The 72,089-nt window shown below is 40.1% G+C and overlaps 2 protein-coding genes across 4 annotated transcripts; one reads left to right on the forward strand and one right to left on the reverse strand.

The window, feature by feature from the left end:
- Positions 1 to 4,635: 4,635 nt before the first annotated feature.
- On the reverse strand, positions 4,636 to 40,794 carry LOC137835234 (putative leucine-rich repeat receptor-like serine/threonine-protein kinase At3g14840). Of its 3 annotated transcripts, none has more exons than XM_090302092.1 (24): positions 40,633 to 40,794; positions 39,789 to 39,921; positions 25,619 to 25,690; positions 25,455 to 25,523; positions 25,107 to 25,178; positions 24,918 to 24,986; positions 24,607 to 24,678; positions 24,455 to 24,526; positions 24,265 to 24,336; positions 24,096 to 24,170; positions 23,925 to 23,999; positions 23,657 to 23,731; positions 22,802 to 22,867; positions 20,871 to 20,936; positions 20,763 to 20,795; positions 20,631 to 20,671; positions 7,881 to 8,275; positions 7,419 to 7,614; positions 7,187 to 7,327; positions 6,584 to 6,702; positions 6,292 to 6,502; positions 5,937 to 6,174; positions 5,476 to 5,626; positions 4,636 to 5,275 (listed from the first exon to the last, which is right to left on the reverse strand). In XM_090302092.1, the coding sequence occupies exons 1-24, from the start codon at positions 40,745 to 40,747 to the stop codon at positions 4,922 to 4,924; spliced, it is 2,982 nt and encodes a 993-aa protein (XP_090158218.1). In that variant the 5' UTR covers positions 40,748 to 40,794; the 3' UTR covers positions 4,636 to 4,921. The 3 variants fall into 3 exon arrangements, with proteins under 3 accessions (XP_090158218.1, XP_068499739.2, XP_090158219.1); XM_068643638.2 differs by having other exon boundaries at positions 7,187 to 7,339; XM_090302093.1 differs by lacking the exon at positions 24,455 to 24,526 and having other exon boundaries at positions 7,187 to 7,339.
- Positions 40,795 to 49,233: 8,439 nt separating this feature from the next.
- LOC137834059 (uncharacterized) lies at positions 49,234 to 49,725 on the forward strand. Its single transcript, XM_068642124.2, has one exon. It carries the CDS (start codon positions 49,234 to 49,236, stop codon positions 49,723 to 49,725), a length of 492 nt encoding a protein of 163 aa, XP_068498225.2.
- Positions 49,726 to 72,089: the final 22,364 nt, after the last annotated feature.

Here is a 72,089-nt window from a genome sequence, read left to right on the forward strand (position 1 = left end):
CATTTAAGAGGACTTTTTCCAAAAAATATCATCATTCCCAAACAATTTTTTCTAACTTGGTCTATCTATAGGACTTCTTTTTCTGAACTCCCACTACTTTCAAATTCTAAGTCATGTTTTTCTTTCTCTTATTCAACTGTTAAATTTGATAGTAAACTGACTTTGTTATATGCAGGGATTCAAAATTCGTTGGCGAATTCTCTCCAACTCGGGGAGCATGATAGAGATCAAGTAAGAGAGGATTTTACTAATGGAGGAAGAGGCCATCCACCCAAACATTTAAAGTTCTTCCTTCTAGTCTTTTCAAAAATTAAAGAAGAATTAAATAAAGAGAGGACCAAGCCTAAAGCCAACAAGAAGTATACAAGCATTCAAGAATGGGCTCCAATTAATATCTCTCTTTATATATTCTTTTGTATAAATTTGTAAATAATATAGAATAGCTTTAGGATGTGCTAAAGAGGGAAACCTTAAAGACACCTCTTTTGTATAGCACCTATAGGCGTTAACTTTTGTGTTTCTATTTGGTAGTTCTTCTTAGTTTGTTGTTCTTGTGATTTTAATTGAGTTTCCTTGTGTTTTAATCGGTTCATTTGTGTTATTTTGTGTTTTAAGCGGTTCATTTGCCATATTATGGGTTTCTATATGAGTTGGGCTTGGTTACTTGTGATTTGGTGAGTTCTTGAATGTTAACAACATTGATCCAATTCTTAGAAAGTGCTTAATCATATTCCAACTCTTGTTGAATCCATAACATGTCCATATTATATCTCTATCTGTTATTGGAATCATATCAGGTAGGTTCGCAGAGAACACCTCCCTGCCTCGAATGAGAACACCAAGGCTGAACAACCCAGTTCACAGTTAACCCCCCTGGCTTTATACAGCAAGGGCGGGGTCAGTTCAGGTTAGTAGGCGAACCCCTTGCTTAACGGAGTATACGGTAGGATGGGACGGGGAAGCGCGCTACCTAAGTCTCGAGCGTTGTCAAAAGCGCTGTTAGAAGCATCGTGGCGCGAGGTACAACAGCTAATAACTGAGCAAGATATAAGAGCAGTTTTCAGACAAATCAAGACCAAGGAAGTTAAAGCAACTAAGAGTCTGAGGCATCCAAACAAGTAAGTTACAAGCAAATAAAGTATTAAAAGAAGAAATTGTTCGCTTGGTAACCAAGTACAAGCTAAGAGGGAGGAGCCCTTGGCCCGATCTGCCCGTCTACAACACGGTTCAATGTTGCAAAGGGTGAGGCGTCCATATCAGTGTCCGTGCAGGCAACCTGAGCAAGGGCGTCCTCGAACCCTGCAGTATAAGCATCAGCAACGTCCTCGGTCAGCTCAAACTCAGCTTTCTTGAATTTCTCAGCCTGTTGAAGGATCTCGGCCTCTACACGACCCAATTGCACTTCTTGATTGGTGGATCTTTTTTCAAGCCTCGCCGCCTTAGCCTTAGTTTCCTCAGCCGCCTCTTCCATCTCGATGGCCCGGGTTCGCAGGGGCAGGATTTTGGCCTCTAGCTCAATGACCTCTTGACTCTAGTCATGAAGCCGTTTAGAGAGGTTCTTTTCAGCTTGGCGGAGGCTGGCCAACTCCTGCTTTAGGGAAGTCTCGCGGGTGATGAATGCATGGGCCAGCAGGGCCATTTCCTCCTTAGCTTTGGCCTCTACCAGTGCCACCTGTTCCTTAACCCTCACCTCAGTCCTGCTTATGAGGGCAATGGATTGCGCAAGGAGAGGCCAAAGTTGAGGCCCGACCTTTCCCTTGTCGTGACCTCATCCGAGTCCTCCGTCACCCCTGTTTGGAAGCCTTTGAGGGCATGTTGGAGGACAACGGGAAGTTCGGGGGCGGATGGGGTTGCAGGGGCGCTCTCGCCGCCACCTTCAAGCGCGAGGAGGCCAGGGAGCAAGGAAGCGCTTGGCGGTTGGTCTCGGAGCGATGCAGGGCGGCCAACAGTGGAGGAGCGAGAGGTCGTCGCCATCATAGGCCTACGCCTCTTGAAGACGGGCCCTAGGAGAAATCCTCCTCAGATTCAATCTCCACTACCCCTTTGTCTTCCTCAAGGGGAGGCAGAGCGGGTGATGCTTGGGCGACGGGAAGAGGGACCGCGGCAATAGGAGTAGAAGGAGTGGGGAGGGGTGCAACAACGGAGGCGCCCACGACCCCAGACGCCCCTTGGCGACAAGCAAAGGCATCAGCCAGCTTGGCCCGTTTCTCCTCATTCAGCACCATACCTATACCAAAATTCAGAATACAAGAGGTTAGAAAGCAATCCAGAACACAAGGGTAAACATACGAGTATGAAGAGGCAGGATGGTAACAGGCATAACAAAGAAAGACCGGGTGAAGTCGGTACCAATATAGGCCTTGAGAGCCTCAACATCATACTCATGCTTGATCAATTGAACAGTGTTGAACACTGCTCCCAAGCTAGCAAGGACCTGGCAAAACTCGCGATCACGAGGAGTTAGTTCCTCAAGAGTCCTCAGTTTCTTGAACTCTAATTTCCTCACCCAATAGAGTGGGAAGCCATCCAAGAGGAAGCGGTCGTGGTAGGTGCAACACACTCTGAAGTTCCCTTTGAAGCCCTTATACGATTGTTGGAACAACGTGAGGAGAACTCTCCCTGCCACGCCATTGAAACTCACCCAAAAATTCTTCCCAGACTCTTAGCCTCAAAAAAATGGAGGAAGACATCCATTGAGGGAGGATGCCCAAAGTGGTTGCACAGAATTGAGAAGGCCCTCATGAAGGCCCAGCTGTTGGGATGCAGTTGAGCGGGGGTCACGTTGATTTCTGTCAATAATGCTCTCTCGAAGCCAGTAAGAGGGAGGTGCAGCTTAATCCGTTTGAAGACAGTTTGGTATAGGAAAAAGTAGTGCTCTCCATCGTTGGTCCGTTCGTCGAAGCACACGAGTTTGCCCTTAGCACAGGGTCAGACGGAAACGTAAGTGTCGCTCTCACGCCAAAAGACACGCCTTACACAGTCAGGCTCTCCGTCCCTGTGTTTCCTCACATCCTTGCTAGAGACGATGGTAGAGGTCTCGGGGAGAAGCTCCGCAGAGGCCCAGGGGTACAAGCTTTTGTAATCTACTTGGGGTGGAGGGTTGGATGGCGTTTTCGTTCGAGTCATGTCTAAGAAAGCTAGAAAAACAAGAGAAAGAGGGAAACGAAGGTTCAGAAAGGGACTATGGCGTAACTCAGCGAAAACTCAGAAAAACCCCACACTCGAAGAAAACCCAAAAATTCAGAGGAATGGAGAAAAAGCAGGGAAAGCTTAAAATGGAAGGAATCTAAACAGTCCAGGCAGTTATCAAGCATCGAAATCGATAAATAAGGGCGATCAATGGGTAAAGTTCGTACCTTTTGATCAAAATAGGATGAAAGTTCTGGACTTTGTAGAGGGAAACGCGAGAGCGCTCGAGGAAGAAGACGAAGCAATCAAAGGTGTTTTTGAGAATAATGGAACAGTGAATGGAAGCGCGCGTTTTCGAATGCTTAACGTAAACCAAGAAGCGCAAGCGACGTTAAGCCCTGCCCGTTGATCAAAACACGTGTGCGCAGATAAAACGGGCACAAAGAAATGTCACTTCGGTGCATTGTTCACGTCTTGTCACACAGGGCCACGTAGATCGCCAGGGGCGAGGACTTAGTCTCTTCACTGAACAAGTTACAGCTCGAGACTGGGGGCCTTGTGTACCGACCAATACTCGGGCGAAGTTGACTGCTAGTGGATGTGGGGCCACGTAAGCTGGGTCCCCCGGGCGGCAGGGGCCAATGCCTCGCAGACGGTATGCCTAAGACGTCAAGGAGAGGTCAGACCTCGATCATGTGAGGTGGGTCCCGCTAGCGGTATGCCCAGAGTGTCTCGTAGACAGTACGCCCAAGGGATCGAGGAGTGATCAGACATTGGTCCTCGGCAAGTTGAACAGTAGAGCTGGGCCACGAGAGGTAGATCCCAAATTACAAACCAGTTATCAGTTAGGGAGAAGCCTGGGTCACGAGAGCCCATGTGTGTAGTGTGGATGACGCATTCAGGTGTAACACAAGTAAAGAGCCACTGGAAAAGATACGACCTGTAAGGGTCACGTTCCAGGGGTGAAGCTGCACGCATGGCACGTGAATGGCTAGGGCACTCCCAGGACGGGTGACCCTAGAGATCAGGTGCACAAGGTGGCATCCAGGTGGTCATCCCGTTAGAGGTTGCACTCTAGTTAGGGAACCCCACGCGCTAGGTTGCCCTAAGAGTGGGTAACAGCGGTGCTGGGGCCCACCCCCTCAGAAAGTCTATTTTGGGTAGCGGAAACAGTGGAAACCCTAGGCTATATAAAGGGAAGTAACAAACTTAGTAAGGTACGTTATTCATTCTGCGCCGCTTAACACACACAGTTACACAAAGTTTTTACGCTTAACAATTTTGGTGTTTTTTAGCCCTAAGATTGACTTGAGCATCGGAGTGCAAACGGCCTTTAGGACGCCCTTTGTCTTTGTGATTTTAAGTGTTAGATCGAGAGAGGCACGAACGAAACCACAGAGAATCGGGTGTGGGAGCATCATGAAACGTACGAAGGCGATCGAGTCAACCGGCAGGAACAACTTTAATTATAAAATAAAAATTCATTAATTTTATATGCACAGTCAATTAATAGTTACGAAATTGAAAACACTACTTCAATAAAATCATAAAATTATTTTACAGGATGACTTCTTGACAATAAAAACAATAAACTCATGATCACATAACACAACTTCCTTAATATCAAGTTGGGTATTACAAGCACCGCTGACCGATTGGTCCTTCTTATTATTAAAACTCAGTATGTTGTGGCCACAGATTAACATTGTTTCAGGGTTAAAATGAAAACACACTAGATAACGGAATCACAACTGCAATAATGATGAGAAAATATTGTAATTTCTCTCAAGAGCTAATTTCTCTTGTCCAAATAAGATGAATCAAGGTGTGTTGGATAAAGATCTGATGCAGATGTAGATGAAGCAGTCCATGGCACTTCTATACTTAGCTCATGATAATATTGTCTCATTGCCTCCATCCTCTTCTCATCCAATACCTCACTTGTCTCTGTAACCACTTCCTCAACAACATTTCTTCCTTCTAGCATGCTTACTACTGCTGACATTGTTGGCCTAAGTGTTGTAGTCACCTGAGTGCATAACAGAGCCACTTTTATCATCACCAATGCTTCTTCTTTATTGAACTCTGAACCCAATCTTCTATCCACTAGCTCCATTAGATCACCCTTTTGTTTCAATAGATGTGCCTGCAAAACAAATAGTATAAAGACAATTCCTTCCAAATAAATTCAAAGTTCTACATATTTATATGTGACTAATGTACAAAATGTTACTCTTAAAGCCTAGTGGTAGAAATCAAATAACATTATCTGTGAATTAAACTTTACCAGCAGCTAGTTCATATTCTCATAAAAAGTTGGCATGATCAGATTTTGAGAGTACTTACCCAATCAAGAATTGAGAATGATTCTTCTTTTTGTCGGTGAATGATATTGTTCTTTCCATTTACAATTTCCAAGACAACAATTCCAAAGCTATAGACATCTGCTTTATCAGTTAAATAACCATGCATGGCATATTCTGGAGCCATATATCCACTATATAATAAAAATTGAAAAGTTTATTAGCTAGCTACACAACATAATAATTCTTTGTATTTCTTTCCATATAACAAAAAAAAACTACCCTCATCCCACTACTTAGAAGATATTACTTTAAATGTTGGATTGTATTAGAGACTATTTTTTTTAATCCACTTATCCAAACCAGATTATTGCAGTCCATAATTTAAAAAATAAATGAATTTGATTAAGTAATCATCAATAAATCCTTTTTACTTTTTGTTTCTTAATATATACATACAAAATATTTCTCTATGAAACTTGCACAAAAGAGATAGGAACTTACTATGTCCCTGCTATTCGGGTGCTAATATGAGTGTTTTCCTCTTCATCAAGCTTTGCCAAACCAAAGTCAGATATTTTTGGTTTGAGATCTTTATCAAGCAACACATTAGTGGCCTTGATGTCTCTATGAACAACCTTCAATCGTGATTCTTCATGAAGGTATGCCAAACCTCTAGCAATACCAACACAAATCTTGTACCTTGTCGGCCAATCCAATTTTATTTGGAATTCTTCAGAACCTTCATTTGTGAAAATGATATAAAATGGACAAAAAGTAACATATATAGTCATTCAAAAGTTAATATATCAAATAAATGATAATAATCAAAAGTTTATGATATAATAAGTATATTTACCAAATAAAGCTCGAGCAAGGCTATTATTTTCCATATATTCATATATCAACAATAGTTGATCTCCTTCTACACAACATCCATAGAGTTTAACAAGATAAGGATGTTGCAAAGCAGAAATCATTCCTATCTCATTTAAGAACTCACGATTCCCTTGTCTTGATTTAGAAGAGAGTAGCTTCACTGCTATTAATGTTCCATCTGATAGACATCCCTACATTTCCAAGGAGTTATATGTTTTGAATGTCGTAAAATAATTTTAAAACATTATTATGCAAAATTATAGACAAAATACCTTGTACACAGGACCAAATCCTCCTTCTCCAATCTTATTCACCTCATCAAAGTTGTTTGTTGCTACTTTTATTTGTCTTAAAGTGAACAAACCTGTTCGTAGTTCTAAACCTTTTAGCTCTGTTAATTAAAGAAAAAGACATATCAGAGACCTCTTGTAGTACAAAAAATTCATGTTTAGTGCATACACTAAGCAGGGCATATATTTAAATTTTCTCAATATTATAATTTCATTTTCTTACAAAAAAAATCCACTCTAAGAAATTTTTCTGAGTCCACTCGAGTATATGTTGTTAACTTTTGTAAATATGGGTAATTTTGTTGTCTAATGATATAATTAAACCTAAAAAAACTATGAGAGTTGTTCATTATGATATAATGTCATCGTGACTTGTTTCTTTTATTTTATGTACTTTTGCACATTAATTTAGTGTAAAATTATCAATAAATAGTTGATAATGTCATAAAATTATTTAAATCTATCTAACAATTATTAACTTTATCTTACAAACAATTAATAATATATATAATGATGCTATTAACCATTACACGTGGTTAACTACAAGTATAAATATGGTTAACTTGGTAATTTCAGTACAATTACCTCTTTCTAAAGAACTTTTCTTTCTTAAGCAGCCTTTCCACCAAAGTATAGACAACACAAGGATGAGAACAACTGCTACTGCAACCACAATTCCAACCACAGATCCTACTGATATGCTCCTATTGGAGGGAGGTGGATTGTCTGGTGGATTGTCTGCTTGATTATTATTCAAGATCTTAGATAATAATATTAAGATCAAACCACATGAAACTTACAAAGAATGACAACTTACCAGATAACACCGTTATAGCTGATATAAGAGGACCATATACTGATCTAGATGGGAGAACAGTTGTCCCTTTTCCAGTCCAAGAGAAGCGTATCTCCAAGGTATTATTACTCACAACAGCAGTAAAGTTTTTTGTGAATGGCTTACCAATACCTCCTGCTTCTTCTGCAATATTGAAGTCCTCCTTCACCAGTTTTCTCTGCAACGTTTAAATTAAAAAATCTGAATGCTTCATGATGATTACAGCTTAAATATTTCAAATCATTTTCAAAGATGATAGTAGGTGGCCATGGATTATATGAAGTTAAACTAGTAACATATAAAGTAGGAAATGTATATTGTTATGGTATTCTATTTATGAAAATAATTCAACATGTTCTTGATAGAACCTATATGGTTGACCACTTCCATTTTCTATATGAAAAGTCTCAATGACAATGGTTAAAAAAATTGTTAACCATATACCTGAATGTAGATGTTAAATACTCGTCTTCCTAAGCTGCTATATGTTTTACCATCAATGAACACAATTTCCGCAAAATGCAGAAATACTGTGTAGTTTCCATTTGCCAGACAAAATCCATAATAAGTCAATGAAATGGGAGAAGCTCGTGCAGTCCTGTACAGGGCAGCATCTTTTGTAGAAGGCAAAGAGTTGGTTGATGGTAAATATTTGCCTCCACCATCATTATTCGTTGAGTTACCATTATTCATAAAGTTACCAGTAGTGCTAACAACCCAATTTCTCATTCCCTTCAAAATAAATCTAGCCGCCCGTCCAGCATCTGAATCATCTTCGTATCTGGTTTCATTTATTGTTACCTCTTCTCCACCACAATTTATATAAAGACTGTATGACACTATAGCACAAACAAACAAAATTAGAGCAATTTACATATCAACAAGCAAGAAAACCACATGAGAAAAATATATTGCTTCAAAATTGTATTTTTATATTCTATTTTTGTCCAACTGTGCATTTTTTCATTCTTATTGAAAATGAATATCAAAGGAACTCGTGTTAACGTAAAACATGTTAAAGAAAAGTGATAATGTTTTATTGGTATTTTAGATTCCAAGAAACATATAAACGTATTACTAAAACATCATTAAATACAAAATAATTTTAGAAATAGAAAATAATTAATAAATAATTTTTTATTATTGATAGCTAAAACAGGATAACTAATTATATATTAATCTAAAAATTATTTATCAATTAAAAAATTACTTTAAATAATAATTTATAATTTATTTAGTTTTTAAAATAATATTAATTTAGTTAATATAATAATTAATTATTTTATTTTTTTAAATTATTTTTTATTTAATGTTTTTTTTGCAGTAAGAATGCTCCAAGGTTGGCACTAACTTCAAAAGTAGGCATGGGAAGAATTAGTCTGAAGTTATCAATTACATTTAGAAAACTTATATGAAAGAATTAAAAAATTACTCATAACTTCCATGCATGTGATAACTCAAATTTTGTTGGATACGGAGTACGGGTGGAGCGAGGCAAGAAGAAGAAACAACAACCCAAAGATATGGAGAGAAGATCAAAGCCTTCCTCAACTGGTTTCACAGTCAAGCCAAGGAAGTAAACCACAAAATTATAACCACACAACTTTTTTCTTTACCAATTTTCCGATTACAGCAAGACATGTTTAAGGTGTTCCAATGGTAAGGGTGAAGGAGGTGTTTATTTCACTTAGGTTGAATAGATGGGAGAGAAGATTTGAGTTTGTGAGGTTCTTTGAAGTTGGAAACGTGGACGGCTAGAGAAGGAGCTAGACCAAATTTACATTGGCAATTTGAAACTATATGTCTAGATATAGGAGAACATAGCTTGAGCAATATGGAGATTCAAGAAGGACTGGAAGGAATATGAGTAGGGTAATGCCAAGGGAGTGCACAACACACCGTATGGTTATTCTGAGGTGAAGAAGTTGAAAGGCAAGGAGATATGGGTGGAGAAGAATGGGAATAAATCGTATGCTGATGCAGTTAGAGGGTTCACACAAAATTATTGGAAGGGCTCAATTATTTCCTCTAAACATATTTGATGCCATGGATGAAGAGCAGTGTAGTTGGCCAATTCTTTGTGTTGAAATAAACTAAATAAAAGAGTTAAGTTGTTAACTCTAACTATCCAAAACTTAAAGCTAGATATTTCTGTTATCAGAATGTTTTAATTTATTATGTTTTTAACAGTTATAAATAGCATTGTTTGTATTGTATCAGTACAGCGTTTCTAATCAAGAGATTTCAATTTCAATTCCAATTATCAATTAATTCCCAACAAATTGGTATCAGAGCATAGGGAGGGAACTTGTGTGGTTTCCTAACAGTGAGGATAAGACTGCTACTGGAACTTTGAGCAGAGGAGGATCTGCTGTTTTGCAAGCCAAGAATTGGAGGTTGACTGCTGTAGGTGATAGCTGCCATGGCTGCATTTGGTGTGGTTCCAGGGAGTCTTCCGATGTTTGATGGGAAGGACTGTGAAGATGGAAGTCATTCTTGGTTTTCAAGAATTAGAAGAAGCTGTCAAGATTGGGTTTCAAGATTCAATCAAGCTTGAAACAGAGGAGCAGAAGAAAAAGTCTGAGAAGCACTAAAAAAAAAAAAATTGATTGCAAGGCACGGATGTTACTGCATCAGAGTGTGTTTCAGCTGCCATTTTCCAAAAAATCTCAAAAGCTGAATCTGCCAAGCATATTTGGGACGTACTAGAACAGACCTATGGAAATACTAGTAGGGTTAAGAAGGTGAGGCTGCAATCACTCAAAAGACAATTTGAATTGCTGTCCATGACTGATCATGTGATTACTTTGGTAAAATCCAAGCAATTGCAAATTCTATGCGAGGCTGTGATGAACAGTTGCCTGATTCAAAGGTGGTTGAGAAGATTCTTAGAACTTTGATTCCTGCTTTTGATCACATTTTCGTGGCAATTGAAGAATCCAATGATCTTGATGAAATGACAGTAGAAGAACTCCAAAATTCTCTTGAAGCACATGAGCAACGGTTACTTTCAAGAAAAGGTAAATAAATGGTAAAGAAAAGGTAGTAGAGCAAGTTTTCTAGGCTCTAACTGCTGGCAGAGGCAGAGGAAGAAGTGGTTGGAAAAAGAAAGGAAGAGGAAGAGGAAGAGGAGGTCAATCAAGTGAATGGCCTGTGTACCGTCCCGTATCAGGGCGTTGACTAAGTCAAGGTCAAAGTCAACAACAGGAAAGTCAAAGTCAGCTCGAGGTGTCGCCCAGATGTAGAGACGCCAAGAGGAAGAGTCGCCAAGGCAGGACGAGACGTCGCTAAGGCAAGGCGTCGCCTAAGCGAAGGCGTCGCCTAGCTGAAGGCGTCGCCTAGGTGAAGGCGTCGCCCTGGTGAAGGCGTCGCCAGATTAAACAGTGTAAAAGCAAGGCAATCACGGTGTGGTTCCCCGATACCCATGGGTAGGAAAGACCATGGAGGGAGCGACGTCGTGGGAAAGCCTCAGGTCCCGATATCGCGGGAAAGTAATAAAGAGAAAGAAAAGGTGGCTCCAAGGCCATAGTAATAGTACCAGTAAAGGGCAGCCCGACTCGCGAAGTACCCCTGTCGCCCCAGAGACGCCTTCGGGACAGATACGACCCAAGAGGAAGGTCACGCCCAGGATAACCGGGTGCAGGGTGTAAGAGGAAGGCAGATACGCTCTCAGAGTAAGTGGCTAGATACTTGGGGGCATGAGTTGGCACCCAAAAAGCCACCCCTAGCGCAGTAGCACTCCCAGCAGGAGGACCCACACGTAGAAACGTCCCCAGATGGGCAGAAACGCCCCCAGATGGGGTCAAGGCGTCGTGAGGCCTTCCACGTGTATGACAGCAATGCCGGAATAGAAACACCCTCTAGTCAGGTGCCAGGTAATTAAAGATATTCAATACAGTTTCCCTTTTTGGCATTCAGGTACTATTTTGGCTCCCAAGCGTTTCAACGTCTTAAATGCGCTACGTTTCATAATTAAGCGCTTTAATGAGCGCGTTACGTTTGAGTTTAAAAGCGCTTTAAGGCGCTTTAAATGCTGGGGGCAGTTTAAATAGCGCTGAGAATGTCGGAAAAAAGGGTTGGAACCTTTGGCAAATTTAGGAGAAACTCTCTGGTTGCTTGCCCGTGCTTGAGGATTACGTACGAGTGACTGGAGAATATTTTTGCCTGGAGGGGACAACACACACACACATATACACAGTTCTTTTTCCACCCTTCAGAGCGCTACACGCGGTGCTCAGATACGTGGGTGGACAGTTTTTGGTGTTTCTTGCTGGCTGACTTGAGCGTCGGAGTGCAAACGGCCGCTAGGGCGCCTCTTTGTCCTCTTTTTTGCAGGAAAGTTGCAGGCATTCAGTATCAGAAGGAGACCCTAGCTGACGATTGAGACCACGCACGAAGACATCCCGGTCAACCGGACGGAACATTTGGCGCCCACCGTGGGGCCGATATAAAACATCAGTCCCATCACAAGTTCGAGAAAATCTACCAGGTTACAGTAGTGCTGAAGGAGGTTGGAGTGACAATGGCTCCCCCAGAGTGCAAGGGAGCACAGCGATGTCGTCATCGTGCCTCCTTGCGAAAGCCCGATGGTCGTAAGAACACAACTCCCCTTTGTGTTCCCGTACGGCCCTAGTGGAGAGCAAACACGAACACTCATCAAGAAGTTCACTCGAGGCCCAAGGGTACAAGTCTTTGGGACGGACCCTGGAGGAAGCATCGTGAGAAGACATTCTTTAACAGGATCAAGATGGCTGGAAATGCAAGGGTTGAGTGAGGGGAGCGAAGGTTAAGACAGCCCTTCGACAGAGAAGAAAGGGTGCAAGAAGAAAGGGTGCAAGAAGAAAGAGCGCAAGTAGGTTATGAAGAGCGAGAAAACGATGAAGATAGTTCCAGAGCTCGAAGAGTTAAATAAAGCGGTTAGAGCGCCAAACGACGTGAATGGATGCACCGCACGATTGATACACGTGGCAGAAGATGAAAGGATGACGCTGGCACCACTGTTTTTAAAGCAGAAAATGTCCCGTCAATAGAATGTCCAGTGGTACGATGCGCCGTCGAGAATGAGCCAGGGGTGCAGCAGGAGTCAGAAAATGAAATGACTAGATACCCCACTGACCAGTTAAGCAGCGCCACGTGGATCAAGTCGAATGACAAAAGGTCCCATCAGCTGTACAAGAAGCGCCACGCGGAGGGCACAGGCAAAGCCTTAGGCTTTTCGCTGTTATCAGGCGTTGGCCAAGGCAAGAATTAAAGTCAATGTCGAAGTAAAGGTAATGCCCGAGGGGTTGCCAAGAAAGACGTAAAGGGCGACGACAGACGAGAAGTCGCGGGCGTCGCCAACCCAAATACCGACTGGCGTTACCTCCCCGATATCCACAGGTAGGAAAGACTGAGGAGGGAGAAGAAATCAGAGAAAGGCAAAGTTAGGTGAAGGCGTCGCCTCCCCGATACCCACAGGTAGGAAAGACTGTGGAGGGAGACGAGACCGTCAAACACCAGCGAGTCACTGGCAGGATGTTCCCCGATACCTATGGGTAGGAAAGACCATGAAGGGAACAAAAACCCCACAGCACTCAGCGTTTTAGACACCCGGGGACGATACGGTGCTGCTTTGGCAGGCCTCTCCTTAGGCGTGGGCGCCGAGTGCTGAAAGATCAAAGAAAGAGCCTTTCGGTGTCAGAGTCGTCCCGTGGACGATACGGCGACACTTAGTGAGCCTCTCCATGGGCGTAAGGGTTGGCGAGCGACCTTACCTCATCATACCAAACCGCCCAACGAAGTGTGAGAAACGGGCGGGATACAGATAAAATAAGTAAAGCGTATAAAGGGAAAAGATGAGAACGAGATCGTATAGGCGGAGTCGTATGTGAAAAAGAAATAAGGACAACCATGCGAGTGTCCCGAATCAATAACAAGAGTGTGGATAGTTCAAAGAATTACAAGTTGTTGGCAGATGAAATTAAAAAGCGAAGGTAAAGAATGAAGAGTTAAGCTTGAAGAGGAAGGTGGCGGATGAGGGGCAGCAGTTCAATCGTTCAGATCCATGGGCACGACCTTCCCGTCGACTACGTGGTGTGTGGGGTCACAGTTTGAAAGGTTGACGCCGGGATTCTCGCAGGACGCCTGGGACAGGGCTTCTTGAAACCCCTCCTCGTAGGTGCCCGCCATCTCCTGGATAAGGGAATTTTTCTCCTTCTCCAGCTCCTCAATGGCGGCGTCTCCGGAGGTCACCTGTTTCTCCAGAGCCTCTTTCTCCACACGAAGCCGGCTAACCTCGACCTGCAGCTCATCGTAGTCAACCCGGAGAAGGTCCATAGCTTTGGCCTGCGTAGCCATTTCCTCCTCTATCCGTTCCACCTTGGCAGTTTGTTCACAGCAGCGGTCCTTCAGGTCCTTTTGGGTTTCCGCGTCTTCTTTGACCAATTCCTGAAGACCCGCTACCTGTACTTGGAGAGCAACTTCACGAGCGTAGAAGTCAGCCTGGAGCTCCAAGGCCTCTGCCAATTTCCTCTCAGCTTCTGCCCTGGACTCTTGTGCTTGTTTCAGAGAGGAACAATAAGCCTCGTTCTGGCGTCCCAGGGCCTTCATCTCCTCCTCCAGGTTGGTTGCTTTCGTTTCCAAGGCCTGGAGGGTTTAGGTTTGCAAGACAGCGTTTCTGGCCTGGGAGCGCCATTCAAGAGCCACCGCCAAGAAGGCTCCCAAATAGAAAGGCATACCTTCCCTCTTGTCGGTACCTTCTGGCATAGTCCCGCCACTGAAACCCCTCATCAGATGCATGATTGGAGGGGGGATGGCAATGAAGTCGGGGGCGGCAGCATCGGGAGCCGGGGAGGCAGTGGTTTCTGGCGGCAAAAGAGGCGGCGCAGATTCAGCACCTTCGCCCCTTTCCTCTTGGAGAACCATAGGAGGGAGTGAGGTTGCGCTTGGAGGGTTGTCCATAAAGGGGTTCCCTCCCTGCGGCGGCGTCTCTACCAAAAGAGGAACCCGCGCGGATTTTCTCCTCTTGAAGGGTGCCACGCCTTCTGATTCCTCATCATCTGACAGAATCTCCAAAACCCTTTTTCCTTTGTCAATGGGGGTTGGAGCCGGTGATGAGGCCGCAGCTAGGGGCACAGCGGCGATAGGCGAAGGAGAGTTGGGAGTTGGAAGCACGTCAGAGCCAGGTGGAGACGTCGGAGATGGGCTAGAAGCACCCTCAGCAGTGACTGGCGGCGGCGGTGTCGGAGCCGGCGGGAGAATCGGATTGGCAGTAGGGCTGGAGGAGGCGCCTGCCTTGGCGGCACGAGCCTCCTTCAGTGCTTTCGCCAACATCATTCTTTTGGAAACGCCCATCACCGATCCTACACCAAGGCAGACCAAACAGCAAGGATTAGTACTAAAACAGCTATGCGAATTCACGATACGCGAAGAGACGTGAAATGCAAGTAACATGGTACAAGTGTAAAACAAGCATAATAGTATGGGGAAACAAACGATCGATAGCAGGCTGTTCATAGCAAGAAAGATGAGGGGAGAGCCCCTTACCAAAATAGGTGGTCAGGGCGTGGGCATTGTACTCGCTAGCGACCAGCTTCAAGGTATCAAAGACGATCCCCAACCCCGCCAAGGCTTTGCTTACCTCCCTATCGGCGGGGGATAGCTCTTCCAGGGTTTTGGCCCTGAGCAATTTGGGGCGTTCCGTCCAGTAAAGGGGGAAGCCATCCAAAGCTGTGGGATCATGCTTGGCGCAGCACACCCTGAAGAACTTCCCTTTCCAGTTCTTGTAAGAATTCTGGAAGAGGGAGAGGAGGATCCTGCCAGTGATCCCGGAAAAGCTTACCCAGAAGCTTTTCCCCTGTTTTTTCACCTCAAAAAAATGCAGAAAGACATCTACGGAAGGAGGAATGCCCAGGTATCCACAAAGAATTTGAAAGCCCCTCACAAATGCCCAGCTGTTGGGATGAAGCTGGGCGGGGGCAGTGTTGATTTCAGTAAGAAGCTCCCGTTCGAAGGGAGTGAACGGGAGACGCACTCCCACGCGCTTGAACACGGTCTGGTACATAAAGAAGAAGGGTTTCCCCTTTCTAGGTCTGTCGTCCAAACAAACAGGTTCCCCAGGCCTGCCGGGACGGACGGATATGTGGGCGTCGTGTGTGCGGCAGAAGGCGTTCAAGCTGTACAAATGGGGATCCCCCCGGTGAGCTTCCAGGTCCTGGAAAGAAGTCAGGCTGGTGCATTCACTCAGGAGCTCATCGGAGGCCCAGGGGTAGAAGGCTTTGTAGTTGGACTTGGGGGTCGTAGGGGAAGAATCAGGCTCCGCGTTCGCGCGCGTCATGGTGAAAATAGATAGCTGGAGAAAGAAGAGAGGAAAAAGGGTTTAGCAAGTTTAGCCATGGCAAGAAGGGGAAAGAACCCCAGGAAGCGTCACCCACGCGAGAAAAAATCAGAGGAGGAAGAAGAAGCGGAGAAATGCAATAATACGTGAATAACAACAATCCCAGGCAGTTCAATAAATCAATCTAATGCGACGAAGGGAAAAGGTCGTGAGTATCCGAGATCATACCTTTGCTATTAGAATGGAGGCAGCAGAAGGGCACAGGAAGGAGAGAATCGCAGTTGCAGAGAAAAAAAAGGTTTTCGAAGGCGATGAACAGTGCGGAGTTGCAGAGTGAATGAATGTAACAGTAGGGTGAGCGCGGGGTTTGGAGTAACTTAAACGTTACATTTCGCAACTCAAGAGGCGCTGACCTAGGGCCGTGGGATCGTGCCACGCGTCAGAGGATCAATTGCTCAAAGAGAAGCGCGAAGGTCTCTAAAGGAGGTCCGCGCGATGGGCCACGTGGCGCGCGATAAAGGGTAGCCCAAAAGGTGTAATCATCCCCATCGCAGGGAATGTCCCATCGGTCATTAAGAATACCCCTGTGGTTCAGATAATGTCGCGTCAGTAATTCGAAAATTTGCTGAGTCAGCAGAGAATGACACGTCATCAAGAAAGCACATGGATGGCAGGGGCAAGGCTTTAGTCTTTGCGCTGAACACAAGTCTTCGGCTTAAGACTGGGGGGCTTGTGTACCGTCCCGTATCAGGGCGTTGACTAAGTCAAGGTCAAAGTCAACAGCAGGAAAGTCAAAGTCAGCTCGAGGTGTCGCCCAGATGTAGAGACGCCAAGAGGAAGAGTCGCCAAGGCAGGACGAGACGTCGCTAAGGCAAGGCGTCGCCTAAGCGAAGGCGTCGCCTAGCTGAAGGCGTCGCCTAGGTGAAGGCGTCGCCCTGGTGAAGGCGTCGCCAGATTAAACAGTGTAAAAGCAAGGCAATCACGGTGTGGTTCCCCGATACCCATGGGTAGGAAAGACCATGGAGGGAGCGACGTCGTGGGAAAGCCTCAGGTCCCGATATCGCGGGAAAGTAATAAAGAGAAAGAAAAGGTGGCTCCAAGGCCATAGTAATAGTACCAGTAAAGGGCAGCCCGACTCGCGAAGTACCCCTGCCGCCCCAGAGACGCCTTCGGGACAGATACGACCCAAGAGGAAGGTCACGCCCAGGATAACCGGGTGCAGGGTGTAAGAGGAAGGCAAATACGCTCTCAGAGTAAGTGGCTAGATACTTGGGGGCATGAGTTGGCACCCAAAAAGCCACCCCTAGCGCAGTAGCACTCCCAGCAGGAGGACCCACACGTAGAAACGTCCCCAGATGGGCAGAAACGCCCCCAGATGGGGTCAAGGCGTCGTGAGGCCCTCCACGTGTATGACAGCAATGCCGGAATAGAAACACCCTCTAGTCAGGTGCCAGGTAATTAAAGATATTCAATACAGTTTCCCTTTTTGGCATTCAGGTACTATTTTGGCTCCCAAGCGTTTCAACGTCTTAAATGCGCTACGTTTCATAATTAAGCGCTTTAATGAGCGCGTTACGTTTGAGTTTAAAAGCGCTTTAAGGCGCTTTAAATGCTGGGGGCAGTTTAAATAGCGCTGAGAATGTCGGAAAAAAGGGTTGGAACCTTTGGCAAATTTAGGAGAAACTCTCTGGTTGCTTGCCCGTGCTTGAGGATTACGTACGAGTGACTGGAGAATATTTTTGCCTGGAGGGGACAACACACACACACATATACACAGTTCTTTTTCCACCCTTCAGAGCGCTACACGCGGTGCTCAGATACGTGGGTGGACAGTTTTTGGTGTTTCTTGCTGGCTGACTTGAGCGTCGGAGTGCAAACGGCCGCTAGGGCGCCTCTTTGTCCTCTTTTTTGCAGGAAAGTTGCAGGCATTCAGTATCAGAAGGAGACCTTAGCTGACGATTGAGACCACGCACGAAGACGTCCCGGTCAACCGGACGGAACAGCCTGCTTCAAGCAGTCAGAACCAGAGTCAAAATAGTGTGCAGAAGCAGAAATTGGCTGCTGGTAGAGGGAGTCAAGATCATGGATCCAAGAAATTCCAAGATAAAAGAAAAATGCAGTGTTATAGTTGTGGAAAGTATGGTCATTTTGCAGCTAAATGTTTAGGAGTTGAAAACTGTAACAACACTGGAAAAATTTTCAAGAAAGATGAAGCACATCTAGCTCAAGAAGATGAAGATTCTGATTTAGATCAAGTGTTATTAATGGCCACTACAAATCAGGATGAAGATGCTTCAAGTTGGTACTTAGACACAGGCTGTTCCAATCATATGACTGGCAACATGGAGTGGATTATTGATTTTGATTCTAATGTCAAAAGCAGTGTGAGATTTGCATATAATAGTATGATCTCTGCTCAAGGAATTGGCAAGGTCAGATTCACTTGTAAAGATGGAAGAGTTGGTTGTATGAATGATGTCCTATATGTGCCATCAATGAAGAATAATCTTCTCAGCTTAGCCAGCTATTGGAAAAGAGATTCAAAATGTCAATGAAGCAAAATTCTATCAAGATCTATGAGTTGGTGCCTTAGGTGGAGACGAGAGAGGTTTGAATGGAAATCACTATTGGAGGCTGATTTATACTCATACATATATAGGGTCTCTTTATACAGGGAGGTGATGGATGTCCTGGAGTGGGGGAGGGAGGAGTTCGGGACATTATCAGTGAAGTATGCGTATGATTTACTTGCTAATAACACTAGTGGGCAGAACAATGAATTATTCACTTGTCTGTGAAAGGTTAAAGCTCTACCCAATGAGTTGACTACAACTTGGAGGGTTCTATTGGATAGAAGTCTTACAAGATTGTGTCTAAGTAGGAGAGGAGTTATGGTTTATACTACATTATATGGTATGTGCCAAGCTGAAGTTAAGTCAAGCCAGCATTTGTTCCTAGAGTATAAACACGCTCAAAGAGTATGTCTTTGTGTTATAGATGGATAGAAATCCTATGTCTCCAGCATAACGATCTGAAGCGTCATTTTGAGAGTTTTCATCTATTTCAGGTCAACAATAAACAAAACTTCGTTTGGACAGGTCTCTAGGCTACACTAGTATGGAGTATTTGGGAACAAAGTAACAATGTGATATTCAAGCAAGGTATAGTTGATGTTGAAGAGATCTTTCAAAAGTCACAACTCAAATCTTAGTTGTAGCTAAAACACAAGATAACCTATTATAATCACTCCTTTCTGGATTGGATTTTGAATCCCCTCCTTGCATTATTAGAAGCTTCAGGTAGCGACAGGAGAGGGGAGCCTTTTTAGTACCACTGTTTTTTTGGGGGTATTATTCCTCAATCTGTTGTGTACCCTTAGCTGGGATTGTGCATTATTATGCAGGTTCAGGGAGCAGCAATTTTGTTGTAGCAAGCAGAGTTGAATTCATGGTGAGGGCCTTGCAGAATTCTGGTCTTGTACTGATTTTTTGTCATGCAGAATAGTTTGCATCCTGAGCAGGGAAGCAATAAGGTCTACAGGGTGAAAATATGCTTGTGTGGAACCTTGTCGAAGCTGCTATCTTGGGCAGAAAGTGTGTCTCTTCTCTTTTGCTGTTGAGAGAGAAGAAGGGGCTAGGGAGGAGGCACCTATATAGTGAGTACAATCCTTAAGTTAGGTGCTAGTTGGTATTCTAAGTTGGCAGTTCTAATGGAAGCTCTGAGAGGATCAGTTGTAGAAGCTTCCGTAGCAGATAGGCTTTATCCTTAAGGCCTTGTTTGGTCCTGTTGTAAGCAGTGACAGTAGATTTTGGCCTTTTTTGGTTAGATGCAGAACCAATGTATTAGGATGCTATTTGTGGTGCTAAATTTGGATCCGTAAGGAAGTAGCAGGGTAGGTGGAAGGCGTGCATGTGCTGGTTCCCAACTTATCTAGGAAACTCAGATCGGTCTAAGTTTGGTTACGCCCCTGGTCATGCGAAGAAGCCTTAATCTGCTGGCAAAGGGGAATATGTGCAGGTTCAATGCAAATTCTGCAGCATCTAAAGGAGGTATGCAGACTCAATTCAGAATTCTGCAGCTACTATGTAGATTTTTCGGCTAATCAAATGGGATTAAAGTTAAGCACTTGGAGCAGCCATGCTTTGTTGGTCAAAAGGAATTATGTAGGTTCAGTGCAGAAACTGGTAGCTTCTAAGGGAGTTATGCAAGTTCACTTTGACGGTTATGTAAGCCAAGGAAAGGGGATCAAGGTTGATGCAAGTGCAAGGCTACTCTGGCCAGAGCCTATGCAGAATTTTTAAGCTGCAGATTTATTATGTTGTTTTTGCTGGTGCCATTTCTGCAGCCAATTTTGCAGCATTCATATGGGTTTGCAGCTGATGTAAATGCTGTAGATGGTTAGATTTAGTATGTTTTATATGGTAGAAATGTTTAAAAAATTTAATTCTATAGAAGTGAGTACCTTTTGTCATCTTGTTATCTATCTTGTTACATATATACAAGTTGGGATACCTTTAAATATCCTTTTATTTATTCATTATATTATTTGCGGATTAAAAAAAACTCTAATTTTGTTCTCAAATTTATTGTCTTATTGTTTCTTTCAAGTATTTCTTCTTTTCCTTATTTCTTATAATTAGTATAGGTTTATATTTTCTATAGTAAATAGGAGTTTTCATTTAAATTATACTAACACTGTATTTTCAGTAGAAATCCCTTTTCAGTGAACTCCTTATTTTCAGAACTTCAATTTAAGCACTTGGAACGTGATTTTTAGAGTTCTACATAATTAATAGACGATCAAGCTAAAAAAAAGACTATTATTATAAAATTTATTTGTAAAGTAGAAAGTAAAAAATTGTCCACAAAGAAAAACTTACTTTTTGAACAGGTATGATCTCCCAAACATGCATCTGCTCCTCTAAGAAATGATGAAAGGGAAATAACGCATTAACATATTCCTCACATAAGGGAAATGGAAAACTATAATGCAAAACAAAATTCTAACTTACGAGCCATTCGTGATGGAGTTACCAAACAAGTTCCTGTACATAGAGAGAAGATTGTGGCTCAGCTCCTTATATTTGCAAACAAAAATGCACAACTGCAGCTATTCTTACGTATTTTCCTGACTACAAGTCGCACTCCCATGACTTGTGATGCTTAAATTGTTATACGAAATATCTCTGCACAAAAGTTATTATTCAGACTCTATAATAATATACCACAAGAAACATCAAGGGACATAAAAAAATGCCTCAGAACATTACCACCAATAATTAGAATGCACAACCAAACTCCCAGACAATTAAAATTCCTAAATGATTCCTCTATGTGAACCTTGAGATTGTATATGATATAGAAGTAAAAGTTAAACAACACACACCAGCTCAAAGAACATATGCAGTTTGGTTAAGATGAAAGAGACATTGGGGAATTTTTATGTCACGCAAAATAGAATGATTGTGGATCTAGCACTAAATTTCAGAGAAAGTAGCTAAGGATTAAAGTGTAGTTTCATTTTGAAAAAACGAAAAAGATAGATACGTAATTAATTATTATTAAGGATCATTTATATGCTTTTGGAGATCAAGAATCAGCACAGAGTTAGATAGCAAGTACTAATTTATTTTAGTAGACAAAGAGAGTATACTACATACAGAATATTGAACTACAGGAAAAATAAGAAATATTAAAATGACAGTAAGTTTTCAGTGTCGACAGCAACTAAAAAGTTTAAATCATAGCTTTATAAGCAGAGCAATGATGTTGTTGGACAGGAAGTAAAAAGTTCTTATAAGGAGATAAAACTCTAATAAACATCTTAATTTAAAATAGACTAAATTTTAGTTACTTTTATTTTAATCTCCCACATCAAAATTTCTTTTTTTTCTAAATGTTAAAAAGTCTTTAGGTTTTCATCATTAGAGAGATTTGGAGGTATAAGAATAAACATATTTTTAAAAGTGGAGTGATGGATCATTTTAAAATATTTTTTTGGCTCAATTAAAAGTTTGTTCTTATATTACTTCTAATTTTGTTCTTACGTTTCTGATCGGTATCTTGATTTGCTGTCTTATTTATTAAAAGTCTATGATAATTTTTAGTTTGTGTAGGTAGGTTTGTTGATATTGTTTTTTTAGGTGCCTTCGTTGGTAGGTTTTATAACAAGATTATTGGGTCTCTTTTGAGTAGAGTAGTTGATATGTATATAAGTTGGATCACCCATTAAGTGATTCTTATTTTTTTTTATTTTTTTTCCTGATAAAAAAAAGTTAGTCTCCCAAATCCAAAAGTGATTTTATAGTCTCTAAAAATTAAAATTGATTTTTATTCCTCAAAATTGATAAAGTGAATTAAAATCTATAATTTAAAATTAAATTTAAATTTTTTGTTTAATTAAACTCATTTAAGAAAATAAATTAAGGGATGAAAAATATAAAAAAAAAATCATAACATTTATCTCACCCTTTTTTAATATATTTAAGTGGTTATGTTTTCTGACAATTTTCTCAGATATAACGTATAAAATAATTCTTTTGATAAATTTGGTCATGGTTTTAGCAAAACAAAAGAAAACATCATGTGTATACATTTTGTTGCAAGCATTATACCTTAATTCCAAAATAAAAACTTAAGTCAAAACTCTGTTCACACTAATGTAACAAAAGAACAAGAAAATAAGTAGAAGATAATTAAGAAATACTATATATCATTATGGTTGTAATAAAATTTGAAAACTAAAAAAAAGTAGTTTGAAAACGACAAATTTTACTTTTCTAAACTAAGTCTTTTATCCATATTAGAGTATTAATCTTATGTTAGGCCAACAACATACTCATTAGACAAAAGCATAAAATATATAACCAAATTAAATAGCATCTCTTAAATAAAAATATGGAAATGGATGGAATAAAAAGGATAATAAGAGTATCCAAAGGTAACCAGAAAAATGAACAAATAATATGTTTTTAGTTTTTTACGCCTCATAAACGATGAGTATATTACAAAATTAGGGAATCGTACAAGTGGCATTTGAAAGAAAACTCACATTGACTTGGCATTCTCTATCAACGAAGAAGGTACTGGTCCATTTAGAAGATTTCCGGTTAAATATCTACAATAGAACAATATTGGGAGATTAATATATAAAAACTTTGAAGACCCAACAATGGAAAGTAAGTTGGTCTTGTCTCAATTCCTTTTGATGAAAAGTCACACGATTCTTTTGACAAAAATTAATGTTGCATTAGACAGGCAGAATATGAATGACCCAAAATTATTCTTTTTATTGGTTCTATTCATTAATTTTATTTGTTCATATAACTCAACTTTTGAAATAGAATACAAGGAAAAATGTTTTGCGAACATGAATTATATGAGCAAAACAAATAATTGGTAGAAATAACAACTCCTCTATATTTTGCATTTCTATATATAAATTCCAAAATGTTTCCAATACAACTCTAAAAAATAATTAGTTGCTATATTGACTAAATTAGAGACCATTTTAGAGACTAAAAACTTTTTTGGTTTCTAAATTAGTTTATATTATTGATAGATAGTTTTTAAATTGGTATTTAATTAGCTACCAAAGTTTTTGCTACCAAATTTAGAATTTAAATAATTGGTAGTTAAAATATTGGTAGCTAATTAGATACCAATTTAGAAACTATTTATCAATAATAAAAATTAATTTAGAAACCAATATTTTTCTATTCTCTAAAATGATTTTTAATTTAGTCACTATAACAACTAATTATTTCTTGTCTCTAAAACTAGGTGAGTACTTTATGTTTACCTTACTTTATCCCAAAAGTAGAAAATAGTGCTCAGAATAAATAGATTTGTGATTGAAAAATAATATTAATTAAGAATGATAAGAAAAATGTGAAAAATTCCATACATATAGTTCACTTTACGTAGTAGGGCAGCATAGGTAACCGGAATTTGTCCAGTCAACTTGTTAAAGCTGAGGTCTCTGAACAAAAAAAACATATTGAACTTGAGTTAGTAGTAGTGAATTTCCTACAGCTAAAATAGGTTTAGAGTTTTATCATCAAAGCATTAAGTATGCAATGCAATAAAATTTAAGGTTACAAAGTAATCTAAATAATGTAAAATAAAATTTGATCACTAGTTATAAACAAAATGGAAAGTATGCAGTTAATTACAAGTTGTCATCTAAACTTGTCAGATCCCCAAGATCTTTAGGTAAATCTCCAATGATGTTACAATTTCTCAGAATCCTGAAAAACATCAACATAGATAACATTAGTTATTAGTACCTCTTGCTTGACTGTCTGATTTTCTAATGGAAAAAAAAGTCAAAGCAATAAACTCACAATTTGTTTAAGTTCTTCATTTTACTAAGTACAGGAAAAGGTGAAGGTTCAGATCCTCTTAGATCACTAATTCTCCTGCATATATCCCATTAGAATCATGGCAAAGTAAACACAAATTAATGAAAGTTGACTTTAAAACCCTGCTCATAAAATGTCATATCATACATACAAGTCAGTTAACTTTTCCAGATTTGAAATTCCAGAAGGAATTGGTCCACTGAATCCATTCCCTTCAATATGCCTGTTAAATTATAAGTAATCATTGGCCACTTCAAGAATAGGACAACCTAATTCAAATAATGGAAAACCAAATAAAGTAACCCAATAAAGTGAAATCAGATAAAAAGTAGAGTTCATACAGTATCGTTAGATTTGTCAAATTTTGAAAAAAATCAGGTATCTTCCCAGAAAATTGATTGTCCCTTATTCGACTGCACAATGAAACATAGTTCAAAAACATTATTGTTTAAATTAGTCATCACTCCATGGTATAAAAAAATATGAAACTTACAAATCAGTCAATTGCGAGAGTTTGGCCAATGTATCTGGTAGTTCTCCAGTAAAATTATTGGAGGAAAGTAGCCTGCGTATAATTGATGACAACAAACAAATTAGAACAAATGAAGAATCTAAGCCCTGCAAATTATACAAAATGAGGATTGTCCAAAACCTTATAAGTACTGTTCAGGCAATATTTTTAGATAATATGACTAAACACCCACTCTCAAAATTGAAATTAAGGCAAAGGAGACACAATTAAGGGGATGAGAAGTGAGAACAAGTTGTAGTAGAAATAATATCTACAAAGAATAAAGTGCTTACAATCTTTTAATTTGGGTTAAACTACCAAGATGAGAAAGATTTCCAGACAATTGATTGGCTTCCAAGTTCCTGTTCATTTCATGCTAAAGTTAAGTTACATTACAGGACACTTTAAATTCAACATAATTGCATTATGGATGCCTCAATCACTTTTGTCTTTTTTTCTGAGTTCTGGAAAGTGAAACTCACAAATTTAGAAGAGTGGATATATTTGTTATCCCTGTTGGTATTGAACCCGTCAATCGATTTCCAAGGAGGGCACTGTACCATTAAGAAAAGAGTCATTAACTTGTTGTTAGTAACCAAAGGTGTTCTTGAGAAAATTCAAACTATATACAGATAATGCATTAAACGGAAGATTAACTATTAAGACATCGAGTTTACTGATAACAATTATGAAGTATTTCTTACAAATGTTATCAGTCAAAAACTCTAATTTTGACTCAACATTAATATTAGAAATACATGGTAATCTGGATAGTATTACCTAAATTGATGATTCAGAACTCAAAATGAAAAATGACTGGAAAATCTTACATGGTATCAAGTTTCGTGGAGCCCCATTCTGTAGGAATTGTGCCGTTCAGGTAGTTGCGAGAAAGGTCACTGCACCAAAGAATGTGTCTTGATAAGAAAAAAATAAGAAATATATATATTCATCATTTGTGATTCAATGTGAGTAAAGTTTGAAAATTACATACATTTCTCGAAGGTAAGGCAGCTTATATAGATCCGGGGGGAGAGTACCCTGAAGATTTTGTTCTTTCAAAGTTCTGCATGTTTATTTTACCACATAATGGTTAATATATATATATATATATATATATATATATATATATTTGTATATTAAGCAATATATCTCAATTATAAAAAAGACTATTTTAGTTCATATGTTTTATTATTATCTCAACTTTTGATTACAGTTGGTTTTAATTTGATCTCAAGATAAACAAAATTAAAAACAGTAGTCAATATTTATGTTAGTAATAGTGACAAAATATTTAAGTTAAATTTTAAAGTTGGTAATTAAATATCAATTTAGAAATTAATAAATTTTTATTAAAAATAAAATTTTTAAATACTAATAATATTTTAGTCTATAAAATATATCTAATTTAATTAATATAGTAATTTATTATAATTTTTTTTTAAAATTAATTTTATTTAATGATTTTTTTAGTAATGTATAAATTTTAATTAAATAAATATTTCTTATGAAAAGTTAAAAGAAAAGTTGTAACAAATTGGGCTAGGTTAAATTCTGTAACTATTTTTTTCTCCTTGCACCCCTGCAACTCTAGATTATTTGTCTACGCCCAACCAATTACTCTTACTTTTATTATCAAAGGCTTTGCATACATAACTGTTGATTTTCCCTAATTTGTTTGCTCCTTGTCCTATTTAGAAACCCCAAATTTGCTTGAAATTATTTGCTGGTCACGAAGGTTCTTTCTTTCTATTCCAAGACAACTTCTTCCTCCCTGTCAATGACTTCTTCTTCTCATACTAAAAACACATTTACTATTATGTTTTTCAGTAAAAAATATTAAAAATTAAAATATAACTTTAAGTTACTTCTACTTTCTCACGTTGCCTTTTACTCTCCCAGCACGCCGCGCAAGCTCCCACCTCCTTCGAAGCTTTCTCTTTTCTCTCAAACCCTTCTTCTCTCAAAGCTCTCCTTCTCACAAAGCTCTCATCCCTTCTAAACATCTCCTTCTCCATCATTTATCACTGCTCTCATCATTCCCAGGTTAGCAATTTCACTAGTTTTCATTTTTAAGTGTAATCTAGCGGAAGTATTTGAAAAGGCATAGTGTAATCCAGTAGTTTTTTGGCGCAAATAGGTACCGAATTAAGCAATCTAGTTGGTTTTTAGTTAGGTTCCGGATTACGTAATCCGATAGGGTTTAGGGTTTCAAGAAGTTCTGGATTACGTAATCAGGTAAGGTTTAGGGTTACAATAAGTTTCAGATTACGTAATCCAGTAGGTTTGTCCAATTAGGTTATGGATTATGTAATCTGGAAGTTGCAATTTTTGTGTTCTGGATTATGTAATCCGTAGAGTTGATTTTTGTGTTTGAGGTTCCAACCCACTTCGGTAAAAAAAAATTTAAAATTTTATATTATGTACACAACTTGATGAATATATTATTCATTATTTGTAAATAATTGAAATTCACTTCTTAAAATTATAATACAATAAACATGAATGAAATGAAATTTTATTCACCTCATCTGTTGTAAGTTGTCATATTTGAAGTTCTAAAGTTATTTCTGGATTGCGTAATCTGTAAGTGAAATTTTAACTACAAAATGAATTCTGGATTATGTAATCCATAAGCATATTTGAAGTTCTAAAATTACTTCCGGATTGTGTAATCCATGGTTCATTTAGTATCGAATTACACAATTCAAAATTGAGTTTGGTATGTTCCAGATCCAGTATACATAAGGATTATCTAATCCAGAACACTTAATTTTCTGCATAAGGCACCGGATTGTGTGACCCGTTGATTTTGCGGATTGACTAATCCATAAATGAGTATTTAAGGCAAAAAAAACTTACCAGAGAATGATGAGCCAACCAACTGTGACACTTCTGGCACCAGTATGACCGTTACCACCGCTACTACCGCAACTACCACCACAACGCACCACCTCAAGAAGCACTACACCACCACCACCACACCAAGCACCTTGTTTTTCACTTACGGACAAAAAGTAAAACAAAACTTTCATTTTTATCTTTTTTACTTAAGGACAAATTTAGTATTTTAAAAGTTTATGGAGGTGCCGAAAGAAGTCATGGAGGTGCAAGAAGAAGTTGTCCTACTCCAATTGGTTTGGGCCCATCCATACATTTGGGTTTGAATGTTTGCTAATTCATTATGGCAATTACTTTTTGCACCCATGATTTCTTCTTGCACCTTTGTGTGGGTGTTGGAAATGTCTAAAATGTTTATGCTTAGATTGTGAAATTCAGAAACATGTTTTGAAATACACAATGTAGAATGTAATTTTGGATTTGAAAATAGATTTAAGATTGCATAATATATAAATACATTCTGGATTACATAATCCATAATATATTTTTGGATTTCTAGAATGTGTAATCCGAAAATGTATTTTGTATTAGATAATTTGAAAATGTATTCTAAATATTTAATCCATAATACATTTATGGATTACACATTCTAGAATACATTTTCAAATTTTAGGATTACATAATCCAAAATATGTTATTGGATTGCGTAATCTGGAAATATATTCCACATTAGTCCATCATACGTTTCTAAATTATATAATTTGAAATACATTTTTGAGTTTCAGATTCCATAATCGAAATAGATTTTAAGACCATGCAGTTTGGAACGTTTCCAACCTATGAATAATTTGGACTTTTTTCACAACTATGGAAGTGTAGGAAGAAAGAATAAAGATGATAAAAAAAATGACCCTTTTGTTCCATTCCATTTTTCCAAATGGTAGTCGTCCATGCTTACCTTGTGCATGTTAAGCCATATCTTCGGCCCACACAGCTTGTTCATTTGCCTCTTTTGTTATTTGGTCCTCAACTTGTGTCTTTTGTTGGACTTTTACTTCTTGCATCCCCATAATTTCTAACTACACCCCTATAATTTTCAAAATGACAAGTTTACCCTTTGTAAAAGTGACTTATGGATTATCTATTCTAGAAATCTTTCAAAACAAGCTTTCTGGAATTTCCAGAGCATGAATTTTGGAATAAAATTTCCTCCAGAATATGAATTTCATAATAAATTTTTTGAAATAAGCTTTATAGAATGCATAAAATACATTCTAAAATAAGCTTTTCTTATCAAAACTTTTGGAACAAGCTTTCCAGAACATATATATTATCTTTCAGAATGAGTTTTCCATAAAAGACTTTATAAAACAAGCTTTCCAAAACACATGTTGATGGAAGACCATCTCGAAGAACTCATGTTGGGCCACTAACAAGAGTCATGACTAGGAGATTAGAAGAAGAAGAAGAAGAAGCTTAGAAGACTCTTTTCTCAAGGAGAATTAAGGAGCATAGACTTTATTTTGGGCTTGTATTTGGGTCATTTTCTTGGGATATGTTTATGGCCAATTTCCATGGTCCATATATTAGGCTAATTAGAGTAGGGTGTAAATAGAAGGAAAAAAAAGTCTAGCTAGAGTTACAATTGGACCTCGTTGGACTCCATGCAACTCTAGACCATCTAGGATGCACAAATAAGTTACTAGAGTGCAAATAGAAAGCACAGAGTGGCAATGAAGACATGATGTCACTTTAATGGAAAAGATTCCCACCAATGCCAAAATGTCACTTGTCTTGATGGGAATGATGAGGATTCTCTCCAATTAGAGGAGGACACTTGTCAACCTCTAATTTAAAAGGATTTGCTCCAATTAGAGAGAGTCACTTGTCCTTTTATGAATGGAGAGTTTTTAGGGTTAAAGCTTGTATCTTGGTTTCCCTTAGCATTATAAATACAAGTGAAAGCCCTCTTGTGAAGGAGCTAAGAATTGATTAAAGAATTGTTGCCCAAATTTGTGCACATCTTGTCTTCTTTGTTCGCTATTTGCTAGCGCTAGTTTTGGTGACTAACTTAGAACTTCTTAGGAGTTTTCCTCACCTCTTCTAAGCCTCATTTTCATTCTCCATTGCACCTTTAAATCATGGTTTTTATCACCCATCTAAGCCAAAAATTCCCTCCACACTCCATACCCAAAAATCTAAACCAAAAGAATAAGACAATGCAAGCTAGGATTGCATTAGGATTACAACAACAAAGAAGGGAACTCAATGACAAAAACAACCCAAAATGATAGGAAAAAGATGGTCTTGATCAAGCAAACACCTTACAAGTGATCAATGCTACAAAAAAAATGGTAAAATTTCACTATGGAAAGAAGATTGTATTAGGTGAAATAAGTACAAAAAAAGTTATCAATGCTACAATTTGAAAGTAGTGAGTTCAACATCTTTATCTAGTGCTTAGCAAAAGATGCCAAATGAGGTTATGTCAGGAATCCAAGTGTGAATCTGAATCTCGTATATTGAGTAGAAATGAAAATGTTTTAGCAACATATAAGGAAGAAGACACATAAACTCATTGTCTTATGATTTTGGATTGAAGGTAGCGTCAAGTTTTTTTATATGGTTTGTTCATGGCTTACTGGTGTTGAAAATGCCTCCACTTAAGAGGAATTGTACCAGTGTGGTAGGGGCTCACACTTGAAAAGGAGATTGTTAGAAATGCAGGTATGGGTTTGAGTCTCACAAAACAAATTTTCTTAAAGTTTTTGGTTGGAAGTATCATAGTCTCTTTTATGAGATTTCTCATAGCTCATTGGTACCGAATCTCCTTAGCATATCCCTTCTTTTAAAGATCCAATAGTGTTGTTAAAGCCGATGAGTTATCTTGGTTACTAGATCAAACAAGTATGTGGGTGAATAAATTTATATGTGAGGATTCCTTGTATCAAAAGTCTTCTTGATAGTCATTTCAGGCAAATGTATGTCTAGTCTCTTATATGAGTTGGCTCATAATTTATTAGTATTGAATCTCCTCGGTAAATCCTCTCTTGAAAGACCCAACAAGTTAGTCATGCATTTATTAAGTAATTTTATATCAAATGAAGGTATAAAAAATTGTAATAGACTATATTTGTTGAAAAATGATATTGTTGAAGCAATGAATGTTGTTAGGAGAAGGGAATAAGAAAGATGTCGAATGAAAATATTATGCCTAAATATTGGGGGGTTAGGGGAATATGTAAAATGGAGATACCTAAAGGAAACTATAAATATGAAGGATATTGATACAGTGTATGCTTAAGAAACAAAATCTCAAATAAAAAACAAGGATATATGTTAATATGATGGGATAGACATATAAAGTGACTACATATAACCCTACACCAAATGGAGCGGATGGAGTTTTGTGTATTTGGAAAAACAATGTTGCAAGGTGCATAAATTATTCTGTGGCATAGGTCAAATAGGTCTCAAGTTATAATTGAATTATGACACTAGGGTTGTTTCTTTCTTTGTTAACTAGAAAGAGTTATGCCCTAACAATTAGTTATAGTTTCTGACCTAGTGGTAAGAACTAGATCCAACGAATGAATGGTTTGTGAAGGATCATTATGTGGTAAAGGATTTTTATGGCTTAAAGGATGGTGAAGGCTGAAAAATACTTCAAAGAGGATAGTGTGGGAGGAATTGATAAATTCTAGGTAATGATAGCAACAAAATATGGTGTATGGTGGGAGACTTCAATGCAATAAGAAAATGAAAGGAAAGGATTGCACAAGGCTAACATGGAAGTGATAGGAGGGAAAACAAGAATTTAATGAATCTTTAGAAAAAAAAAGGTTATTGAAATACCAATAATAGAAACAAAATTTATATGGTATAGAGTAAATGATATTACTAAGAGTATAATAAATAGAACAGAGAACAGTAGTTTCAAGAGAATGGTTTGAATTAGACTAGGTTGTAAACAATTTGTCCTTACTACACTTTAATTATAAAACCTTCATATTGTGGGGGACCTATACCATTTAGGATTTTAGATTAATGTATAGAAGTTAATGACTTTGTAAAGAGATTTGGATTGGCTATCTTGCCAAAGGGGTAAACTCCATTTTGTGAAGGAGTAAATGAAAAATCTTAAAACGATTTCGAACAAAGAGTCATTCGAGGGTATAAAACAAACAAAACAAAACATTAGTGAAAAGATTAGTGAGTTAGAAAATTTGGATGAGGTGAACAAATTAGACAAGGAAGGTAAGAAGATGAAACAATCTTTATTGGTTGAACTGAAAGAGTAGGCTTTAGAAAAGAATCCTTGGACAAATTGATAAGTGCAAATTTTACTTGTTAAAATTTTAAATTATGCACTTTAAATCAAATGTATTGAATTGAAAAATATAGAAATGGAGCTCTGTCCCACATAGAACTGTTATTACAATTGAAATTATTTGATCTCATGAGAATCTTGAATTATTTTGTAAAATTCATGGGAAAACTTGAAGTTGAAAAAAAATGGCTAAAAATATTCAATTTGCTAAGCACATGCTTAATGTACTTAGCGGATTCGGGTTAGACAAGGTCAGCAAAATTTCCTCCATGTGTTAAGCGCTCAGAACTTGCGGTAAGTAGTAAAGTTCCTAAGAGGAGCAAATTCAGAGAGTGAAGCAATGAAGCGATTCAAAGAGTGAAGCATTGAAACAATTCAAAGAAGTACTAAGCACAAAGGAAACTTGAGGATGAGGAAAGATTAATAAAATATCTACACGGAGAGTGGTTGAAGATCTCTTGGTTAAAGTGGATAAATGTATGCTCCGAGTAGATTTAATAGTAGAAACTACTTTAGATACCAATAATTTTTAATCTCTAAAATAATATCTAAATTAGTCAATATAGTAATTAATTATTTTGTCTCTAAAATTGATTTCTATTTAATGACTCTCTTGTAGTGTAAAGTATTTGATGACATTAAATTTTTTCTGTGTAAATCAAATCATTAGCTTCTTTTAAGACTTGTATCATACAAATAGTCAATTTAAGTGACGTTTCAAGCTTAGTGTCTTTTATGTTTGTTTAAGTATGATCTATGGAGATTATAAATTAGTTATCGTAGTTATGTTGTATTAATACAAAATTGTATTAACAATTCTGTTAGCTGAGAGTTTTTGCTCAACTTATAACAAGAAATTATTAGTTGAGTTAGAATTTACTGAAAAAGTTTTTGAGTTGTAATTTGTGTTAATACTGAATTTTGTTCTAAAGATAGATTGAACTTTATTAATAGTTCAATTAAATCATGTTACCTTATGTGTGGTTTTTTCTAATTTTTCTTTTCTTTACCTTCTAATTGTTTCGTTTTGTCTAATTCTTTACCTTATTGGTGGATTTTGTGTTATCAGTTTGTCTTTTTGTAATAAACACTTATGTCATGAATTTGATTGAGTTATTCCATAGCATATTTGTACTGGACATGAGTGCTCGAGGGCTCAGGACCTCGGTTATTGGACCCAAAGGGTGGGTCACGAGTTTGGCCCAGATGTTGGTCAACCCAGAAAAGGTAATTAAGAAAAAAGATAAATAGGTATTTTATCTGTTGTGATATTACTTTGAAGATAAGATATAATTGTTATTCTTTAAGTCTGTTATCATATTATTTTGATTATCATATTATTCTGAAGACAAAAGATAAAGAGATATTTTATCTATTGTGATATTATTCTGAAGATAAAAGATAAAGAGATATTTTATCTGTTGTGATATTATTCTAAAGATGAAAGATATAATTGTTATTTTTTAAATCTGTTATCATATTATTCAGAATATAAAGAGACATTTGATCTCTTATGATATGTTGCATGTTGGTTACATGATAATTGATAGTGTTAGAATTGATGGCTTAAACAAGAGGAGGGGGGTGAATTGTTTATAAAAGATTTTCACAAATACTTTCTTTAGAATGAATTCTTAACAATCAACTTAGATAAGAATTCCAGAAAGTCAATCAAACAAACTAACAGAAACAAATATCATAAATTCAACCGGTTAAAAGCACAATTTAATCGGTTGTTTATGGCAGCGAAAATATCAAACAGATAGAGAGTTGAGAGAAAGAGAGATTTACACACAAGGTTTATACTGGTTCACTCAATCCCTGAGCTACATCCAGTCCTCAGTCAAACTACTGAGTATTCCACTATGTAACCAATTAAGCCAGAGTCACACTGACTTTACAGGATTTTACAAACACGTTTACAAAAGGTAATATGAACAGTTACAAGAAAATAAGAAAGGGTAGAAAACACCTGGAATTATAGTAAACCAATAGCCCTATGATCAGTTATTGAATCACAGCAAAGCTCAAAAGCAATCTTACTAAACTTTGAAAAACTCTTTTTCACAAACAGATTGTAATCTCTCTTTTTGATCTCAAATCAGAGTGTAAAACTTCTATATGAAACTTTTGAAAGAAGGCTATATTTATAACCTTTTGAAAGGCTACCGTTTAAAACGGATTTGAACAACTGAATAAATTAAAACAGGTTTTCAAAATACTGTTATGAAAACTCACATTTAATCGGTTGAAACCACAATTTAACCGGTTGAATGATTTCAGCAGTTACACAATTGATTCAAAAAAAAGTTTCAAAAACTCCTTTGCCAACTAAGTGACAAACAACCGATTGTATCGAAACTTTAATCGGTTATTTTTCCCTTTGCATGGAAAAACACTTCGATTGAAACAAGCTTTGTGTAGGAATCAAGAACTTATCTTACAAAGATTCTAAACCCCATAACTAAACCCAAACCTAAAAAGTAGCACAGCTTCAGGTTACATGAGGATTTGATACATTAAAGCTTCCAATCTTCAACAAATAGTTGTTTAGAAGACGAAGATCAATATCCAGAAGAGACAGGTTAGAAAAGGAGTTTTCCACCCAGCTCAAACGGCGAGAAAGTCAACCACTGCGAACATTGTTACCATCAGGTCTGATCAGAAGGCGACACGAAAATGCTACGAGAGTAGCTTAAAGAACTAAAGGGGAATGGAGCGTACAAGCTAGAAACCCTAGAGGGGGGAGCCATCCCTCGACCGTAGAACGTAGCAAACCTCAAGTTGTATTTCAGCTAAGATATTCTTGCTTAATGCTTTCTTTTTGGACAATGTTTGATAAATTTGTTCTTGGAAGATGATGCATTTAGTTTTGTTGATTTACTTGAATTGGCACATGGAAAGTCGACCTAGCTCGGTATAAGTAGGAGCATAGGCGCTCTGTGGGATTGATTTGTTTGTTGATTGGCTTAAGTCAAATAAGACGACCTAACTTGGTAAAGATTATTCGAGTAGGCATCATGCGAGTACATTGGTTATTTATCGTCAGGTAAGATGACCTTTTCTCGGTAAGATTCTAGTTCAAGCACTATGAAGTTTAATCGGCCATAACTACGATTATTTGAGTAGGCACCCTGCGAGTAAATTGGTTATTTATTGTCAGGTAAGACGACCTAGCTCGGGTGCTCTGCAGTTTAATCTGCTATGACTAAGTTGTTTGGCTCAATGTAAGGTAAGATGACCTAACTCGGTGTGCACCCGAGCTAGGCGCCTTGTGTTGAACCTAGTGGTGTTCAAGCTTTGAAGAATCCAAACCATTTGAAGGATGTTGAAGCCTTTGTTGTGCTGCTTTAGTTAGGATCTGGGGTAGATTGTGTTTGTAATCCACCTTTTGATTGAATCCAAAGCATAGGCATTCTCAATCTTTTTGAAAGAAAAATGTTTTACAAACTAAGTTAAAAACAACCGATTGTTTTGTCGAAACAACCGATTTTTTTTACTTAGATGTTTTTAGAAAATATTGAAAATTGTTTTTCAAATGGTTGAGCTGTTAAAACCAAAACAACCGATTGATTCGAGGAAACAACCGATTGTTTGTTTTGGGACCATAACAGAAAAACTGTTTTATCTTTGACTGAGCCTTAAATGATTTAACTGCTTACGCTCTAGTCATTAAATGCTTTGACCAATCTTTTAATGCAATTTAAGAGTTTGTTAAGATTTGATAACAAACAACATCTTTGAATAAATTCAGAAAACCAAATTTGAGTAACAATCTTTTACAAGATTTTGAATAGAGATTTTGAGTTTTTCAAAGAGCTGAGATTACTTAGAGTTTGTGATTGACCGAAGTGTGTGGAATAGGATTCTGCTTGTATTGATTTCAGATTATCTTCTGTAACAAGTGTAATCCTTGTACTCTGTGAAACAAGTTTCGTTTCTGTGTTTGCTGAGATTGGTTGTGTGTTCTTGAGGGGATCAAGATCAGCAATCTTAGTGTTCGTGTGTTGGCCAAGAAGAGTGTGTGTCTTGAGGTGATCAAGGTCACTTTCTTGGTTGTGGTGTAGAAATGGAGATAACTCATGAGGTATGGGCTGTTGTTGCTGGTCTCAAGTTCTCTGGTCTTAGAATCAATAAGGGAAACCTTGGAGTAGTGGAGGATTTCAACAAAATCCAATACTACAAGAGTTGCTTGAAGAATCAACATGCTCAAGTTAGAACATGCTCGGTTGGAGGTCTAAAGCTTGATGAAAGGTTGCTAGCCCTCATTGTGACTTGGATTCTAACTTCAAGGGGGAGCAATCATTCATTGCTTACTGAGGAAGATCTGGTGTATATCTTCTACATCATGAAGAAGATCAAAATCAATTGGATCCACATCATCAAAGAGCACATGCAAAAGGCTATGAGGTTAAGTGACTATCACTATCCATATGTTGTTTTGGTATCTAAATTTTTACTCTATTTTGAAGTGAACCTTGAAGATGAAACATCTGAGTTGGTCAAGTCAACTCAAGAGTTGAACAATGGATCACTCAGCAAAATGGGTTTTACCAAAGTAGGTGGGAAATGGATTAGCAAAGATGGTGACCATGATGCCTCAACTAGTGTTGCTGCTGATCTTGAACAAGATGAACCTGCTGATATGGATGTTCAACATGAAGATCCACCTAAAGATTATCAAGATGCTGGACCAAGTGTTGGTGCTGGAAATCAAGAAGAAAGGATGCAAACCATGTCTCCTTTTGAGAGACTCATGATGAATAGGCTTGATAGCTTTGGGGAGAATCAAAGAAATCTTCATGATCTCTGTGTCAGTAATTTCCAGAGGATTGACAACAGGTTTGACAGCATGGATGCACGCTTCATGACTCTAGATGAAAAGATCGAAGCAGTCCAGAACCAAATCTTTGATCTTCAGTTTGCTGATGATGAATGAAGAAAAACAACTGATTGTTTCTTCGAAACAACCGATTGTTTTTAGGGGTTATATCAGTTTTTTTCAATTTTCTTTCCTTCTGCTATTGCTGTTTTAATTCTGATGTAATCAAAAAAATTATTTCTTGTTTTATCTCTTCTTTTTGTTTATTTGTGAAGACAAATAGTGGGAGATTTATGTTGTTTGTGTTTGATTTCAGTTTTATGTTTTCTGCAAAAAAATAGTTTGTTTTTTTAAAATGTTTGATTTTATGCTCTGAATTTCTGTATTTGTTTCTATGCTAATCAAATATCAGAAGTTCTATGCTTTGCTTAAAACTGTATCTTGCAGGAATTGCTTCAGATTCAATCAGGTACAACACAAGCATCAGGGATTTGTCTTCATCAAATAGGGGGAGATTGTTGAACCAAGTGGTGTTCAAGCTTTGAAGAATCCAAACCCTTTGAAGGATGTTGAAGCCTTTCCTGTGCTTGCTGTTGCTGTGCTGCTTTAGTTAGGATCTGGGGTAGATTGTGTTTGTAATCCACCTTTTGATTGAATCCAAAGCATAGGCATTCTCAATCTTTTTGAAAGAAAAATGTTTTTCAAACTAAGTTAAAAACAACCGATTGTTTTGTCGAAACAACCGATTGTTTATACTTAGATGTTTTTAGAAAAGATTGAAAACTATTTTTCAAATGGTTGAGTTGTTAAAACCAAAACAACCGATTGATTTGAGGAAACAACCGGTTGTTTGTTTTGGGACCATAACAGAAAAATTGTTTTATCTTTGACTAAGCCTTAAATGATTTAACTGCTTACGCTCTAGTCATTAAATGCTTTGACCAATCTTTTAATGCAATTTAAGAGTTTGTTAAGATTTGATAACAAACAACATCTTTGAATAAATTTAGAAAAACAAATTTGAGTAACAATCTTTTACAAGATTTTGAATAGAGATTTTGAGTTTTTCAAAGAGCTGAGATTACTTAGAGTTTGTGATTGACCGAAGTGTGTGGAATAGGATTCTGCTTGTATTGATTTCAGATTATCTTCTGTAACAAGTGTAATCCTTGTACTCTGTGAAACAAGTTTCGTTTCTGTGTTTGCTGAGATTGGTTGTGTGTTCTTGAGGGGATCAAGATCAGCAATCTTAGTGTTCGTGTGTTGGCCAAGAAGAGTGTGTGTCTTGAGGTGATCAAGGTCACTTTCTTGGTTGTGGTGTAAGTGATCAAGGTGTGGTTGCTTAGTGGATTTCCTCAGGGTTTCTGAGAAGACTGGATGTAGCTCTGGGTTTAGAGTGAACCAGTATAAACATCTGTGTGCAATCTCTCTATCCTTAATCTCTTTAAATTCAGTTTTGTTTGTTGTTTGCTGGTATAAACAACCGATTGTTTTTCTAGTACTGCAGCTTTTGCTTGCTGTTTTGGCAAACTGATTTCTTTATCAATTGTTTTCTTGAGAGAATTTCATTCTTGACTTAAAAGTTTGCGATAACCCTCTTTAAACAATTCACCCCCCTCTAGTTTAAAGCCATCCATTCTAACACTTTGCAGATGAGTATTGTGACTAGGTTGTGTAAACGCATAGTAAGTCAGGCTTGTTCGTTGAAAGAACGATCAAGCTCAGAAAGGTATAGTTATCCGACTACGAACTATGTGAAGCAATGCTTGGTAAGATCAAGGTATGTGACCCTTGCCCAAGCCTATGAAATACACATGGATACGCCGAGATTGAGCATTAGCTCGTAGTGGCTATGGGGTATAGTTCAGCAAAATGTTAGTTTTTTGTTAAGTTGGATTTTTGTTTTCTTCGTTACTCCATGTTAAAACGTGTTAGCTTAAGTGATAAGTTATCTGTAGGTGTAGTTGTTATACTAAAGCGCATGTGTATTAATAGTAGTTGTTATACTTAAGCTAGTCTAGGTTTACTAAGTTAAGTAACGAGACATGCATTGGCTTAAGCTAGTTAAGGTTTACTGAGTTATCACCTACCCACTGAGAAACCGTTATGTTAGCCGCCAAAGCACTCAAAAGCCTCTTCGCTTAACCAAAGATCATCTCGAGCCTGGGGGGCTTGTGTACTGGATAGGAGTGCTCAAAGGCTCGGGACCTCAGCTATTGGGTCTAAAGGGTGGGTCACGAGTTTGGCCCAGATGTTGGTCAACCCATTAAAGGTAATTAAGATAAAAAATAAAGAGATATTTTATCTATTGTGATATTATTCTGAAGATAAAAGATATAATTGTAATTGTTTAAGTCTGTTATCATATTATTCTGAAGATAAAAGATATAATAGTAATTATTTAAGTCTGTTATCATATTATTCTGAAGATAAAAGATAAAGAGATATTTGATCTGTTGTGATATTATTCTGAAGATAAAAGATAAAGAAATATTTTATCTGTTGTGATATTCTTTTGAATATGAAAGTTATAATTGTTATTGTTTAAATCTGTTATCATATTATTCTCAAGATAAAAATATATTTTATCTCTTGTGATATGTTGCATGTTGGTTACATGATAATTAATAGCTGTTGAGAATAAAAGAGGAGCGTCGGGTGCACACGTAAAACAGAATGTTAGCCTGTGGTTAGCACCTGAAGACAATTGGTGACAAGTGGTTTTTCTATTAAGATAAAAGATTAAATATTTTTAGTTATGCTTCCAGTTGAGATTATATTCTTGTGAACGAAAGTTGTTACATGAATAGTTATAAAAGGGGCTTGAAACTCCAAGTGAAGGTACGTTGTTTCTAAATACTAGACTGAAACTGATTAATTTTTGGTAAGCTCTCACTGACTTGATCGTCGGAGTGTGATCAACAGGTGGAGCATCCTCTGTCTCAACGGAACCACATTCCAGTGCAACAAGAAGACGCAAATCAGTATCCAGAAGAGATAGGTTAGAACAGGAGTTTTTTACCCAGGTCAGCTAGCCGGTGAGAGCAATATCCAGTTCAAATTATTTTTGAATAATTTGAGTTATATTATTTTGAAAAAAAAAAAACCTAAATGGTTTCATTTACATATAAACTGTTCAAGAAAAAACTAGAGAATGAGTGAGAGACTTACATGTTGGTGACATGACAAACGGTGCCACCGTTATAGTCGCATTTGCATCCTACTTCAGATGCCAAATTGCATGGATCGCTGAAATCCCAGTCGTTCTTCCCAAGTCTCTTAGCTATATCTTCCAGAGCTTTCACTGCCATAACAATATTTTCTCATGATGAAAGTATTAGGAACTGTGATATCTCACTTTGATCAATATTTAGGTTAGTTTCAGCTATGCCAGAAATAAAATAAAAAATTATGTACGAGTTTAAAGAAAAATTAATATCATATTGTCTGAACTCAAGCAAATAAGATAGCAACATAATTTTATTAAAATGAACTTTTTTTTCTTACCTACTAAAAAGGGTCTCTCTCTGCATATAATATATTGGTATAAAATCCAAAGAAATAAAAGTCAAACAGAATTCTATAAAACAAAAAACTAGCATATGAAAATAGAAAAAGGGAAAATTTATTTTCTGTTGCTCATGTTTCAGCTTTAATTTCTCCCATCCTCACCTCAAATAAACCAAATCATTCTTATACGTGAGCATGTAGCATTAGAAGCAAAAAGAATATAAATCTGAACAATTTTTTTTTCTTTTCTAATCACACTATATATATGTGTATTAATCTTTAATTAAAATTAGCATGTATTAATCTTAATGATGGAATAGATTATTAAGATTGGATTATGTAAAAGTTTTAGTGTCCACTCATAAAAAATCAGTTTTTGATGTGAATATTAGGGTAATTTACCTTACTACCAAACTCAACAAATTTTCATAGAAATAAAACAACACATAAACTAAGGCTCAGTTCGATAGTGATTTTAACAAACTATTGGAAGCTATTAACGTACCTTCATCCTGGGGCAGAGTGGCTCCAGAAGCAAAGGAGGAAAAACAAAAGGAAGCAATAAGGAAGAAGAAGAAGAAACAAGGGTTACTCATGCTTGCTCTTGCTGATAATTTCATGACTAAACGATTATTTAAGACTTAGAATTTATGAGAAGCAATTAAGTTATAGCAGAAACAGATATAAGTAACTATCTATCTACATATAGATATATATAGAAATATATATGAGGAGACAATGACAAGTGTGATTGGAAAACATGAGTTGAACTGGTCTAGGAATGAATAATCAAAGAAACTGATGACTAGAAAAACGAGTGTTGAAAAGTAAGTCAACTTCAGAATAGTTGCTAATTCATGATAATATTTTGATATAAAGGAATAAAAAAAATAATTATCCTCATTACGATATATGCGATTTTAATTTTAAGAAATACTATGTGTTAAAATAATACAAGCATTAGTCATGATTATCAATTTTGATTACTCTAAAAAAAATCACTAAATAAAATTAATTTAAAAAATAATTAATTACTATACTAAATAAATTAAATATTATTTTAAATAAATTAAAAATAATTATTAATATCTAAAATAATTTTTATTATTAATAAATAATTTTAAATTGATATTTAATTAAGTAACAAATTTGAAGTATCATTAGATACTATTTTTAAAATTATTATTTAAATTTCAGAGATTTTTTTTAGTTTATAAAATAATATCTAATTTAGTTAATATAATAATTTTTTTTTCTAAAATTAGTTTTTATTAATAATTTTTTTAATATTAACAATCCCATTACATACTTATTTTCATAATAAAATATTATTCTTATGTGAATTAATAAATTAAATAATAATAATATTATTATTATTATAAAATGTAAATAGGTTATATTTTGTTATAATATTTATTGTAAAAATAACTACATTTTTTTTAATTTTTTTAAAAGTTTTACTGTGGAGATAATTGCAGCTATATTTAGATAATATATTTGAATATTATTTATTTTCTTATTTTATAATATAGTTTTTGCCTTTTGAAATTCATAGTTGATATTTTAAACACTACAAATGTTTGCATTCAATAAAAAAAAGACAATTGGTAGTTTTCACCAAACAGTGCTAACAGCACGCTGATTGGCACCATGCATCCCTAGAGGAGTTGCGGTCGATCCACAGCCTATGGCCTTTTCACACATGGGGGATTGACATCTTAGGTCTGTTTTTTTCTAGCAGTTCGTCAGATGAAGTACATGGCGGTAGCCATCGAGTACTTCAACAAGTGGGTAGAAGTTGCGTCTGTTGCACATATCACAGCCCACAAGGTTCAACACTTTGTGTGGAAGAACATAGTTTGTAGTTTTGGAATCCCAAAGCGTTTAGTGTCTGACAATGGCACCCAGTTTGCAAGTCAGCAGCTAGACAAACTATGCACAGAGCTTGGCATCAAGCAAGTGTTCGCCTCGGTAGAACACCTCCAGACGAATGGACAGGTCAAATCTGCTAACCGAGTCCTGCTCAGAGAGGCCTAAAGAAGAGGCTAGAGAAAGCCAAGGGAACTTGGGCAGACGAGGTTCCTAGAATTGTGTGGGCTTACCATACCACTACCCAATCCACCACCAAGGAGACACCTTTACAGGGAACCTAAAATAAAGAAAGAAAACAAATGCAATACTCAGAGGAGGAAGCACATGTGTTTTGAGGAAAAAAGCAAGGAAGCAAAAAACAGAGGTATTTGCGATCACAGATACGAGAAATATAAACAGTCCCAACGCAGTTATGAGCAGATTAAAGGCATTGAAATGGAAAACCACAGGTAGTCACAAGATAAAAAAAAATGTACCCTGAGATGATTGATGAAGGGAGGCAAGGAGGCTTGTTTGGAGAGGACAGAGCAGGGTGTTCAAAGCAGAATGTTCAAAGAGATGTGCAAAGAAGGGAATAACACAGTGAAGGGAGCGTAAAAATTGAAGGGTTACGGTATACGGGAAGCGCAAGCGGCAACATTTTCCAATCGTTGATGTGGCCACGTGTACGCTTGTGAGACGTCACCTCAAGGCACTGTGCACGTCGCGTCACTCACAAGACACGTAGGTCGCCATAGGCAAGCAATTAGCCTCTTCACTATAACAAGTTCCAGTTCGAGCCTGGGGGGCTTGTGTACTGGACTAGAGCGCTGGGCTCGGTGCTCAGGTGATCAGACATTGACACCTGTGTGGAGCAGGTTAGCTCGGTTGTCTGGTCAAGATAATGGGCCACGTAACGGGGCCCCAAGAATACATGTGTTGAAACCCGTAGTAAGGCCTGATCAGCGAAAGTGTATATGGTGTGTATACATGATAATAAGTTATAAGAACTTATTAAAGTATGAACTTATCATTCGCTCTTTATATAATGTACTTTCTATATAGTACCTCTTTATCGACTGGACAATTAATTCTTCTTCCTCGGTCGTGCTTTCCTTTCTCTTATTCTTGTGTTTGGACTTTAACTTTCAGTTGGGAGTTTACCTACAAACAAATTTTCGATGCTCAAGTTAGTATTTGATATTTGGATGTAGTTAATGTAATAATAAAAAAGTAACTTACTCTTGTATAACATGTTTATTTTGTAGAGTTTGTAATGGACTTTATCATTAATAAAACGTATTTAATGTGTATCATCATAAAATTAAAACTACTTTATTTATCCCATATTTCATTTTTATCATAATATATTTATGCTAGCTGATCGAAGGAACTATCGGATTGCCTAACCGGTACATATAATATCTTTGAAAGTAATATAAGTTGACTAGAAAAAAATGTTTTAGTATATTTTATTAAAATTTAATTTGTATGGACTGCCATTACAATTTTTACAGTGTTGTATTGTATTTTATCAGTTAACCAAAAAATAATTTTAATGTAATTATTAAAAAAAGTTATTGTGAAATTCAATAAATATATTATATATAGTATGAATTAGAACGTAAACTATTTATTAATTATTTTTATTAAAAGATAAATAATATTATCTTAAATAATTCAATACATATGTGTGTATGTGATAAAAGCTTTCTAGTTTCTCTCCTATGATTTTTCCTTGTTTTGACTTTTCTTTGGTTGCCAACAATAAATGTGTGGGTCCTTCTAGTTTTCATCTTCATTTTATATTTATATTTTCTTGTCGTACATGGTTCCATGAAACTTCGTTCACTATAGTTGGTCCTAAATAAATTATAGTTAATTTATAGTATTGTGTTTTAAGCCGTGCAAGTTGATGACGCCATGCTGTTATTTATCTATTAATTTGAAAATTATTTATTTTTGAAATTTATACATTTAAAATATTTTATAAAAATTTAATAACTTTTTGTTATAATTAAAGATAATCAGTTAAATTGAAATTTAATTATAATGGATAATATGAATTACAAAGAAGTAAAAATAAAATGCATATAAATATATAAATATAAAGCAAGTTTGAATATAAAAAAAAAAATAGACATCAAAGTACAGATGATAAAATGAAGATAAATGAAACATAAACATCAATAAATAAACCTGAAAGAAGTAGAAATTGTAACTCACAGGATTTATTTTAAAATTATAATATATTTATTATACATATTTAGTTTGATAAAAATAAAATAATAATAAATAATTTTGGTTTATAAGTTATTATTATTGGAAAAAAAAATTATTATATTAAAAGAGACATTAGAAACATATTATTATATTATAAAGTAATTATAAAAAAATATTATAAAATTATATATATTAATTTTAATTATTATTATTATTATTTTATAATAATTTCAGATAATATAATGTATAGAGTTTGGAACATATTAAATAAAAAGAATTTCTTGTATAAATAAATCATAATATATTAGTTATAATAAATAATTTCAAATTTTAAAAATATAAATAATTCAAAATTTCTAAATAAATAAATTCTAAATGTAATAAGTGGTCTTTAGTGCAAAATTGCAACAATGTTGTACCGACCAGTCATCAAACATCGTTGACTGCTAGTAATGGTGGGCCAGTAAGCTGGGTCCTACAAACGGCATGAGCCAGTGTCTCGCAAGCGGCACGAGCCTGGGAGCCGACTAGTGGTCAGATGTCGATCACCAGGATGTCCCGACGTCTCTTCGACAACAGAGTAAGGTCGATGTGACATCGGACATCGGTGATTCAAACAGCAGAATTGGACCATGAAAGGTGGGTCCCAGAAAACACATCAGTTATCAATAATACCATCCAGAGTTAAGGGAAAAGCTCTAGCTCACGGAGAGTCTATGCATGTGGTGTGAATAGCGCATTCAGGCGCAACACAAGTAAAGAACCACTGGAGGCACTAAGGCCCGTTAGGGTTACGTTTCCAGGAGCAGGTTGCATGCATAACACGTGAACAGTTATGGCACCCCCAGGACGGATGGCCCCAGAGATTAGGTGCACAAGTTAGTACCCAGGTGGCCATTCCGTTAGAGATTACACTCTAGTGAGGGAGCCTTATGTGCTAGATTGCACTAAGATTGGGTAATAGCGGTGCAAGGGCATACCTCCAGAAACCCTAAGTGTGGGTAACGGAAACAACGAAAACCCTATACTATATAAAGGGTAGTAAGAAAACCCCCAAAGGTACGCAGTTCTTGAGACTATAACACACATTTTGTTTCTTTGCCCCAGTATTGACTTGAGCGTCAGAATGCAAACGGCCTCTAGGGCGCCCCTTTGTCTTTGCAGGTACAAAGTGTTTCGATCCAAGGAGGGCACAAACCTAGGCGGAGATAAGCAAGCGCGTGATCATCGTTAGAATCCTCTGGCAAGTGAGTCAACCGCAGGAACATGCACGCCCTTCAGGAAACGATGGCGGCATCCAGAATGGAGCAGGAACGCATCCAGGTTGACCTGGCTGCGTCGCAAGCAAGGAACGAAGAGCTTCGCAGGACCAACGAGGAACTGCGTAGGAATTTGCAGCAGGCTGGGGAACGTGCGGTGGATGAGCGAGCCCCGCCTACGCCACCCAGGGCTTTCCCAATGCCATTTTCGCAGGCGATCATGGACGTCGTGATACCCACCACGTTCGTAGGTCCTAAAGCCACCTTTACAGGTGTAGAGGACCCAAAGGCTCATCTCACGGCCTTCCACACCTAGATGATGCTATCTGGGGCTCAGATGCAGTGCATTGCAAACTGTTCATGAGCACGCTGACAGGCACAACGCTGGATTGGTTCGTCAGCCTCCATGATGGGCACGTAACATCGTTTGCGCAGTTTTCTACGTTGTTTAGGGAGCAATACATAGCCAATCGGCCTCCCCCGCCAGTCTCTTACGATCTTTTCGACATACGACAGTACCAAGGAGAGTCCTCGAAGGACTACCTCAACCGATTCGGGGCACAGGTGGTGAGGCTGCACACCAAGGACGAGGACATGATGGTTCACGCTTTAGAGAAGGGAATCATGCCAGGACCCTTCAGTGAGTCACTCATTATGTGTCGTCCCAAAACCTTATGCGAGATTAGGCGTCAAGCGGTAGGCCATATCGTCGCGGAAGGGGAACTCACCGAGAAGCACAGAAACATTATCCCCACCTGCCGTGAGGGCCAAGTTGAGCTCAGCCCATGAGGGTAGATGAGGCGACGACAGAGAAGAAGGCCCCAACGAAGCAGCAGCCCTACGAGCCCAGGAAGCCCCAAATCAGGGGGCGTGCGAGGGAGGATGTGCCCCCAAGGCACAACTTCCTAGTAAAATTGAAGGAGCTGATCGCTACTCCCAACATAGCGTAGAGACTGAAGATGCCCGCGAAAACTGACAAGAGGTTGGGGCCTAACAAGAACTTTTAAAAATGCTTGTCACTGCTTGTCACTCGGACACCAATTGAATGAACTGGTGAAGAATGGTTTCCTGAAGGACTACTTGCTGGAACCGCAGAGAGTCTAGGCGTTGGCAGCGCCAGGGGGTGATAAGGGGAACGATATGCCCATTCATGGTGAAATTCACACCATTTCAAGAGGTTTCTTGGGCGGAGGATGCACCGCTTCTCAGCGAAAGAAGTATGCACGAGCGGTGATGACGGTAGAGGTGCAAGAGGCAGACTAGGCCCTTGACATCGACCTCGTCTTCACCAAGGCCGACCTCCGAGATGTTGTCCCCCACGACAATGACCCAGTGGTGATCTTGGTAGTGACAACAGGGAGGAAGGTGCATCGTGTTCTGGTGGACCAGGGAAGCTCTCTAGACGTTATGTTCTGGTCGACCTTCAACAAATTATAGTTGTCTCCCGACCAGTTGAGGCCTTACACCGGCTTCTTGTATGGGTTTGCTGGAGACCAGGTAGAAGTGCGTTAGCACATAGAGTTGAGAACCACCTTCACGGATGGTGTCACTTCCCGCAGAGAACATTAGATACCTTGTTGTTAACGCTCCCTCAGCCTACAACATACTGTTGAGCAGACCTACCCTGAACAGACTGAGAACGATAACATCGACAAGGCACATGAAGATGAAACTACCTTCCTTGGGGGGAACAATGATCACCATCAAATTAGACCAAAAGGAGGCTAAGAGGTGCTACGAGAATAGCCTCAAAACAAAGAGAGGGGTGTTCACTGTCACCACCCGGGCCCCAAGTGAAGAAAGGGTCGCCCCTGCGGAGGTCGCCAGGGAAAGGCAACCCGAACCAGCTGGGCTTGCCCTGGAGAAGGAGATCGGTGGCAGAATGTTCAAACTTGGCAAGTCTCTAGGCCAAGGAACGCAGGACCAGATTGCCGAGGTCATAGCACAACACCTGGATGCCTTCGCATGGTCCGCCTCGGACATGCCTGGCATAGACCCTAACTTCCTATGCCATCGACTTACAATGGACCCTCAGGTCCGACCTGTTCGCCAGAGGAGGAGAAAGTTCAACGAAAAGAGGCGTAAAGTCATCAAAGAAGAGACATGGAAGTTGCTAAGTGTCGGCCACATCAGGAAGATTTAGTACCCCGAGAGGCTGGAAAACGTGGTGCTGGTGAAGAAAGCCAACGGGAAGTGGAGGATGTGCATAGACTTCACAGACCTCAACAAGGCCTGCCCGAAGGACTCCTACCCCCTACCAAGCATTGATGCTTTGGTAGACAGTGCCTCGGGTTGCAGGTTGCTCAGCTTCCTGGATGCCTTTTCTGGGTACAACCAGATCAAGATGCATCCCAGGGACAAGTGCAAGACGGCGTTCGTGACAGAGCTGTCTTGCTATTGTTACACAGTGATGCCCTTTGGGCTGAAAAACGCAGGTGCCACCTACCAAAGGCTGATGGACAGGGTACTCGCGCCCATGATAGGGCGGAATGTACATGCCTACGTGGATGATATGGTGGTGATCTCGCAGGTGAAAGATCAGCACGTGGCTGATTTAAAAGAGCTATTCACCATGATAGCCAAATATAGATTGAAGCTGAACCCTGACAAGTGTGTGTTCGGGGTGGAAGCAGGCAAGTTCTTAGGCTTCCTACTCACCGAGCGTGGGATAGAGGCGAACCATGAGAAGTGCGCCACAATCCTCATAATAAGAAGCCCGGTCTCAGTCAAGGAGGTGCAATAGTTGACAGGGCGGATGGCCGCTCTATCTAGATTCGTATCAGCTGGCGGGGACAAGGGTCATCCCTATTTCCAGTACCTGAGGAGGAACAGTAGGTTCATCTAGTGCGAAGAGGCGTTCCTCAAGCTGAAGGAGTACTTGGCCAGTCCCCCGGTGTTATGCAAACCGCAGCTGGGTACACCGCTTCGCCTATACTTTGCGGTCACCGATCGGGCGATCAGTTCGGTCCTTGTACAAGAACAAGACCAAGTACAGAAGCCAATATACTTTGTGAGCAAAGTATTGTAGGGGCCTGAGGTTAGGTACTTGGCCCTAGAGAAGGCAACTCTAGCAGTGGTGTTCTTAGGAAGGAGACTTCACCACTACTTCCAGAGCTTTACTGTGGTTGTGATGACAGACCTTCCTATTCGCAAGGTCTTGTAGAAGTCAGACGTTCGGGAAGAATGGTACGTTGGGCAGTAGAGCTATCAGAGTTCGACGTACAGTACGAGCCCAGAGGCCCTATGAAAGGCCAAGTTTATGCTAACTTTGTGGTAGAGCTCTCCTCGGCAGATGCACACGGGTGCTCTCTGTAGATGGGTCCTCTAACCAACAAGGCAACGGAGCGGGCGTCATCCTGGAAGGGCCGAATGGACTGTTGATCGAGCAGGCCCTACGGTTTGCCTTCAAGGCCAATAACAACCAGGCAGAGTATGAAGCCCTGATCGCTGGAATACTGTTAGCCAAGGAGATGGGTGCGCAGAGTTTGTTGGCGAAGAGTGACTCCCTACTGGTTACAGGCCAAGTAATAGGAGAATACCAGGCCAAAGACCCTCAAATGGCCGCCTACCTAGAGTATGTCCAAGTTTTGAAGAGGTCGTTCACGGTGTTCGGGCTGGTACATGTCTCTAGAGAACAGAATGCCCGAGCTAACTTGCTAGCAAAGCTCGCCAATTCAGGCAAGGGGGGCAGATAGAAGACAGTCATCCAGGAAACCCTGAAGACACCTTGAACCTTCACTGCGGACAATCTGGTAGGGATCCATCAAGTTAGCATGTCAGAAGGGAGAGAGAGGAGTCATCGGTCGTTGACTCAGGAGACATTGAAAACGTCCAGGATAAGCACATACACAGTTCTTGGGGAAGAGTCATTGCAGGTCTACGTGGTGGAAGGAGGAGAAACCTGGATGATGCCCTACAAGCGTTACGTGGCTGATGGAATACTCCCGTTGAAACCCACAGAGGCCAGGAAAATAAAGAAAAATTTGACCAAGTACACCCTCATTGACGGAGAGTTGTTCAGACACGGGTTCACCCACCCTATCCTGGTATGTGTAAGTGGCGAGCAGTGTGCACGAATAATGGAAGAACTCCACGAAGGGATATGCGGGAGTCATATCGGTGGTCGATCTCTAGCATCGAAGGCCATTCGTGCGGGATACTATTGTCCGACCATAAGGGAAGACTACATGAAGTACGCACAAAGTGCAAGCAATGTTAGTAACATGCTGATTGGCACAAGGCGCCACCAGAAGAGCTCAAATTGATTTACAGCCCTTAGTCGTTCCATACCCAAGGAATCGATATATTGGGACCTTTCACTTTGGCGATATGGCAGATGAAGTACCTCGTGGTAGCCATAGAGTATTTCACGAAGTGGATAGAGGCCGAGCCAGTGGCGCAGATCATGACCCACAAGATTTAGCACTTCGTGTGGAAGAATATAGTATGCCGCTTTGGAGTACCGAAACGGTTGGTGTTTGATAATGACACCCAGTTCGCAAGCCAACAGCTGGAAAAGTTGTGTACATAAATAGGGACAAAGTAGGTGTTTGCATCAGTCGAGCACCCTCAGACGAATGGGTAGGTTGAGTCTGCCAACCGAGTCCGGCTGAGAGGTCTGAAGAGAAGGCTGGAGAAGGTCAAAGGGACCTGCACAAAAGAAGTCCCTAGAATTGTGTGGACTTACCACACCACTCCCCAGTCCACCACCAGAGAAACACCCTTCAGCTTGGTGTATGGGTTGGACGTGATGATTCCCGTAGAGATCTAGGAGAACTCGCCACGCTTCCAGAACTTCGTGGCTGAAGAGTCCAATGAAGAGAGAAAGGTGAATCTGGAACTACTGGATGAAGTAAGAAAGTAAGCAAGAATCAAAGCTGAAGCCTTGAAGAGAAGGGTGGAGTACAAGTACAGCTCCAAGCTGAGACCTCGCCAGTTCCAGGTCGCCGACCTAGTGATGCGAAAGGCCCACCTGTACCAACTAGAGAATAAGTTGTCCCCCAAGTGGACTGGTCCTTTCAGGGTGACAGAGGCCCTTGGGAATGGAGCATACAGGCTTGAGACGTTAGAGGGCGGCGCGATTCCTCGTACATGGAATGCGACCAACCTCGTACATACTATTTTTCCCTTCCAAGGGTTTTTTAGCGAGGTCACCCAATAAAATTTCAGTTGAAGTATATTCTTGAATATTTTGTACAATGCAGTTACGAACCATTCACCTGGGTTAGAAGTCTCGAGATCAAGAAAGGCAGGTTCGTAGAGAACACCTCCCCCTTGAGTGAAAACGCCAAGGTTGAACAATATGGTTCGCCAGTAAAATCCTCTCACGCCTTTGAGCGAAGATGAGGTCAGCTACGAACCGTTCACTTGGGTTAGAAGTCTCAGGACTGGGGAAGGTAGGTTCACAGAGGACACCTCCCCCCATCCTCGAGTGAAAACACCAAGGTTGAACAATAGGGTTCGCCAGTAAGACCCTCCCTTGACTTCACATAGCAAGGGCGAGGTCAGTTACGAACTTTCCCCATGGGTTAGAAGTCTCAAGGGAGGGCATGACGATTCGTAGAGAACGCCTCCCCCTTTGAGTGAGAACGCCAAGGGTGAGAAGTATGATTCTCCAATTAAAATCCTCATCTGCCCCGATGGGGTAAGGATGAGGTCAGTTATGAACCTTTCCCCATGGTTTAGAAGTCTCAAGGGAGGGTAGGACGGTTCATAGTGAACGCCTCCCACTTTGAGTAAGAACGCCAGGGCTGGGAAATATGGTTCACCAGTTAAATCCTCCCTTGACTTCATACAACAAGGGTGAGGTCAATTATTAAAACCCTCTCTTGACTTCATACAACAAGGACGAGGTCAGTTACGAGATTCTCCTTGGGCTAGAAGTCTTGAGACTAGGTAGGATGGTTCGCAGAGAACGCCTCCCTCTTGAGTGAGAGCGTTGTGATGGAGACAGTATGGTCCAATGGTTGAACCCTTCTCTACCCCAGCGTGGTCAGATCGAGGTCCTGGAAGCATTTGAGGGCATGTTGGAGTACAACAGGGAGCTCAGGGGCGGGGGGCACTTGGTCACCCCCAGGAGCGCTCTCCCCACCGCCTTCGAGCGCGATGAGTCCGCAAGGAGATGAGGCACTTTGGGGATGGTCTCTGAATGAAAGGGGGCGGTCGTCGGTAGCAGAGAGTGAGCTCGACGCGACGCCCATCCTTGGCCTCTTGAAGATGAGGCCCTCCTCAGTGTCCTCGTCCTCGGAATCAATTGCCACTACCCCTTTATTCTTATCAGTGGGGGCGGGACTGGGCGAATCTTGTATAACGGATAGAGGACCAGCGGGGGCTGAGCAGCCTGCACCAGTGAGTAACGTTTAGTGATGAGAAATCAGCTCAGCCAGCCTATTCCCCGTCTCTTCGTTCAGCACCATGCCTGCACCAAGACATGAAACATGAGAAAATAATCCGACACAGTATACAAGAAGCACAAGAGCCACAATATGCAAAGGGTAAACCAGTGGATGCACAAGCCAGAGAAGACCAAGCACATGATGTGTAAACTAACAACAAATATGCAAAGTAAGGCGGGAGAAAAGTAGAAACAAGTACCAATGTAGCCCTTGAGGTTTGAGGAGCTATACTCGTACTTAATCAATTGGGCGATGTTAAACACCGCTCCCAAGCTCGTGAGGACCTGGCACAATTCGCGATCAGGGGGAGTCAGTTCCTTGAGACCCCTGGGCTTCTTGAACTTTAGCTTCCCCACCCAGTAGAGTGGGAACCCATCTAGCAGGGTGGGGTCATGGGCGCTGCAGCACACATTGAAGAACTTCCCTTTGAAGCCCTTATAATATTGCTAGAAGAGGGTTAGCAGGATTCTCCTCGCCACCCCGATGAAGCTTACCCAAAGCTTCTTCCCTGGGATCTTGGCCTCGAAAAAGTGGAAAAAGACATCCACCGAAGGATTGTGCCCTAGATGGTTGCACAATATGGCAAACGCCCTCATGAAGGCCCAAGTGTTGGGATGCAGCTGGGCGGGGGCCACATTGATTTCAGTAAGGAGCACCCGCTCGAACCCCATGAGAGGCAAGCGAAGTCTGATCCACTTGAAGATGGTGGAGTATAGGAAGAAGAAGGGTTCTCCACCGCTGGCGCGATCATCAACGCATACCGGTTCGCCCTTCGCACAAGGACGAACCGATACGTAGGCATCACTTTCCCTCCCAAATACGCGACTCTTGGGATCAGACTCGTCATCTCGATGTTTCCTCACGTCCTCACTAGAGGTGAGCGTGGAGGTCTCGGTGAGGAGTTCATCAGAAGCCCAAGGGTACAGGGCTTTGTAGTCAACGTTGGAAGGAGGCTTGGAGGTGGTTTTGGTTCGGGACATCTTGAAGAAAGCTAAAAAAGGGAGAAGAGAAAGGAAGAAAAACGAAGGTTCAGAAGAAGCGGCGTGACTCAATGAACAAGAAAAAGAGAGACTCAACAAAACGAAGAACGCAAACAGTGTAGAAGCAAAAAATCTAAAATGCAAAAATCTTAAACAAGCCCAGAGCAGTTATTACATGTTATGAGCAGCGGAATCATGAGATATTAGCGTAATGTAGTACATAGGATTGCCCTTAACTGGAGTGCAACGACTAACAGGATGGCCACCAAGGTACCAACTCATGTACCAACCCTCCGTGGCCCTTGTTCTTTGGGCGCCCTAAGTATTCACGTGCCATGCATGCAGCCTAACCCTAGAAACTGTAACCCTAATGGGCCTTAGCGCCTCCAGTGGTTATTTACTTGTGTTGTTCCTGAATGCGTTATTCACACCACACACATGAACTCTTCGTGGCCTAAGGCTTCCCCTTATCTCTGGGTGCTTTTACTGATAACTGATATGTTCTCCTGGGACCCACCTCTCGTGGCGCCTCCTGTATGCCCGACGACTCTTCGGCCCTCCTTTGTGGTTGACGTTTGAGGACTGGTCGATACTCCCTGGTAGTCGACGTCTGACGACTGATCAACACACTAGCTTATACCGCTTCTGGGACCCAGCTTACGTGGCTCCCCATTACTTCCAGTCCTCGAGGTCTGATGACTGGTCGGTACTGGATCTTATGATCCTCTTTGCAGTTTTGAGATGTGATTCCTTGGGGCAAGACTGGAATCTAGCACAAAGACAAATAACAAACATAATATATGGTCTGCTTGCAGTTAGATAAAGAAGAGAACATATTAAACCCCTGTACATGGTTTGATTAACTTTTGGTCCAGCTTCATCAGCTCCTAAATAGCAGTTTGTCTTTGCAATACTTGGATTAACATACAAAGATTCCTTCTTTGGATTGTTTAACTTGTAGACCGAGGAAGAATGAAAGCTCTCCCATCATTGATATTTCGAACTCCCCCTGCATAGCTTTGACAAAATCTTCACAAAGTTTTGCATTAGAAGAGCCAAATACAATGTCATCTACATATATTTGTACTAAGATAATATCAGTTCTAGCTTTCTTAATTAACAAAGTTTTATCTACCTTTCCTCTTTCATACTCATGATATAAAAGAAAAAGACTTAGCCTTTCATACCATTGACGTGGAGCTTTTTTGAGGCCATACAAGGCTTTCTTAAGCTTGTATACATACTCTGGATACTTGTGATCTTCAAATCCAGGTGGTTGTGAGACATAAATCTCTTCATTCACGATTCCATTGAGAAATGCGTTTTTCACATCCATCTGAAACATTTTGAAACTGCTCATACAAGCAAAGGCTAATAACAGTCTTACTGCTTCTAACCTTGCCACTGGTGCGAAGGTTTCATCATAATCTATTCCTTCAGCTTGGTTGTATCCTTTGGCAACGAGTCTAGCTTTGTTTCTTGTAATGATGTCTGAGTCATCTAATTTGTTTCTAAACACCCACTTGGTACCTATCACATTCATTTGATTGGTTTTTGGAACAAGAGTCCATACATCGTTTCTGACTAACTGATTAAGCTCTTCATGCATTGCTGCTGTCCAGAATTCATCCTTGAGAGCTCCACAAACTTATTGAAGTTCAATCTTTGAAACGAATTTTGTATGATTGCAAAAATTTGCCATATTCCTTTTGGTGGATACTCCTTTGTGGATTTGACCAATGATGTTATCAATAGACAGATCCTTTGGAATCTTCCAATCTTTTGGCAGATCCTCCTGCTGCAGATTTTCAATCGGTTGTCTCGAGGGTTCAACCGGTTGAATTTTTGTGTTGTTGTCAAGATTCTTTAAAAAGATGTTTTGATCATCTTCATCTGTGTTGATCTTAGCTTGCACCTTGTTCACACTTGTTAGTCTCATAAAAAATAACATGAATAGATTCCTCAACAGTCATAAGCTTTTTATTATAGACTCTATAAGCATGGCTATTAAGAGAGTAACCAAGAAAGATACCTTTGTCGGATTTAGCATCAAACTTACCTAAGATTTCTTTGCCATTGTTTAAAATAAAACACTTACAACCAAAGACTTTCAGGTGGCTCACGTTTGGCTTTCTTCCATTCAGCAACTCATAAGGATTTTTCTTTAGAATAGGCCGAATCAGCACACGATTCATCATGTAGAAGGCAGTGCTCACAGCATCAGCCCATAAGCATTTTGGTAGGGCAGATTCATTTAGAATGGTTCTTGCAAGCTCTTCTAGGGACTTGTTCTTTCTCTCCACTACACCATTCTGTTAGGGTGTTCTTGGTGCAGAGAAATTATGAGAGATTCCTAACTTGTTGCAAAAGCTGATGAACTTTTCATTCTGAAACTCCCCTCCATGGTCACTCCCTATTGCTCTTATGTTGCTGCAGCATGTGTTCTAAAGTTTCCTTGCAAGCTTCTTAAATTCTGGATATGCTTCCTTCTTTGTGTGTAGAAAAAGTGTCCAAGTGTACCTGGAAAAGTCATCTACAACCACAAGAGCATACAAATTTCTTCCAAGACTCATAGTCCTAGAAGGACCAAAAAGATCCATGTGCAAAAGTTCAAGGGGTTTTGAAGTTGAAACATAGTTTTTCAAATTAAAAGATTTTCTAGTTTGTTTCCCCCTTTGACATGCTTCACACCCATGTTCTTTTTCAAATTTGAGTTTGGGTAAGCCATGGACAAGTTCATTTGAAACAAGCTTATTTAAATGATTCATATGAATATGAGCAATCCTTTTATGCCAAAGCCATGATTCCTCGTGCTTTGATAGAAGACAACCTATTGAAGTAGGACTAGATATATCAAGCAAATAGATGTTGTTAGACCTCTTACCAATGAGTAGAACATCCTTTGAATTAGCCAAGCGAATCTCACATGAATTAGTCCTAAAAGTAACTTGGTAATCTCTGTCACATAGCTGACTAATGATGAGCAAGTTGTGCTTCAAACCTTCAACATAGAGCACATCATCAATAAGCAAACTACTTTTATTACCTATTGTACCTTGGCCAAGGATTTATCCCTTGTTGTTGTCACCATAGGTTACGTGTCCATCTTGTTTGAGAGAGATGTTGATGAACTTGGATGCATCACCTTTCATATGTTTTGAACAACCACTATCTAGATACCATAGGTGTTGTTTTCTCCCCAAACAACCTTGACTTGATTTTGATTCTACCTTGGTCATTAAGCATACTTCTAACTTGTTTTCATAAGAGATTGAATCAGCAGAAGACTCTTCTTTATCCATCAAGTCACTCCTTGAATTCTTGTGTCATTCCTCAATTGTATCCCACATTTCCTTAGCTGAAGTGCATTCTGAAATCTTGAGTAATTCATCAGAGTCTAAAGCAAACACAATAATATGTTGTGCCATACAATCAAGATGTTCTTTAGATGATGCATTAATTTCAGGCATATGCACATATGTATTATTTGAAATAACATTCCAAATATTCTTATCTAAGGATTGAATAAAGAAATTCATTCTTATGCACCAAATTGGATAGTTTTGACCACAAAACAGAGGTGGTTTATTCAAAGAGGCACCTTCCCCAAAAACCTTTTATCAGCCATCAAAAGATTTTCAGAAAACGGAAAATAGACTTGAGTAACTTTCAAGAACCTAGCTCTTGATGCCAATTGTTAGGATTGATGGCTAGAACAAGAGGGGGGGAAGGGGGTGAATTGTTTATAGAAGATTTTCGCAAATACTTTCTTTAGAATGAATCTTTAACAATCAATTCATAAAGTTAATCAAATAGTCAAACAAACACTAATATCATAATTTCAATCGGTTAAAAGCACGAAATCGGCTGTTTATGACAACAGAAAATATCAAACAGTTATGGAGAGAAGGGATAGAGAGATTTACACACAAGGCTTATACTGGTTCACTCAATCCCTGAGCTACATCCAGTCCTCAGTCAAACCACTGAGTATTGCACTATGTAACCAATCACAGATTACAAACACACACCACAAATAGGTGACTTTGAATCCCCCAAAGCCTACTCACCCCCTTTGCACACAGCCAACACCTCAAGCCAGAATCACACTGACTTTACAGGATTTTACAAATAGTTTTATAGGATTTTACAAACAGTTTTACAGAGTGTAATATGAACAATTACAAGAAACTAAGCAAGGGCAGAAAACACCTAAAATTCAGTACACCAGAAACCCTATTGATCAGTTCTTGAATCATAGCAAAGCCCAAAGGCAATCTTGCTAAACTTGGTAAAACACCTTTTCACAAACAGTTGGTAATCTCTCTTTTTGATCTCAAATCAGAGTGTAAAACTTCTCTCTTTCATCAATCTTTAATCATTTGAAAGACGACTATTTTTATAACACTTAAAAAGCTACCATTTAAGGCAGATTAAACAACTGAAACAGTTAAAATAGATTTTCAAAAAACTGTTATGAAAACTCACATTTAATCGGTTGAAACTGCGATTTAACCGGTTGAATGGTTTCAGCAATTATACAACTGATTCAAAAAACAATTTCAAAACCCCTTTGCCAGCTAAGAGACAAATAACCAATTGTCTCGAAACTTTAATCAATTGTTTTTCCCCTTGCATGGAAAAACACTTTAATATTTAAAACAGATTGAAATAAGCTTGTTCTTACAAAGATTCTAAACCCCATAACAAAACCTAAACCTAAAACACAACACAGCTTCAGGCTCCATGAGGATTTGAAACATCAAAGCTTCCCATCTTCAACAAACTCCCTATCCCTTAAGGATCTTTCCTTACGTGGAATTAGGGTTCGCTGGTGAGGCATCTTGTGACGCGTTGCACAAGCTTAGCGCAGCCGCAACACAAGACTTGTCTCTTCTAGAGTGCAATCTTTCTCACAGTATAGCCGCCAAGGTACCAACTCATGTACCAGCGCTTCGGCGTCAACTGTTTTTTGGGTGTCCTAATTATTCACTTGTCATGCATGCAGTCTTTCCCTGGAAACCCTAACCCTTACGGGCCTTAGCGCCTCCAGGGAACACTTGCTTGTGTCGTACCTGAATGTACTATACACACCCCATGCATGATCCTCTCGTGATTTAGGCCTTTTTGGTATCTGGGTGTTAACTTTATGTTAACTCATACTATTTGTGGGGCCTAGCTTACGTAGCCCACTACTGTTATCAGTCCACCGATGTTCGATGTCCGATATCTTTCTCTGGTGCCGATGACCGAGGTCTTGGCCAGTACACACCTCAAGACAAAACAACCTCTGTCTTTACAGGATTTGAAACACACACAACAGTTAAAAGAAGTACTATTACAAGTAACTAAACAAGGATAGAAACACCTGGATTTGCTCAATACAGGAAACTCTTATGATCAGAACTTGTTACCACAGCAAAGCTTGAACAACAATCTTGCACTTTAATAATCTCCTTTATAAAACAAATATCTTTCTTTGATCTCAAATTTGTATCAATACTTGTTGTATTTGAATGTGTTATTTGCTTTAAAAGAGAGGCTATATTTATAGCTTTGAAATGTAGCTGTTTAAGGTAGTTTTAATTAGCTGAATCAGTTAAAACATGTTGTACCGCCCTGGTAGTCGGAAGTGATGACGTGGCACCAAGCTACAGTGTAGGCGTGTTGACAAGGCGCCAGATTTGCAGAAGTGAAGGAAGTCGGGGGGGCTCGTGCAGTCGCCGGTTATTAAGGCGGCGTGCTCCGATCTCCAGCATACCAGGCGATCGCCCAGTTGAAGATGAAGGGGACGACTTCCGTTGGGTCCTCTCGGTGGATGGATCGTCGAACCAGCAGGGTAGCGGTGCTGGAGTCATTCTGGAAGGACCCAACGGCGTGCTAATCGAACAATCTTTGAGATTTGCCTTCAAAGCTAGTAACAATCAAGCAGAGTATGAGGCGCTGATCGCCGGGATTTTCCTGGCCAAAGAGATGGGAGCCAGGGTGTTAATGGCTAAGAGTGACTCGCTGCTAGTCACAGGGCAAGTAACAGGCGAGTTCCAGGCTAAAGATCCACAAATGGCGGCTTACTTGGAGTATGTGCAGGAATTGAAGAGTTCCTTTGCCTCCTTTGAAGTAGTGCATGTGCCCAGAGAGCAGAATGCCCAAGCTGACTTGCTAGCTAAGCTCGCCAGTTCAGGCAAGGGGGGTAGGCAGAGGACGGTGATTCAAGAAACTCTGAAGACGCCAAGAGCATTTGTAGCAGATCACCTGGTTCTTCAGATAAGCAAGTCGACGGAGAAAGCAGCGAGAAGTCATAAGTCCCTGATGCAAGAGACTTTGAGATCGCCGAGAATTAGAGCATGTCGAGGAGAGAAGGTGAACTTAACGCAGGTCTGCGCTATCCATGAACCAGACACCTAGATAACACAGTACAAGCGGTGCCTGGCAGATGGCCTTCTCCCACTGGATCCGACAGAGGCTAGGAAGGTAAAGAAAAACTCTAGCAAGTACACATTGATTGATGTCGATCTGTACAGGTTTGGGTTCACTCACCCACTCCTGGAATGCGTACATGGCGAGAAGTGCACGAGAATCATGGCAGAGCTCCACGAAGGTATATGCGGGAGCCACGTCGGGGGTCGAGCTCTGGCCGCAAGGACTCTCCGTGCAGGGTACTACTGGCCATCGATGAGAGAAGACTGCAAGAAGTATGCCCAATGTTGCAAACAATGCCAACAGCACGCCGATTGGCACAAGGCGCCTCTCGAGGAGTTGAAGTCGATCTACAGCCCTTGGTCGTTTCATACTTGGGGAATCGACATCCTGGGACCATTCCCGCTGGCGATCAGGCAGATGAAGTACTTGGTGGTGGCGATTGAGTATTTCACCAAGTGGATCGAAGCAGAACCAGTGGCCCAGATCACCGCACACAAGATCGAAGGTTTCGTGTGGAAGAACATTGTGTGCCGGTTTGGAGTGCCCAAGCGCCTGGTGTCGGACAATGGGACTCAGTTTGCAAGCCACCTGTTGAAGAAGCTTTGCGAAGGGGTGGGAATTCAACTAGTGTTTGCATCCGTCGAGCACCCTCAGACAAATGGCCAGGTGGAGTCAGCTAATCAAGTGTTGCTGAGAGGTTTGAAGAGAAGGCTAGAGAAAGCCAAAGGAAGCTGGGCTGAGGAGGTACCCCGTATAGTCTGGGCGTACCACACCACCGAGCAGTCAGAAACCCATGAGACCCCGTTCAGCTTGGTCTATGGGTGTGATGCAATGATCCCAGTAGAGATCCAGGAAAGCTCGCCGAGATTCCAGAACTTTGTAGAGGAAGACTCGAATGAAGAGAGAAGGCTGAACCTGGATCTACTGGATGAGGTCAGGGAAGAGGCGAGATTGAAGGCTGAAGCGGTGAAGAGAAGGATTGAACGAAGATATAACTCGAAGGTGATGCCGAGACAGTTTAGAGAAGGCGACCTGGTGATGAGGAAAACCCACCAGTACGAGATGGAGAATAAATTGTCGCCCAAGTGGACTGGACCGTTCAGAATAACCGAGGCGCTCGGGAACGGCGCCTACCGCTTAGAGACATTGGAAGGAGGGGCGATTCCTCGCACTTGGAACGCCACGCACCTGAAGTTGTATTACAGTTAAGAAGCTTTATAAGTAAAGATAAACATGTTACATTACAATGTCTCTGTTAAAACAGTTTGAAGGGGGCACTCTTTTTTCCCTGAGGAGGGTTTTTAATGAGGCCACCCAATAAAGAGAAGTTTTCAAAGTACAAGTTGTTTTAGATTGCGTGCCTGTTGTTTTCAGAAAGTTTTGAAGAAAGACCTTGTCACTTATATGTGACTTAAGGCAAGTTAAAGATATATTGCATGCTTTCTAAAAAAGTTTTTAAGTCCTCATCGTTTTTCGGCGATCGGAGGCATCAGTTAAAGTTTTAAGTCCTCATCGTTTTTCGGCAATCGGAGGCATCAGTTAAAGTTTTAAGTCCTCATCGTCTTTCGGCGATCGGAGGCACAAGTTAAAGTTAAAGTCTTCATCGTCTTTCGGCGATCGGAGGCACCAGTTAAAAGACCTCAACGCCCTCGCGCGTCCTGAGGCGAGTTAAAGACCTCCTCGCCGTCGAGCGAGCGCAGGCGAGGAAGAGCGAAAAGTCCTCATTGTTTCTGGGGGCGAGAAGATGTAACCCCTGGGGCAATGTAGAGGCACCAGTGAAAAGTCCTCAGTGTTTCTGGGGGCGAGAAGATGTAACCCCCGGGGCAATGTAGAGGCAAGTAAAAGACCTTCTCGCCTATGAGCGAGTTCAGGCGAGTTAAAAGACCTTCTCGCCTATGAGCGAGTTCAGGCGAGTTAAAGACCTTCTCGCCTATGAGCGAGTTCAGGCAAGATAAAATCCTTCTCGTCTCGAACGAGTTCAGGTATGGTGTTAAGGGTGGACGAAGTTTGGAAGGTGGCTAAGGTAGGTTCGAAGAGAGCGCCTAGCCACCCGGTCTTTTGTTCTGAAGTTCAGGAAGGTAGAGGAGGATCCGAAAGGCGCCTCTACCCCCAGATAAAAGAACAATGGCCAAGGTATGAAGCCAGAAAGAAGTTGATATCGCCAAGAGTCTTTGGCGACCAGGAAAAGTCCAAACAGTGGCGAGAAAGTTAAAGACCCGTTTTGATGAAGCAGATCGGGTGAAGCAATGTTTTAAGCCAGAAGTTGAGTTAAAGTTCGTTGCCTGAAGAGTAATTTTACGCTAAAGTTAATTGCCTTAAGATTACGAGCGGTTAAAGTGATTGTTGTTTGAAGTTAAAGTGGTTCGAAGCAGTTAAGTATAAGATCGTGCCTACGAAATCGCTAAGTCATTTATTTGAAGAAAATCACGCAAGGAAAGTTAAAAGTAGACAAAGAAGTTACAGGAAGAAATACCAAGGTAATTTCATTAAGTAAATACCAGTTCGGGCACATATACAGAAAGGAGGAAAAAGTTTATTACAAGTCACATACAAAGAAAAAGCACAAAGATGGTGAATGAGGGGAAATTGATCAGTCTTCGGCGGGAACCACTTTCCCATCCACCACCTCATTGTTGAGGGATACCATGCTGAGATCCAGATCGGGGAACAAGCAGGCGAACTGTTCCCGTGCAGCTTCGAATCCAGCAGCCAGAATTTGGGCAGAACTCAGATTAAGCTCTTCAATCTGTTTCTTGAGTTCTTCAGTTTGTTCTTTCAGCCCCTTGTTCTGCTGCTCCAGCTCTTCTACTTGCTTCTTGAGTTTTTCATTGATTTCTTGAGCCTGGAGAAGGTCTTCAACAACCTTCTTGGATTCTGCTTGCACTTGGCCCAATTCAGCAGCGATCTTCCCCTTCTCTTTGTTGGCCTCGGCAAGCTCAGCCATGGCGTCGTCCCTCGCCTTTTCCACCTTTCCCAGGAAGATCTCCCGATCAGCGGACCTCTGCTCCAGTTTCTTCACCTTGGCGGTGTCAGTTTTTATTAGAGCCTCTAAGTCAGCCACCTTAACGCGATAAGGCACAATCTTGCTTTCCAGCTCAATCTTCTCTTGAGCCAGAAGCTGCACCTTGTGGCGAAGATCGGTGGCCTCCTTGCGCGCCAACCGGAGCTCGGTGCTCATCGCATCTTCTACTCGGGAGTGTTCAATCTTCGCGAGTGTCAGATTGAAGGACAACTTCTCCACCTCAACCCTCATAGTGCTATTCTCAGTTCGAAGGTTGAAGAGGTCATCCTAGAGCTTCCTGGTGGAGCTCTCCACAGCTCTAGTTATAATGGTGGGGAAGTCTTTTGCCATCATCTTCAGCTTGGCAGAGAAAGGCTCCCACATCCTTGTGACCTCAAGAGGGAGGTTTGCTGCTTGTAGAGGCACCGGGTGGGCCTGTTGTTGGCTTTCGTCGCCACCTTCTTTAGTTGGTTCTTCAGTAGGCGCTTCTGGGCGTGGTGGCGGCGTCGGGGATTCGGTAATCAGAATTGGAGAGGTATGGGCAACCTCATCCCCGATTGGAGCAACGTCTGCAGTTGAGGCATTTGAAGGAGGACCCCCTCCAGCTGATACATACGGCGTGGAGGCGCTCGGGGGGTCCTCCATGAAGTTTGGCTCGGGGGCCTCAACCGCAGGTGGTGCAGTTGCTAATGGAATGGCTTGAACTGGTGAGGCAGGAGCTGGCGGAGGAGGCAATGTTGGAGGTGGAGCAGGCGTGGATGGAGGTGTTGATGTTGGAAGAGGGGGTGGGGCAGGTGGTGAAGAAGGTGCCACCCTCTTCCTCTTCGTAACAAGGCCATCTTCAGTGGCCTCGTCGTCTTCCTCCTCCTCCTCGTGGACTACCTGGGGGGCTTTCCTCTTGGGTTTCCTGAGGACAAGCTTCTTGCGTTGGGCGGCGGGTTGGACATCGGAAGGAGCTGGGCCCCTGGGTGGTGATCTGCCTTGAGCGGCGGCGATCTCCACCACAGAGTTTGGCACTGTTTGGGAACCCGTTGCCAACCCGTGGGTTCGAGCGAGCGCCCTCAATTCAGCGAGCTTACCCTGGCCCAACATATTATCTGCATAGAGCAAAAATGCTTGGGTTAGTTCAGAGAGAAAATCAATGCATAAGGCAATATGCAGCAAAGCAGATAAAGGGTGCAGAAAAATAAAACCAAAGTCTTGTGCACAACGCACAAGACGCCCAGAAACAGTTAACAGAAGTAAGTATTAGAACAAGAACTTAAACGTTCTAACCTATTCGAATTTCGAGTTGGTCCTCGAAGAACTCGAAGCAGATAACTGTGGTGGTGAGGAAGGTGATGTTGGCGTCTGCCACACTCTTCCAGAAGAAACAGAGATCTCTGTCCAAAGCGCCCATGCTATCAGGGCTTCTGGGTCTCCTGAAGCAGCTTTTGGACTCTTTGTTCCCCTTGTTTACCCAGTACAAGGGGAAACCGTCGAGCAACGACGCGTCTTTCTCGTTGGGGCGTATCTGAACAAATTTGCCCTTCCAGTCTTTATAGGATTGCTGGAAGATGGAGAGGATTGACCTCCCAGCAATCCCATTCAAGCTTACCCACAGGCGGTCTCCTAGGTGCTTGGCTTCGAAGAGAAACAAGAAGACATCTACAGATGCTGGCAACCCCAGGTGGTCGCACATAACTTGGAATGCCCGCACAAACGCCCAACTGTTGGGATGAAGCTGGGCGGCGGCGATGTTGAGCTCGGTGAGAAGCTCCCTCTCAAAGCGAGTGAAGGGAAACCTGAGTTTCACCTTCTTGAATAGAGTTGTGTAGACGAAACAGAAGGGTCCATCGTTGTTTTCCTTGTCATCAGCGCAAACTGGCAGGTCGGAGGGGCAAGGTAGCACCGTCATCTTCTCGTCGTGCTCCTTGTGGAATGTTTGGTGAGGCTCATCCCCCTTAGTCAATCGCAAAACTGCCCCAGCAGTGTTCACAGAAGACGTTTCCCTCAACAGGGTCGAGTTGGCCCAAGGATAGAGTTTTTTGATATCTGGTGGGGGGACGGGGGCTCCTCCGGTGACAGGCGGAGTCGCCTGGGCCAGGTTGGGGCGGGAAGGTGCAGGCCTCTCAGCCTGAGAAGATGAAGCACCGCGTGCTTGCAGAGGGTTGTGTGCTTGAGAAGAAGGGTTTCGCGACGAAGGAGGAGGATTTGGGGTGATCTTTGAGCGAGTCATTGTTGAAGCTGCAAAGGAAGAAGAAAAGGAAAAATGATCAGGGTTCGCAGAGGTTGACTCGATCATGGGAGAAGGGTGAAAAACGAATGAACATAGGTTCGTTGCAACGATTGACGAAGCCCTAAGTTACGAGAAAGGAGAAATGGAAAAAACAACCCACAACGTATGCACTAGACAGTTACAGGATGATGCGAATCGGTTAAAATGCAGGAAAAACCAGCAGAAGAAGGAAAGGAGGTACCTTTTGATGATCAGGAAGACGATGAAGGATGCTGGTGATTCAGAATATTGAAGAACGCTGAGAGCTTTTTTGCAGAAGGAAGTTAGAGCGTTTGTGAATACGAAGAAAAGTGATGGAACAGTGGAGCGAAAATGGGTTTAAGGGTTTTTCGAAATGGGTTTGGGAAGCGCAAACGGTAACTGAAGGTAACCGTTGATGAAGCCACGTGTCGAGCGATGGGTGAGGGGTTTGGTGGAGCGTCAGAGAAGCAGAAAGTACAACCGCTTGGAATTCTGCGTCAGTGCCACGTAGATCGGTGTTGACGTGACTCTTTCAGTCTTTTCGCTGGACAAGTCTTCACTTAAGACTGGGGGGCTTGTGTACCGTCCTGGTAGTCGGAAGTGATGACGTGGCACCAAGCTACAGTGTAGGCGTGTTGACAAGGCGCCAGATTCGCAGAAGTGAAGGAAGTCGGGGGGGCTCGTGCAGTCGCCGGTTATTAAGGCGGCGTGCTCCGATCTCCAGCATACCAGGCGATCGCCCAGTTGAAGATGAAGTCGCCAGATGGTAAACTCAGGCGACCAAGTGATTGGAGATCGCCAGAACAAGCACATCGCCGAAGATGAAGGTGGTGCAGATTATGAAGGCGGCCGGCGAGACCACAGGGAAGGTGTACGAGAGCACCCTAACTCGCCAATTCCAGTAGAGATCGCGCTCCCAAGTTAGCTATGCACTGGGCAGTACCATGCATAAATAACTTAGCCAAAAAGAGAGTCAGAAGCAGCGCCCAAGTCAAGCAGGCTCCAGATGATGGCACGTGTACGACTGGATGCGAGACACGTGTCCAGGTCTGTAACTGTCAGGAGAGAGAAAGTGACCAGGTATATAAGAGTTCTCAACGAATTTCTGAGGTACGCATGTTCAAATTATACTCTTTACGCTTGCGAGTTCTAGAGCTTACTGTGAGAGAGAACATTGCACGGTTCCTTGAGAATTCTTGAGTGTTCTTGCTCTTAGTATTTGGTGGTTCGGTCATTGACTTGGGCGTTGGAGTGCGATCGGCCGCAGCAGCGCCACTCTGTTCTTTTGCAGGTTCTTGAGGTGGATCTCGAAGAAGGACGGAGGTTTGAAGCGGTGCACACGTCGATCCTTTGACGAGGCAGGTTTCAACGTTCTGGTCAACAGGCAGGATCACATGTTTTCAAAAAACTGTTATGAAAACACACATTTAACTGGTTGAAACCATGATTTAACCGGTTGAATGAGTCAAGCAGTTGCATAACTAATTCAAAAGGCAGTTTCAAAAACCTCAAGCCAGCTAAGTGACAAACAACTGATTATCTCGATGAATCAACCGATTGTTTTCCCTTTGCTGGGAAAAACACTTTGTTTCCTTTAAAACTGATTGATCAAGCTTTGTGTAGGGTTAAGAACTGATCTTAACAAAGATTCTAAACAACCTAATCTAAACCCAAACCAAAAAGCAGCACAGCTTCAGGCTTCATGTGGATTTGACACATCAAAGCTTCCATGTTCAACAGAAGGTTTGTCTTTAAAAACTTTATAGGAAGAAGTGGTTTCTTTTGCGCCAAGTTGACGGGCCATATGGTTGGGCTCAAGATACGTGTTAACTCTTTTCTATATACTTAACGTAACCCCCTATGTGCAAGGCCCAGGCGGTCAGCAAGGGGTAGTAATGGACCTAGGGGTACGCTTAACGCGTGTAGGTCTAGTACGAGCAAAATGTTTCCTATAAACCTAAGCTCATGTGTGTTAGGGCATAATGAGTAGGTTGCATATGTGATACGTAGCACCCCGCTGAGTGTGCCTACGTGAAACAGATTTGACCCCTGATGCTGGTACATGAGTTGGTACCCTGGTGGTTGTTCTGTTAAGATTTGATGCACTCCCTTGAGGGAAAAATTATGTTCAACTGCGGCGCTAAGAGAGTGTGCCCTAAATAGAATATCTTCCTAATGCATAGGCTTTCAGTTGAGATAAGACTCTCGTGATGGGAAGTTGCTACGTGAGGTAGGCTATAAAAGGAACTTGAGATCCCAGGTAAAGGTATGTTGTTTCTAAGACTGAAACTAGTTACTTCTTGATTCTTATAAGCCTTGTACTGACTTGATCGTTGGAGTGCAATCAACAGGTAGGGGCCCTCTCTGTTTCAACGGAGTCGTGTTCCAACATTCCAAAGAGAAGAATAGGTTCCACCAGAGATAGATGGATCAAGAACTTGGAATTGGGGTCAACCGGCGATCAGGTCAACCAATAAGAACAGTGATTGAATTATTTTTAATAAAACATAACTACTTAAGTTATTCTTATATAATATGATTATTAAGTTTATTTTATATAATTAATTAGTAATTAAATAAACTTCTGAATCAAAATTTAAATTGGATTTTAGTAACACGATTTTAACTACTTATTAAAATTATATTTTAAATTAATAGCTAATTAAATTAGTAACTAATTTAATTTAATTTGATTTGTAAAAGCATGTGATATTTACTATTGATTTACTCAAATTTTTTATTATAAAAATTGATAGTATTCTTGCATAAAACAAAGAAAAGAGATTTGGGACGAGGCAAATCTTGGGGGTGATCATTGCGTCTTTCACATGGAGAGGCGATCTAACTCCACCAATCAAAGAATTGCAATAACTAATTAATAGGGAAAGCTCAACACATTAATGCGAAATTCAGATTTAGAATAATCTACTCAAGTTCACATGATGTAAAAGACAAAGGTGGGTCAAATACTGTTACTTAATAATAAATTTTGAAAAGTATTTAGTACTCTCTGCTCTAGTGTCTCACATGGACCTACTGAGGTCTATAGTTTTATTGTGAAAATCAATGTTTATGTACCTTAAAAAGTTAGGATACATGCATATTGTTATTAATTAACTCATATTATTTAGAACCAAAATGTTATGTTAATAATATAATTACAAAGAAGAATAAAACTATTCAAGAGGAATATATGAAGGAATTCCAACAATACGACACATATAGTTGTGTTTTTTAAATTGATTTTTTTCTACATATATTGTAATAATTTCCTGAATACATTTAAAACCGTTGGAAGTAATCCAATTGCAAACTTTAAGCTTTAAATAAATAAATGTAGGTTTGAGTATTATTTTCCTTAAATTTGGAGTAAATATGGTTTTATTTGGAAAATAGTATTGTTCTCTTTAAAGATGAGTTCTTAACGAAGTTGAATAAGAAATTCATCATAGAAGATTTTATGATGTTCACATTAGCAAAAGAGATAGAAAAATTATAATATATATATACAAGTATGAGAATGAATAAAATAATTGAGTGAATTTGTATGAGATTAATCTATATTTATAAACTCTTAAATATAGGTTGAAATATTTTAAAAGATATTTAAAATAAATAAAAGATATGATTGATTAATGAATATTTGTAACTTAATCAAACATAATTATATATATATATATATATATATATATATATATATTCGAGTTAAACAAGCACATCCAATTTGGTTGAATTTTGCATTATTATGTTCTGATACATTTTCACAAATCTGTGGGTTGGTACGTAATTCCTCCAAGTTTGAAATCTATAAATGAGGTGTATGTGGATCAATTTGATGGAAGAATCACTTTTAGTGTTATGTCCAAGTAATTAAATTTAAGGTTGAATTTTCATAGCCATCTTTTGAAGTTTATGCTTTTAGACTTTTTATGGAGACGAGTTTGTTCAATTTTAATATTCAATACAATGGTGTGGTTCCTAATATGCATTAACTAGAGGTTTTTTACTTCTTTGAGACATTATGTGTCATTTTGCGACAAATGTTTCATCTTTTCATGTCATGTTGTCCTAGGACACAACATTTGAGTGTTATGTTGTTTCATGCCTAGAAATGAAATTTTTTTAAACTTTTTACTTGTTTCATTTCCATGGTTTTAATTTCTGTTCTTTTTCTAATTCCTTCGGTGATTGACCATGACAATGTATACTATCTCAATGGACTTTAGATCAGAACATTAACGCTATTTGTGGGGTTTGAAAAAAGATTCCAAAAATAAATTCAAAAAATGAAGTCTCGTCCGTATGTAAGTCATTTGCACTGGATAGGACTCAAAACCAAGTCCCAAATTAATACTGGAAGCAAACTACAACAGGCAAGAATCGCACTAAAGACCCTTCAAATTAATATTAGGATTATAAAATATTTTTAGTATTATTAATATTATTAGTATTATAAAATATTATTAGTATTATTAGTATTATTAATATTATTAATATTATTAGTATTATTAATATTATAAATATTATTAATACTATTAGTATTATTAGTATTATTAATATTATTAGTATTATTATTATTAATATTATAAATATTATTAATATTATTAGTATTATTAGTATTATTAATATTATTAGTATTATTAGTATTATTAATATTATTAGTAGTATTAATATTATTAGTAGTATTATTAATAATAAGTATAATAAAAATCATAATAATACTTTCTTGTTGTAGTGGTTAATATTATTAGTATTATTAGTATTATTAATATTATTAGTATTATTAATATTATTAATATTATTAGTATTATTAATATTATTAATATTATTAGTATTATTAATATTATTTGTAATACTAATTAATATTATTAGTATTATTAGTATTATTAATATTATTAGTATTATTAGTATTATTAATATTATTAGTATTATTAGTACTATTAATATTATTAGTATTATTAGTATTATTAATATTATTAGTATTATTATTAATAATAAGTATAATAAAAATCATAATAATACCCAAGAAATTGACTGTTGTAGTAGTTAATTTTTCTCTAGTGACTGGAAGAATATGTGTTCAATTCCCATTTGTGCAGAAATGTTGATTTTACATATGGATTTTGATCCGTATATAATTCGTGTTTTTCTTGTAGTGAATATACCTTCCTCCCCTAACTCACCAATGTGCCTTTTAAGAATAAAACCATGATGGAACTTTAAGATCCGAAGTCGACAATTGTACCGACCAGGTCATCGGGTGTGATGACGTGGACAAGGGAAAGGTATGTAGTCAAGGAGTCAACGTAGTCGTTGTGTGTAAAGGCGGCGTTCTGCAGCATGAATAAGCGGTTATCGCCGGGATGTGTCACCGCCAAGATGGATCATCGCCCATTGCCTAAGTAAGACATCGCCTGAAGAGTCAATCCGCATGACGTAAGCATTTCACAGAGAGGGGGCCCACACGAGGGAATAACCCTAAGTTGAGCAGCGGCACTGTGGGTCCCTAGGCACAGAATAAATGATCAAGTCAAAAGGGCACGTGGTAATGCCCACGTGCTCATTAAAAGTATCCAGGAAGGCTGCATGCATGACACGTGTCCAATTAGGGCACTCGAATAGTATGATGGCGCGATAAATACAGCGCTCAAGTTAGAGCCCAAAGGGGCGTAAGGCTATACATTGCACTCCAGATGAGGGGAGTCCATGGGCCATATACGTTAAAGATAGCGGCGCAAGGACTTTCTCCAAGGAACCCTAGTTTTCACTTATATATAGGGCGCAAATAAGCCCTAGAGAGGTACGTTTTTCAGTTCACAGTGACACGAGTTTTAACATAGTTTTCCCAGATAGACATACAGAGCAAAAACCCTAATTGTTCTTGACGGCGCATCCACTGAGAGCACAAGACAATTAGGGTAGCACAGTTTTAGCCATAAAGTTTCAGTCATTGAGATAATCATACAGTTTCTAGTTACTTTGGTGTTTCTCGCTAGCTGACTTGATCGTCGGAGTGCAAACGGCCGCGAGGGCGCCCCTTTGTTCTTCTTTTTCAGGTACTCACAGACGAAGCAAAACGAAGGTGCCCTAGCTCATTAGAACAAGCCACGCACAGATAAGTCATGAGGATCCCCGGAGAGCCATGGCCACCCGACCGGCACGCGCTAGGAGTGAAGAGATGACCCTACAACAGCTCATGGGGATGGTGCACGGGCTACAAGACGCAGTGGCCGCCTCGAAAGTAGAACAGGAACGCATGCAGGCGGACCTCACAGCTTCTCAAGTAAGAAGCGAGGAACTCCACCACACCAACGAGGAGTTACGTCATAGATGGCGAGGCAGAGACGAACCGAAGGCTACATCCCCACCCAGGGAATTCACAACACCGTTTTCACAGGCAATCTTGGAAACGGCAATTCCCAATACGTTCACAGGACCCAAAGCGACCTTCACAGGAATGGAGGATCCCGAAGCGCACCTCACGGCGTTCCACACACAGATGTTGCTGGTAGGTGGTTCGGACGCTGCTAAGTGCAAGCTTTTCATGAGCACCCTGACAGGGATGGCCATGGACTGGTTCATCAGCCTCCCAGAGGGCCACGTCACGTCCTTCGCCCAACTTTCAAAACTATTTAGAGAACAGTACCTAGCCAACAGAACTCCCGCCCCAGTCTCGTACGACCTTTTTGACGTCAAGCAGTTTCAAGGTGAAACCCTGAAGGAATACATAAGCCGCTTTGGGGCACAGGTGGTGAAAGTAGGTACCAAGGAGGAACCCATGATTGTGTACGCGTTCAAGAAGGGAGTGCGCCCCGGATCTTTCAGCAAGACGCTTAACCGCAGTCGCCCCAAAACTCTCGCTGAAATAAGGCGACAAGCAGTGGAACATATTGCCTCGGAAGGTGAAACGTATGAAAAATGTACAACCACTATGCCAGCGCGCCCCAAGGCACAGATACGCATGCAACCTGTTCGGGTTCACCAAGCCGTCACAGAAAGGAAACACTTTGACAGGAAACGCGCTTACGAGCCACGAAGGACTCAACCTAAGAGTCGACTAGAGGAAGGGAGAGAAGCACGCAAACCGCCAAGACACAACTTCGTGATGGAACTCAAAGATCTGATTGCGATACCCAGCATAGCCGACAGGTTGAGGCCGCTGATTAAAGCTGACAAGGTGCTAGGGCCTCGCAAGGAGTCGTGGTGCGAATTCCACGAAGCATTCGGACACCATATCAACAACTGTCTAGCACTTGGCTATCAGTTGGATGAGCTCGTGAAGAATGGTTTCCTAAAGGATTACTTGATGGAGAAACAGGCGGGACGACCACCAGGCTCGCAATCAGGGGGCAGTGAGGCGCAGCAGCATGAGGCGCCCGTCCTCGGTGAAATCCACACCATAGCTGGTGGGTTCTCGGGTGGTGGGTGTACGACATCGTAGTGTAAGAAGTATGTGAGGTCCGTAATGTCAGTAGAAGTTTTCGAAGACCATTCGCCCGACGTGGACGTCACGTTCACTAAGGAGGACCTCAGGGATGTTGTGCCGCATGACAACGATCCCATTGTGATCTCGCTCGTCACGGCAGGAAGAACG

This window comes from Phaseolus vulgaris, chromosome 5, assembly GCF_051622355.1.
Source record: "Phaseolus vulgaris cultivar YP4 chromosome 5, ASM5162235v1, whole genome shotgun sequence".
Taxonomy (NCBI): Eukaryota; Viridiplantae; Streptophyta; class Magnoliopsida; order Fabales; family Fabaceae; genus Phaseolus; species Phaseolus vulgaris.

Bases quoted from the DNA above. Each gene is read 5' to 3' on its own strand.
- LOC137834059 (XM_068642124.2), top strand. From the start codon at position 49,234: ATGTCAGAAGGGAGAGAGAGGAGTCATCGGTCGTTGACTCAGGAGACA.
- LOC137835234 (XM_068643638.2), bottom strand. From the start codon at position 40,747: ATGAAATTATCAGCAAGAGCAAGCATGAGTAACCCTTGTTTCTTCTTC. The intron at 8,276-20,630 runs GTAAGTTTTTCT...TTTGTGCTATAG, and splicing joins AGATCATACCTGTTCAAAAA to TGTCATACAGTCTTTATATA. The intron at 5,627-5,936 runs GTAAGTTCCTAT...TTTATTATATAG, and splicing joins ACCCGAATAGCAGGGACATA to TGGATATATGGCTCCAGAAT.